General features: G+C 53.0%; 1 protein-coding gene across 2 annotated transcripts; it reads left to right on the forward strand.

The window, feature by feature from the left end:
- Positions 1-3218: 3218 nt before the first annotated feature.
- On the forward strand, positions 3219-27583 carry COL6A1 (collagen type VI alpha 1 chain; the record flags this gene model as incomplete). Of its 2 annotated transcripts, XM_082001880.1 has the most annotated exons (35): positions 3219-3327; positions 4086-4215; positions 6046-6246; positions 6552-6711; positions 6913-7035; positions 7127-7147; positions 7337-7357; positions 7456-7500; positions 7739-7792; positions 8614-8658; positions 8763-8789; positions 9163-9189; positions 9291-9335; positions 9588-9641; positions 10413-10475; positions 10894-10956; positions 11126-11179; positions 11259-11294; positions 11474-11536; positions 13886-13948; positions 17667-17729; positions 18204-18266; positions 18757-18807; positions 18892-18927; positions 19393-19455; positions 19945-20010; positions 20733-20768; positions 21127-21163; positions 22024-22032; positions 22913-23046; positions 24079-24188; positions 24500-24683; positions 24884-25058; positions 25825-25854; positions 26634-27583. In XM_082001880.1, the coding sequence occupies 35 exons, from the start codon at positions 3219-3221 to the stop codon at positions 27242-27244; spliced, it is 3072 nt and encodes a 1023-aa protein (XP_081858006.1). In that variant the 3' UTR covers positions 27245-27583. The 2 variants fall into 2 exon arrangements, with proteins under 2 accessions (XP_081858006.1, XP_081858005.1); XM_082001879.1 differs by lacking the exon at positions 3219-3327 and having other exon boundaries at positions 3490-4215.
- Between the last annotated feature and the right edge of the window lie 27803 nt (positions 27584-55386).

The raw sequence follows: 55386 nt of genomic DNA on the forward strand, positions 1-55386 counted from the left end.
CATTCTTTTCTCAATCTCAGGGTGGGGAGAAAAAGCAACTCTGCACCCCAATTTGGTCTGGAATTGGACTAAAAGTTTATTGCTTGCTGGTGCAACGTAGGGCTGTGGGCTGGGGCTTGGGACAGGAAGCGTTCATCTCCCAAGGCGTGCAGACACCTCGGAGGGCTCCCCTTGTCCACCTGCGTGGTGCTCTGGAGGGATGCTGGCCCCACACAGGTAGATGGAGGAGGTCCCTGAGCCATAGGCCTCGCCTGAAGAAGAAGGGAAAGAGGACGTCCTTCACAGGCATATGTCCTTATATTTCAGGACACGATGGCATGCTGCTAGGCCGAATGATTGCAACATCCTGGGGGTCAGCCTGCAAACTGCTGCTCAGCTCTCAGCTGGATTTCTGCAAAACCACCCCACACTTTTCCAAGGAAACAGCTGTTCGGTGCCTCGGGGACGCTGCAGGCTGCTGGCCCTGGTTTAGCACCGCGGACCTGCAAAAGGCAATGTTTAAAATGCTCTTGAAGCTGGACATGGATCCAAGCCCGCGGTCCGGTCGGACAGCAGAGAGGATGCGCCTGGGATATCACGCCTGATAACAGCCCCTGGGGCTGGCAGCCGGGAGCTGGGCAGGGAGCGGGGTGCCCCGTGGGGTGGGGGAGCCCTGCCTTGCCGGCTCCCCGTGCCAGGGTGTGCGGGGTCTGACAGGCTGCAGCTGCGCGGAGCCGTATACGGTCAGCAGGCGCCTTGCAGAAGCCATACCATTATCATTAAGTCTTTGCTGGCGCGGCTGACTGGCTTCCAGCTCGCGAGGCTCTGCGGAGCGGCCGGGCTGTTCCAGAGCTGGATGCACTTTTCCCTTCCTGTAGGGCGGCGGGGAGGGGGTCGGCTCCTCTGCCACTCGGGGTAATTCCCTGGGAGGGAAGGGGAGCGAGGAAGAGAGTAAGCAAAGAGGAACTGTCTCTGGTGTGCGGGGTCGTAGGCTGCCTCTGCTGAGCTGATCCATGACGAGAGGTCCCTTCCCAGCACCCCCCTTCCTGGGACCCTCTGTCTGGTTTTGCAAATCCCCAGTGAGCTGAGGAGGCGTGCCGGGGAGCCAAATCAAGTCTGAACCCCCATGAACTGCCACGCAGCAGGATTTGTCCCTGGACAGACTTGTTCTCTAGGAGAGCATCTTCGGTAGGTTTGAGACGCCTTGAAAATGTGCCTTTTGGTGACCGCACCTCCTGATGCCACCAGCGCAGCCCTGCAGAGCTCACCCATCGCTCTGCCTGCGCGGTTCTTTCACCAGCCAGGGTCACGGTGGTGCTAAAGCTTTTTGGCTGGGGGAAAAACACTTCCTTCAACACAGCAAACACCTGGCTCTTCCAGGGCTGGGATGTCTCTCCCCGTGTCGTACCCCCCTGCCAGCACACACGCTGTTTTGTCTTGCATTTTGGGGACCCCATCCGTGCTGCCTCCGAGGAGGAGCCCTGCGGCCCCTAAGCCAAAGCGCATGGCAGCCCAAGGCTCTCCAAAGGCCTGGAGGAGCTGCAGGGACAGGGTGCAGGGGTGCCCAGCAGCAGTGCTGCCCCTCCTTGGGAACACCAGCTTCTCCTCTTTCCTTTGTTTTAACATCAGCTTCCACGGATGCACCTAATTTTGTGTCAGTGTGAAAAACGGCTCCTGTTGTGCTTTCAGTTCCGCACAGCCTGCGTTTTCTTCCACTGACTTTGGATGTTGTTTATCCAAAAAGTCATTATTTGATGCATCTGCCTTGGTGGTGTGGACAGGCTCCTCCACTGATGTAATTTGTAATCAGTGGAACTACAGCTTTTTTTTTTTTTTTTTCAGTTGTCTCAACTTGAGACAACTTCCTACAGCCAAGTCTACGATGTTTTCTCCTGATCATTCGCACAAAGATGCTGTCAGAGAAGTTGTGCGTGAAAGGCATGGTGATGGAGGTGGTAGCCAGCCCTGTGTGGCCCCACAAAGAAGCACGACAGGTCTCCTGCTGCCTTCGTGCAACCAACTTGTGTGCGGACCACTTGTACTGGCTGGGTTCATGCTGTCAACTCTTTGCCCCTTGGAGCTGTCCTGGTCCTGTGTGCTTCCACGGGATGCTCTGCCTGACCCGGATCAAGCCCCTCTCTGGGTTTCATTCCAGCTTTCAAAGACAAGGTGCCTCCTTCGCCTGGACAACCCACCAGTGTGCTATGACAGCCTTTGGTCCCCTCCTGTGCTTCTGGGAGCAGGGCACAGCTGCGGCCTCCAGGCATTTCACCTCTCCCCCGATAGCAATTAATGCTCCCACTGTGATGAGGGGTTCGGCAGTACCTGCTTCTGGGTCTGAGTTCAGCAGCATGGGACTCGTCTCCACTGTTGACCGTGGAGAGCAGACGGTCTCCAACACCCTGGGGGGTCTTAATGTGGGGGTCCAGCTCCCCACTGCTGCAGGTCCTCAGGCTCTCCTGTCATCCTACAGGATGGGAAGATGCTCATCTCCAGGCACCCCTAAGGGCTTGGGCTCCTGCTTCTACCTCCTGGGGTCGACAGCTTTGACCCCATCCCCGCTCCCTGTCCTAAGCATGGTCTGGGTGTGATGTTCCCAGTCTGTGGGGGTCCCTATGGGGTTTTTCTCAGCTTGCCCCTCAGGTTCCTGGATGGGCCAAATAGAAAGCCCTGAAAACCAGGGAGGGAGGTGCTTCTCCAAAAATGCGGTGCCTCCATGGTGCCCCCGTCCTGGGTGGCCATGGGACAGCTCTGCACTGTGCGGGGATGCCCCTGGGTAGCAGGGCAAGACAGGCCAGCTCTCATGCAGGTGCGATGGGGCTGCCTGGCCCTGAGCCCCCCTGCTCCACAGGGCAGGCTGACCCCCAAGAGGTGTGCTGATGCCGGGCACTGACCATGCCAGGGCTCACTGCCTGAGGCTTGCGGAGGTCCCAGGCACCGGTGGCCAGGGCGGCATCGCAGGTACAGCAACATCCAGCAAAAGGGTAAGGAGAAATGCCTCATTTGTTTCTGAGTCACAGCTGACAGCCCCTGATCCCTCCCTCCGTCCTCGGGCTGGAGAAGTCTCCTCCTCACCCTTACCCTCCTGCCTGCTCTTCCTCCCACGGAAACCAAGGGGAAAGCGGTAAAAAATATCTTCAGCGACTCCTGCCTCCGGACCGTGGCCTCTCTCGGCTGCTGGGTTCTCCTTCCCGGCTTTTTATTTCAATCCAGCTCGATGGTAATCTGAACCAAGCAGAATGAGGCTGCGAGACTTTCTACTCACTTTGCTGCTCCCGGCCGGCTTCCTCGGGGGGGGCTCGTGGGCTCAGCGCCCAGAAATCGGCACCCAGGTCGCAAACGCAGAAGGTAAGCCCGGACTGCTTCCCAGGGCGTTCTTCCTCCCCGGGATCAGCAGAGAAGTCCGGCTGCTGTTCCCCTCCTGGGCGGACGCCTCCGCTGCTGCTCACAGCCGCAGCTTTGTCGGGATGTTTGGGAGTTGTGTTTGCCGAGGGGAATGGTGTAGGATTAGAGAGGATCTGCAAGACGTACCCATTTTTAATGGGTTTTTTGGCTTTTTCGCCTTGGCTCTCTCTCATCAGGTGTTACCAGTAGCACTGGGATGCAGGAGGGGGGATGACAGCTGATATCGGTTTAGCTTTCTGAAAGATTTTGGTTTTGACACTGGCTGTTAAGGTGCCTTTTCTCTCCTCTGCAATGGCATTTGCACCAGGGTGTGACAGAAAATCATTACTTTTTCATTGTGTTAATCGCTATCGTGTCTTGGTTTTATTTTTTTAAGTGATTGCTGCAGCTGCACATTATTTTATATAATACCTAGTATTGGTCTTGCAAAGATATCCTTCGAATGTAAGCGAAAAAAAATGTATAGGAAGTTGTTAAACGCCACAAAGTGATGTTTTCTGAATATGTGCTCAACCCAGCTACCCCTTGATGCCAAAAGAGGAATGAGCTACCTGACCCGCGCGCGTGTGCTTGCATGTCTCGGCTGGCATTGGGCTGTGACAGCGGTCCCTTGGCGCAGAGCCCACGGCGCGGGCAGCCGGGGCTGGGCAGGCGATGCCGCGGGGCCACCTGCCGACTCCTGCCCCTCCGCTTCCTCCCAGACTGCCCCGTGGACCTGTTCTTCGTCCTGGACACCTCGGAGAGTGTTGCCCTGAGGGTGAAGCCCTTTGGGGACCTGGTTGCCCAAGTGAAAGATTTCACCAACCGGTTCATCGATAAGCTGACAAGCAGGTACGTCTCCTGGGCTCGTGCCCAGGCTGCTTTAGGAATGGAGCCTGGTGCCGGGCGGGATGCTGGGACCGCCGCATGCGCCCGTCTGCGGAGAGGGAGGAAGAAAGCCGGGCTGCCGGCGGGGGCGGCGGGAGCGTCTCCGCCCTCTCCCCGCCCGCGGCCGCCCCGTCTCTGCTCCGTGCGGCCGAGGGCAGCAGCACGCCTCTAGCGGGGCTCCGCACCCGCCCTCGGGGGAGCGAGGGCTTCCCGGAGCGGCGGGCGCGGAGCCCCAGCGCCGCGGCCTCCGGCCGGCCGGGGGGTTATTCTGTGGGGCCAAAGCGACGCCGATCCCCGTGCCAGCGGCTGCGCGGGCCCAGGACGAGCCGGGTGCTCGGGGTGCTGGCAGCAGGGCACCTCCGACGTTAAACCCCGCACTCAGGGGCAAATCCCCCTTGCAGCTGGCATCCCCCACGGCCCCTTGTGGCACTGAACCCAGCTTCGGGAGCCCCTTATCCGCCCCACTGCCCAGCCCTTTATCTGCCTCCCCTCGCCCACCCTCGCAGCCACCAGCCCAAGTCCTGGCTTCCGGGGGGCGGGGGGGCACCCGGATGCGGGATGGGGAGGGGCTGCAGGCCAAGGCCACGGCTCGCCTGCTGGCAGGAGGGTCCTGGAGAGGTGTGGGTCCTGGGGAGCCCCTCAGGGCAGCGGGAGATGAGCGCTGGTGCCCGTAGGGGCACCGTGGGGATGTCCCAGTGCTGCACGAGGGGCAAGGTCCCCATGTCGCGACAGGCGGGGGGGGCCAGCAGATCACCCGCCCATTGCCCAGGCGAGAGAGCTATCTTACAAGGCATCGAGAGGCCAGGAGCCTCGTGCTCGGAACGACTGCCAGGCCTCCATCAGCGCAGCATGGCTCTCTCCTAAGCAAGGCACTGGCCCTTCTTCAGAGACCCAGCTGCGTGCAGGCAGATGGATGGACCTCCTGAGTTCATTCCAAACACCCTGTGCCTGCCCTGGCACTCTCTACCAGCTCTGGAGACACCTCCCTGCAAGCCGCCACCCTGCACACCGTGCTGTCGGCACCCACCGTGTGCGCGGTGCGGTCAGCATGCACGATGGCGAGGCAGCCGGCAGCGGTGGGCTGGAGGGGACAATGCTCAGGTGGCTTTGGGAAGGGTCCTGCTGGGCAGAGAGAATACAGGGAGAGTGAGGGAGCTGTGCAACCCCATCCCTTTGGAATTGGCCCCAGCATCCTGAAAAGACCCGTTTTGGGACATCGGGTACGACTCCAGGCCAAAAGCACAAGGAGCCGCGATGCCTCCGTCCCAGCAAGCCGTGGGCGCGGGCTGTGTCAGCAACGGGACAGGGCGTCAACGCACACACTCCTCTGTCTCCCAGTCAAAGCACTCTTCAGAAGGAGGTATCCCTCTCTGATGTTAACGTGTTCAGCCGTAGAACATGCACGGCAATCCCTGGTGGGGTGTTCTGGCAGTTACCTGCCCTGCACACACGCACCTGGCTGGCTGGCTCAGCATGCCCTGCTCAGCTCCAGCCACTGCAGCCTGGAACCTCCTTGGGAAGACTCTCTACCACACTGTCTGACCCTTGCGAACTCCCACCAGCTGCACCCCTCTGCCCTTGCACTTGCTAAACACACCGCCCTGCTCCCATGGTTGGACTTTGCACGTGAAGCAAGCCCCAGCCTTGCAGGAGAGCAGGAAGCCCTTGCGAAGCCCTGCGATGTTTGGCAGAGGATCTGTGTTTGGCGTGGTGGGCCGGCGCCAGCGGAGCGGAGGTGGTGGCAGGGTGCGGACGAAGGTGCTGGAAAGCGCATGCCCTGGTGTGTCCATGCAGGTACTACCGCTGCGACCGCAACCTGGTGTGGAACGCTGGCGCGCTGCATTACAGTGATGAGGTCGTGCTCATCAAGAGCCTCACCTCGATGCCCAGCGGCCGGAACGAGCTGAAGAACCGCGTCTCAGCTGTGAACTACATCGGGAAGGGCACCTACACCGACTGTGCCATAAAGCGGGGCATCGAGGAGCTGCTTATCAGGTAAGGCAGCAGGGGCGGGCGGAGGGGGTGATGCTGGCGGTATTGGCTGTGGTGGATGGAGGTTGGGATCTTCGGGGTTAGGACGTCCCTGTTCATTGTGCAGAGCTGTCCCCAGGGTGGGAGAGGAGGTCACCTAGGCACAAAACAGGTATGGGGATGGAAGGTTTCTAGTACTCTGGCTTTGCTGGGATGAGGCATGCCCTGACCAGGACCTGAGTGAGTGTCCAGAGGTGCCCAAGCCACTCCTCTCCAGGTACATCTCTTAAATCTTTGCAATGATAGATCCTGTGTTTAAATCCTTGCAGTGGCTCCCATCACAAGGAGAATAAATACCTGATCGTGGTGACTGATGGACACCCCTTGGAAGGGTACAAGGAGCCCTGTGGAGGCCTGGATGACGCTGCCAATGAAGCCAAACATCTGGGGATCAAAGTGTTCTCTGTGGCCATCTCCCCCAACCACCTGGTAGGGACCACACAGCAGGGATGCTCCCTGCAGAGGTCCCAAGCGGGACCACAGGACCCCCAGCACAGCAAAGGAGGCTCTGATTGCCCCTCAGAGCCCCTCCCTGAGGGCAGGATGCAGGTCCCCAGGGTGGTCTCTGGGGACGGGTCCTGCACGTGTGCCCGCAGCTCTCACTCTGCCCTCCCCACCCCCTGACCCTAGGACCAGCGGCTCAACATCATTGCCACGGACCATGCCTACCGCCGCAACTTCACCGCCACCAGCCTGAAGCCAACCCGGGAGCTTGACGTGGAGGAAACCATCAACACCATCATCGACATGATTGTGAGCACCACCCACCCCCTCCCCAGCCTGCCCCCTCCCTGGGCTCACTCGTCCCTCTCAAACCTTCTCTCTTTCCTTTCTTGTCTTGCAGAAAGTTAACACGGAGCAATCGGTGAGTCCCCCAGAGCCCGTCCCCTGTGGGTCACTCCCAGCCAAGCGGGGGCTTGGTGGCACAGCCCTGCCCTGGAGGCAGCCCCTGCCTGGCCCCTGCCAGCCTGCGGAGCTGCCCCGGTGCAGGGTGCAGCCCGGCCCTGGTGCTGCCCACTGCCTCTAATGCTGTTTTCTCCTTCTCTCTGGGCAGTGCTGCTCCTTCGAGTGCCAGGTGAGTCAGGCTTTTGAGACCCCCTGTTCCTTTCCTTGGCATCCCCATGGCCCCACGCTGTGCTTTGGCTGGTCTTAACCCATACCTCTCTCCCACAGCCACCCCGAGGGCCCCCCGGACCTCCTGGCGACCCAGGCAATGAGGTGAGGGACCGGCTGCGGCCATACTGTGGGACCAGGGTTGTGGGACAGGCTCACTGGGGATGCTCAGAGACTGATGAGGCACCCCACCACTGCCCCATTGAGGTGGATGTGGTCCGCATCCTCTGCTCCCCATGTCCGTGGAGCACTGCTGCTACCATACACCCTGCTCTCCTTTCAACAGGTCATTGTTCTGTTCCTGGGGATGATGAGCTAACTTTATTTCTGTTCTCTATTGCAGGGAGAAAGAGGCAAGCCAGGTCTTCCCGGCGAGAAAGGAGAGGCTGGAGCCCCAGTAAGTAACGGATCAGCCCTGGTGACTCTGTGCAGGGGTTATTTTTTGGCCACTTCTGGCCAGACCTCTCAGGCACATCCTGACCAGCCCTTGCGCCTACATCGTCCTGTTTCCATGGTAGTCAGTGGGGTCACGGCCAGCTGTCCCCCCACAGAGCCATCCTGCCAAGCAGTGGCTCCGGGCAGGCAGCGGGATGGCCCCCTCCTCTGTTGCTACAAGGCTTCCTTGTTCCTCACCTAAAATAGCTGCTCCTCCTGGAGGACACGTCTCTGACTCATGTATGCCAGCCCAGGGCTGGACTCTGGGCTCCCTCCCGCATCCTCTGACATGACAAGCACAGCAGTGTTACAGGGAAACCTTTGGTAAATAAGCTAATAGCATAAGGAAACTATTTCCCTCCTCCTCCCTTTTTTTTACTAGGTACACTTATTTTGGGGAGGTGCGTTTCTCCCACACACGTGAGCGTGCAGTTACTCAGCTTGTGCCTTCCCAATTTGGAAACCCCATGTCATGCACACACAGATTTTTCCTTCCCAAGGGTTTTCTGCCCTTCCCTTTCATCTCAGATGACATGTCCCCAAGCGTCCAATTTCCCTCACCCCCAGGAAGGGCTGGAGATGGTGGAGGTGAAGGCAGGTCCATTCTGCCCTCCACAGTGATCCCAGACCATGCAAGCAAGGAGCATGGTTAGGGGACAGCCTCTCGTGGGAGGGTATGGAGACTGGGGGCCAAGCCCCACATCAAGAACCTGGGTGAAACTGCCCCATGGCGAGGGCTGGTGCCAGTATCTGCCTCCATAACACCATGTTTTTGTCTGCTAGGGCAGGCCAGGGGACATGGGACCTGTCGGCTACCAAGGAATGAAGGTATGTGGTGCTGCAGAGTGACGGGCATGCTTCCTAGATGGACCACAGGCTTTGTGCTGCAAGCGTCTTCATTCTCCCATTTTTCTCTCCCCTTTCATCTCTAGGGTGACAAAGGAAGTCGAGGAGAAAAGGTGAGGATAACAAGGATGTGATAGGAGGGGGAAGGTGCCCCTGTGTCCCCCTGCTCAGTTAGCCTGGGCTGCCCCTGCAGCTGCACAGTGTGGGGGTCTGGTACATGCCCATGCATCCGTCCCTCCTGCCGGCACCAGCCGTGCCGGGCGCGGGGATCCGGTGGGAGCAGCCCGTCTGCAGCGGACGCAGCCCCGGGGGTCGGGCAAGCACCGGGCAGTGGGCACAGCCGGGCAGAGCGGGAGAGACCAGCAGCGAGCAGGGGCACAGTGAATGCCTGCACCCCCAGACTGAGCTCGCGTGGGGACCACAGCGTGGGTGGGGAATGGATCTGCTCTGCTCGGGGGCCTGACATCTCTCTCCTTCCTTTCACAGGGCTCGAGAGGAGCCAAAGGAGCCAAGGTCAGCCTCTGCTTTTGCACCATTTATTTTTTCTGGTTGATGCCTGGGGGGAGAAGGGTCTTTGGAAATTACTTCTTCATGGTCTCTACTCTCCATTTCAGGGTGAGAAGGGCAGGCGTGGAATCGATGGCATCGATGGCATGAAGGTAAGCCTTAGCTCTGGGGCACCTTGCTTAGACTGAGGACCTTGGCCTTTGCCCAGACACACCTCCAAAACCATTGCGGGGTCCCAGAACGAAGCCAGTGTCCCACGTGGGGCAGTGGGGCTCCCCCCCTGCAGGGCCATCCACCTGCCAGCCGGGGACAAGTCTGGGATGTCCTTTTCAAGGTGCTGGGATGATGGATGGGGTCTTCCACGGGCACCACTCACAGAGACCCCTGCTTTGTCTGTCTGACAGGGTGAAGCTGGATACCCTGGGCTACCTGGCTGCAAAGGCTCACCCGGATTCGACGTACGTACCCTGTGGGTGCTGCTTACATGCGAATGAACCAGCACAGCCAGTCCGCCGTGAAGGCGTGTGGAAACAGGGAGCCCCCCAAGAAGGGAGCTCTGGGAGGGAGTTGCCACGCTTGGAAATAGGCCTCTAGGCATGCAATGCTCATCGCAGGTATGGCACCTCGGGGGTGTCCCCAGGACAGCCTGCCTTGTCCTTGCCTGGGAGCTGTGCCCCCTTGCACAGGCTGCCTGGGAAGCCACGAGCTGGGGAAGCATTTGGCTGAAGGCTGTTCAGCACAGGGAACTCTGCAAAGAGCTCAGTGCCAGATAGGCGAGCCCAGGATTAACCAATTTCAGCCTGCTGAGCCCAGCCACACATAAAATGTTGGAGATTTTGGAGGGCTCTGGACAACATTATTCTGATGTTGCATTCCTCCAGTTTCCCTGCTTATTTCCATGTTCTCAGGATAACACATCCATGGTGGCACCAATATCACTACGGTCCAGCCACAGCAGCCCAACCACCACCTTTTCTGCCATTTTCCTCTGAGCTGCAGAAGCATGCTCAGTTTTGCAGTATTTCAGCAACGTGGTGCAGCATTGCTTGCACGGCTTCATAGTGCAAGAGTACTGTGCCATCCCTGCATCGCTCCTGAGTGCATGTCCCTCCTATCTGTCCTGCTGGGGAGCTGTGGGCCAGGCTGCCGGAGTGCTCGGTCCGTGCCCAATTTCCTGCAGATAGTGATGCCAGCTTGGTTTTCAGTGATGCTGACTCTGTTTTCAACAGGGAGCTCAAGGCCCACCTGGACCGAAGGGAGATCCCGGTGCTTATGGACCCAAGGGAGGAAAGGTGAGCCACTCTGCTGAGCCCCACATGGGTGGAAGGGTGCTGGGACCCCTTGCATGCAAGAGGGAGAGGTGGTGAGTGACCCATCGCTGGCCTCCTTGCACTGCATGGGGGCAAGCCCATGTTGGAGGATGCTGCCCGTCCCACAGTGGCCGGTGTGACTCCCAGCCTGCCCAAGCTTACAGGGTGCCCACAAGCCTGGCACGAGCATCCCTGAGATGTTGGGGGGCTGCTGTGACAGGGTGGCTTGCATTGGGTGGGTGGAGTGGTGGGGGGATCTGCTGGGGACAGGGAGCTCCCTGGGGAGGGACAGCAGCCCAGAAAGGGGGCTCGGTGTGTGCCGGGCCTCTGCAGCGTGGGAGCAGAAATCTACCGCTGGGCACTGGATGCAATCTTGACGGTGCCTTGTGTCCTTGTGAAGGGGCAGCCTGGGGATGATGGAAAACCTGGCCGGCAGGGGATTCCCGGCAGCCCTGGAGAGAAGGTGGGTGAAGTTGTGTGCGAGCATCCTCTGCGCTCTGTGAGAGGGAAAGGTCCTTTGCTCCAGCCTTGGCTTCGAAGCAGAGCTTGCCCAAGGCTCTGCAAGGGTGCAGGTCTTTGCTCTGAAACCTGCTGACTCGTCTTGTTTGCATCCCTGTGGCTTGCTCATGCAGGGCGCACCTGGAAACCGGGGTGAGCCTGGGCCGGCAGGAGAGACGGGCGACGAGGTGAGTCCCCTGCCCGTCCCCACCATGAGTGCTTGCCGGCCATCCCCATGGCCTGACCACCCCTGCCGTTTCTCCGCAGGGCGCTGTGGGTGCGGATGGTCCTCCTGGAGAACGGGTAAGTGTGGGCACCGAGGCCGGGCACCACGCCGGCAGGGCATGGGCAGGGGGCTGATACCCGGAGGAGGAGGAGGAGGAGGGCTGAGGGTGAGCCCACTTGGAGGTGGGCAATGAGGGGGGGGCTTTGCTGCTGCCAGGAGCAGGTCCTGATTTTGTGTTCTCACCATCTCCTTACAGGGCAGCAATGGAGAAAGAGGCCCCCCGGGCTCGCCGGGCGACCGTGGGCCAAGAGGAGAGCCGGTAACTGCATCCGTGGGGCGGCTTTCAGCCTCTGCTTGCAAACAGGTCACACTTGGCAGCAAGGGACTAGAAACAGGTGCCCAGTGGCTAACTCCACCAACCTGTGGGCCAGCAGGCAAGCTCAGTGCCTTCATCTGCCAGCCCAGGGTGGGACCTACCATTGTTCCCCTGGCAATAGCCTGTTTGTGCTAGCAGTTAGCCACCAAAGAGCCAAAAACCTGAGAAGAGTGTGCCCAGCAAGCCAAGAGCAGGCGGAGAGCGGTCACCCCTGCCTCGCAGCTGCCAGACTAGTCGATGGAGAGCAGAGGGGCAAGGTGCCCAGCTCCGGGCGCAGGGGGCTGTGCGGGTACCGGTGAGTCGGGAAGGAGGGAACAGGAGCATCAGCAGCAGGGCAGCGTGTGTGGGTGCAGACGGGAGGGGGAACACCCTTCCCTCCCCTTTTGGGTGGGAGTCACTAGGAAAGTATTTTTCCTGCCTGCCGGGGGTGAGTCACCGAGCGTGAGCGTGGGAGGGACGGGCAGGAGCCCTCAGCAGGCCAGGACAAACATGTGGCAAGCAGCAGAGGTGCCACGCACGCCGGGGAGGGACACGGGGTGCTGCTGCGCAGGGAGGGGCAGCGGGAGCCAGGGCGTCCATCAGCAGCGTCCCAGCGGGTGGCCAGCCGTGTCCCGGCACTGCCAGCACCGCCATGGCACCGCTCTTCCCCCGTCCATGCTGCAAGAACTGCCAGTACCCACCACCAGCTTGGAGGGGGGGCAGAGGTCTGCCGTGGGGAGGGGGCAGCTCTGGCAGGGGGGCTGCTGGCAGCCTCCCCCTTCCTGTTTACTGCTCGGGGATCGGCAGCGCTGCCGCACGTGGTGTGCGGGGCAGATGTGCGCGGGAGATGAAGACACGCCTGTGTCCTGGAGTTAAATTGTTCAGCAGACGATGGGCTGCTTCCTTCCAAGTTTTAGCCCAAGCACGAGGCTGCATAACCTCGCCAGAAACGCCTCCACCGGTGCTCAGGGCCCTTTGGAAGTTGTGTTTTATATTTACCGTTTGGCTTAGGCGTCTGGAAGCTTCACGCTTGCAAACAACAGCTTTAGGTCGTGAAGCTTTCAACCGCTTTCCTCAAGGTTTGAAGTCAGTGAAGTGACTGTCGCGGGATGTTTCTGAACGTCTCCATTCCCAGCAAGCTGGGGGCTGCCTGGCCCTGCGTCCCAGGTCCCCTTGCACCTCCTGCAAAGATGCTCGTCCTGCAGCACGTGGTGCTGGCTGATCTCGGGGGTGTAAGGCACAAAGCTCTGCACTTAGCTGTCGTTCAGCCCTGTAAGGGGTAATGCTCCACTTTGCAGGAGGGAAAATTTTTCTTCTGAATTGCCAGGAACTTGCAGCAAGCTCTTGGGCTGCAGGGACGGGGGGCATGCCTCCTGGCTCTCCTTTTGCCTCCCCAGCTTATGCACTCCTGGCCGTGTATCTAGAATGGGGAAGGTGCCCCAGCATCAGCCCAGGTCTGGCGGATGTGCTGCCCTGGTGGGACACAGCTCTGCTGGACTGGTGGAAGGCTGTCCCTGTCCACACTGGTTAAGTCAAAGTGGAACTAAGCCACGTCCAGCCCTTGGTCATTTCTTTCTGTTGCAGCTGTTGGGGTGCAAAAACACCCAGACTCAGGTTTTCCAGGCTCTGCTGGGCTGTCAGTTCTCTGCAAACAGCCCTAACCCATCTCAGGGTGCTGAGTGTCAGCAAAGGAGAGGGAGAGCACCAGCAATGAGCGGTGAGGACGTCCCTCCCCGTCTGCTGGCTCATCCCCTTGGAAATTCCCTTAGCTCCTCAGGGATGGCAGGCTGGAGGATGAGGGGGTGGAGGAAGGAGGCTGCTTAGCCTGGAGTCTCAGCCTGTGCATGGGGACAGCAGCTCCTCTCCAAGCAGACTGCCCAGGGCAGGAGCTGTTCTAGAAAAGCAGCCATGGCTGCAGAGTGTGGCTTGGAAGAGCCACTACATGGTTTTGGGTCCAGGGCCAGTTCTGTGTATCTGCAGAAGCATTGCAAGATGGATGTCTCCAGGCATTTGCTTTTCTGGTGCAAAATGGGCTGAAACACGTTACCCAAGAGGCAAGCGCTCCTGTCCTTCAGAAAGTCTTCTTCTTGGCTTTAAGGTGGCCACACTAGCCAGTCTCTCTCTCCCCATATCTCTGATGGTTTCCTACTCAACTCCTGAATCTGCCTCAAAAAACTCCCTGTTTGGATGACTGCGTTTCTATCCAGCATGTGCTATTGGTGCTGCAATCCTGCTCCCCATCGCACGCAGGGCCCTTTGCACTCTATGCCTGTCCCTCTTTGAGTTTCTCATGCCCTCTGTGTGCATTTTCAGGGAGAGCCTGGACCACCTGGTGACCAAGGGCGGGAAGGACCCCTCGGACCACCTGGAGACCAGGTAAGAGCTTGGATTAACCTTCTGGATCCCAGGTGGAAGCGGTTGGGGTCGGGGGGCAGTGGGGTAGGGTGCTTAACTGATGCCACTGCATCTTGGGGCAAATTTTCAGCGTCTTCCAGGCTGGTAGCAAAGCCAGCAAAGAGGGTCAGGGATTTCTAGGAGAACCCAGAATATGAACAGGGCTAAAACAATGGAGGCTTGGCTGCTGGGCTGGAGACAGAGCAACCTCCATGCCATTTCCCAGACCCATGGAAACAGATGTCAACATGTCTGACAGATCTGGAAAGTGGTAAGTGCGAGCTGCAGCAACGCACAAAAGGTTCAGGCCTGGGGCCAGTTGCTGCTCACCTCAGCCAAGGGAGTCAATGAGACATGTTGGCGAGGATAGCCTGACAGGACCCCAGTGGTGTCCCTGACACCCTTGGCATCTGCAGAGACAGTCTGTCCCAAAGCCAGCGTTTATCAAGTCTGCTCACTGCAAGGTCTGGCCCTCCTGCTTTGGGGACTGCTTGTCCTCATGTGCATCAAGGAACAAATCTCAGACCCCATGGGCTTTCTGAACAAGCAGAGCTGGCTACCTCCAGCCTGACGAAGGCTTCTGTCCTCTGCACAATTAAAGGCTCTTTCTTCCCAAAGGCATACCCAGCTCCCAGTCAATGCCTCTAGGTGTTGTTGGGTTAATCCTCCATGGCAATAGCACTGATTGCAATGGCCAACGGGGTCTTTCCACCTGAGCAAGCAGGCTTTGACATCGCCCTTGGACAGGGCTCTGTGGCACAGCTCCCCTCCTACCCATACCATCAGAGTTTTGACAGAGCTTAAGATACAGAGAAGTATTGAGATAAATGTTCCCATGCTGGTGGAGCAGGGCTTCCGCAAGGGGTGAAGCATGGAGACCAGCATGCAGACAAAGATGAAACAGCTTTTTAACTCCTTCATAGTCAACCAGGTGTTGAAGAGCCCTGAAGGAGATCTGGATTGCAGGACATCCACAACGCAGACACTGTTATGTTCACATTATCCCCAGCATGGGTGACCCCCATGGCAGCCCTACCCCATGCCACAGCCTGGGGAGAGGACACACTCGTGCCAAGGCTGTGGTTGCCTGGAGTTGGGCTTCCCTTGATCCTGTCTCATGCTAGTGAAGAGCACCAAATTCACACAGGAGGATTGTCCAGATCCTGCTGTCTGTCGCTGAGCTGAGCTCCTGCCACAAGTTCAAAGAGCATCTGGCAGCATCCAGCTTGTTGGGCACTGCCATGGTGTGAGAGGTGGTGTTTCGGGAGGTGGCCCTGGTAGGAAGGCAGCTCTTTGGGTGTGTGCATGTAGTGGACTAGAGCTGCAGGCTTACACCAGAGAAGGAGGAAGGACCAGAGCAGCTCCCCGGGTGGTAGAGGCTCATTCCAGGTTCAAGGCAGGAGAAGAACTCCACAGAAGGTGGAAATTTGATGCAGGCCTGTGAGCCGAAGCTGTCCAAGCATGGTGGGGAGACAGGCTGGGGTAGAACCTGCCTCCAGGCAGCCTTCACTGGTGGAGAAGAAGAGGAGAAAGGGGAAAGAACAGTCTCCTTGCTATCACTGAGTCTGTGGGACACCAGTCTTCCCTTCTGGGGAGCACTGAACTTGAGTCAAACCCCTGTCAGAGAGGGAAGCATTACAGCAACGTGTCTGATGCCTCCCCAGACCAGAGGCTGCCCCAGTGCCTCCACTGCTCCAGGGAGATTTCAAAAGCAGTTGCAAAGCGAGGACGTTTTTTCCATAAGCTGAGGAAGAATGCTTTTGCTTGGCCAAATTAAAAATAAATGCGTAATTGGGCTTGGGCAAGAGAAGGACTTTGGCAAACACAAGTATTTTTCAAGCTGTGTTATCTGCAAGCTCTGGCTCTTGGACCATATTTCTTTTGGCGAGGGGAAAGGGCTCCCGCTAACCTGTGACTCCCTTTCATCCTCTTTCTATCTGAGAGAAGCTAAAGGTTAGCACACTCTTTCCGTGATCCTCATGTGCAGTTTTGGTGGTGTCTCTCTCTTCCTGGCCATGATGCCTATCCCTTCTGGGGTTCTTGTTGCACCCAGAAAGGCAATAGACAGGGAGCTGCTAAAGATTTCCCAATCCGAAATCCTGCATCTTCATAAACTCCTCCAGGGCTGTGAGGAATTTGCGCTGTGTGCTACAGTGAGGACACGTATGGCCAGCGCGAGCCAAGGGTGCCATGGATCCAGCTTTGGCTGATGTGAACGATCACGAGCTCCTGACCCTCATTCCCAGCTTTCTCTCTTCTGGGCTTTTGTGCAGAAATAAGGTCACATGCCTTTCAGCAGTTTAGTGCTCTGCACTGTGTAATTTTAAGCCCTCTGCACCCACCCGTGCACCTTTCCTTGGAAAAAGGGTACATGTGGCGTGCACGGATGTTTGGCACCAGCTTCTCCCAGCCGCTGTTGTGCGAAGAGAAGCAGAAGCAACAGCTGGAGGGGATTTCAGCTTCCTCATCTTTCGGGTGGTGAGAAAGTGGCTGCAACGCTGGGCTAAGGCTGAGCCAGCACACTGGGGCAGCTCGCAAAAAAGTTAAGAGGCGCTGCTGATGCACTGAAAATACGGAGGAAGCTCTTGGGCACGTGCTGCTGCGATGCTGAAGCCCAGGTACCGTCGAGTGAGTGCTGCCTTCCACCTGCCAGGAGACTGCAGTCGCATGGCCCGGTGCAGGAAATATTTCAGAGGTTGGGAGTCTTGAACTGGCACGACCGCTGCCTGCAGCAGCCATGCCGGAGGAGCCCGCGGCCGAGTCACTGCTCGCTGCCGCCGCGGCTTGCCCTCTGCCTTCCCTCTGCCCACCTCTGTCGTCTCCATCCCCTGGGGACCAGCCGCACACCTGGCTCCGCGTCAGACGCTGCCTTGCTTGAGCATTCGGAGCTGTAGGCAAGAGCATCGTTACCCAATCGCTACCCACCATCATTACCAGTCTCCTGGCACCGAGCAGAAGGTGGAGGGGCTCCCTCGGGTACCCACCAGAGCTCTCAGAGAACAAAAAAACCCTCCTCCCATCCTCCCGGCTGCCGCCCAGGGGTGTCCGAGCTCCAAGGCGCGGGGAGGGACTCTGCGGAGGGAGGTCTGTGTCACCTTCAGGGCGACGTGCTCCACCAAGGGCCCTTCTCTGCCCCTGGGGCACCCCTGTCACAGCCGATGAGGTGCCGCTGTACAACCCAGCTGTGCTTCGCTGCTCGAAAGCACCATCCCTGCCTCCCCGGTCCTGTCCCCAGGCGGAGGTGTCGAGGAGGGGCAAGGCTTTTAGGGCCTTGGAAACTCTGCTCAGAGGCTGCTCCCTCCTGCGGGCCAGCTGCCACGGAAAGCACATGGCGTTCAACCCACGCCTGCAGCGTCGCACCGTGGCCCGGAAATCTTTCTGTTTTGGCTTGTGCTCAGCAGGGATCCGGCTGGGGCCGGCTGCGATGGGCTTTGCAGAGAAAGCAGGGCGTAAGGGAGCATGGGGAGCTGCGGCAGGGAGGCCAGGCACAGCTCCTGAAGCATCTCTCCGCCTGCATTAGCCCCTGTCCATAGGTCCTTTCTTGTGAGGCTGGCCAAGGCTGAGGTGACTCACCGATGGGTGCAAGGCACGAGGCGGCTGCTCGCACCCACCGTGTCACAAAATGAAGGAACCAGCCCTTCAGGGCCGGAGCAACACCAAGAGAAAATCTCTGGTGTGAGACCTCTTTGTGTTTTCCTAGGGTGAAGCTGGACCCCCCGGACCCAAGGGCTACAGAGGAGATGATGGCCCCCGTGGCAATGAGGTCAGTGCTGCTCCATCACGGCGTCTTCTGGCAGGAGGGAATTAAGGGAAGACCAGGAGATGCTGCCCGTTAGGGCTGTCCCCAAATCCCACAGATCTTGGAAACCCGTTGCAGCTACAAACTTGGGTGGCAACTCCCTGGCAGACGCATCGAGGGTCCTTAAGGCTGTGGCTGCCTTTTTCCCCCCCTCCCAGACGCCATCTCACGGAGAGAGCGTAGCCACTTGACAAGCCATGTGGCTTCCCATCGCAGAAGCTGGGGTACCTGCTCTCTGAGGGCAGCCACCCGTATCTGCAGCAGATTTGATCCCCAGAGCAGGGAGCAAGCTGAATCCCAAGCCCGGCTGCAGGCTTTGCATTGCTCTTGTATAAGCAAAACACCTCCCATGATGGTAGCTGGTTGCCTCAGAAGGCATCCTCTTCCCCGCTCGAAGGACAGGGTGCAATGCTTGACCACTGCTGCTGCTCCTTCCAGGGCCCAAAGGGATTGCCTGGAGCACCTGGGCTGCCTGGAGACCCTGGCCTGATGGGAGAAAGGGTGAGTGGTATTTGCTGGGGGCGGGGGTTGTGCAATATGGAAAAGACATTCAACAGGCTGGTTCCACAACAGCATGGTCCAACTCAGGGAAAAAAGAGATTGCACTCATACACAGCTGAGATATGCTGGGAAAATCTGCAAGCAGCCTGCTTTTGACTATGCATCACATCTGCAGGCTCGAAGAGCCGTATTTTGGGATGTACTTTCCAACAACAGAGATCTGATACATCCCAGTCTGTTCCCAGCCTGTGGTCATACCCCAGGGATAGTGTCGCTCTCCTCCCAGTGGCTGTGCAGGTCACACGCAAGCAAGATGTCCTTTTTACCTGCCTGCACCAGTCTCCAACTGGTGACTCTAAGCCAGTCGCATATTTTTTGCGCAGACATTTTACCATGGGGACGGACGGCCTAAGAAGTGCAGGATCCTGCTGCCGTGCTATCTAAGGGGTCTGCCTTTCATTACCTCACGTATTTCTCCCTTCCTTTCCAGGGGGAGGATGGCCCTCCTGGGAACGGCACGATTGGATTCGTGGGTGCCCCAGTAAGTTTTTTGTGCTGCTTTGAAACTGCAAGACCGTTATTTCTGCTTGTCTGACCTAACATGCTTCCTTTCCTTCGTTCCCAGGGACAGCCAGGAGACAGAGGGGACCCTGGCATTAACGTAAGTGTGCTGCTTCCTCATATGCCCCACAGAAGTTGCCCTGGCCGGTGGCTTGGCTCCTAGAACCTCTCTATCTTCTGCATGGTGAAATGGGCTCCCTGAAGCTGCTGCTCCTCCAAAGCCCTTTTTTTCTTCTTCCAACCTCTCTCTGGAGCAGATGCTTCTGGTGGAAGTGTCCTGCCTCAGTGCACTGGTAGTAACACCCAAGGATGGCAGCCTGGGCAGAGTGCTCTCTGTTGCAGCCCCAGACCCAAAGTTTGGGGGACCCGCGTGGTGCTATAACAGTGAAAGCCACCGAAGAAGCTCTCTCCCTCAACAGCACTCCGATTTGGTGCTAGGGAGCCTATTCACTGCTCTTTGCTCCCCTCCCAAGCCAGCTCTCACAAGGTCACTGCATGCCAGCACCAGCCTCACCACACTAACAACAGCTGTCCATGCAGAAATCTCTTCTGTACTGTTTTTCAGGGAACGAAAGGCTATGTTGGTCCTAAAGGTGATGAAGGAGAAGCTGGGGATCCTGGCAATGATGTGAGTGATACGTAAAAAGCGGAATCATCTTTCTCTTGCAGGAGCTTTGGGCTGGGTCTCTAACAGTACCTTGCCTGTGGGTCAGAGCTCGTCAGACGTTGTAAGACTGCAAGTGGCCTTTGCCACTGAGCAGTGTCTGATGGCGAGGAGAGCTCTCTCCAGATGTTCATTTTGTGTCCTACAGCTTATGACTGGGAAACTTGCAGATCTGTTAGGCTGTGGTGTGGACACCATCTCTACAAGGTTTTGTATGCTTCTAGATAGCACCAATGTTTGCGCCTGTGCCGCACCATTGTCCTGTGAAGGAAGATTTTCCTAGTGTCCATCCTGACCCTCTCAAGTCCTAACTCTAGTTGGGTCAGTTGGGTACAGCAATCTCAGATACCATTTTCGTGGTTAAGTAGGTCTCAGCAGACATCTGGAAGGAGAAGGTGCTGCACACCACTCTCCCATGCAGACTTGTGGATTTTGGTTTTGTTTTCATTCCAGAACCCAACCCCTGGCCCCAGGGGCATCAAAGGAGCAAAGGGCCACAGGGGACTTGAAGGCCGCCCGGTAAGGAAGAACCCTGTCAGGGTTTGCATGGATGACTGCAGCGTACCAGGCTGACGGAGCTCCCAACAGCAGGGCTCTCTGCAGACTTGCGGGTCTTAGCCCTGCTCACAGCAGGAGCGAGGGAGTTTGAAAACCCACTGCTGCAGCCTGGTACATGGGTCTCTGAAATCATGTTCATCCTAAATCAGGGCAGAAAACACAGGCACTTGTGCTTTTTCATGAGCAAAGCATTCTTGTATGACCAGGTTCAGTAAGGGCAAGCAACCTTTCGGAGTGCCATCCTGAACCTGAAAGCATTTCAGTTCGTGTTGAGTCGCCACTTGCTTGTGTTGCCTCACGTTGGCCTGGAGGCTACAGAAGAGGCATCTTCAAAGCAAATGGCATCCCTCCCTCCCTCCCTCCCTCTGCTGGGTGCTGTGGGGCAATGCCAAGCCGTGTCACACATGGTGTGTGTGCTCGCTGCCTGCAGCAAGAGCTTGCCTGCCTGCCTCGGTGGGCATGGCATGCGTGGAAGTGGGTCTCCTCGCCCCCGGCCCAGTACAGCCCCAGGGCAATGTGCAAGCAAGCAGATGTACCTGCTCAAAGTCCAGCGCAGGGGCCAGCAACTGGGAAGCCAAGAGACTTTTCCAGGCTCTGCATTGTTCAGCAAGGTATTGGCGGAGTACGCCGTAGCTAGGACTGGCTGCTCTTGTAACTGCTCTCTCCACGCTTCTGTTTGACAGGGACCACCAGGACCTGTGGGGCCTCCAGGACCAGATGTGAGTGGGACAGGATCGGGGCACTGCTTGTCTGCTTTGGTCTCTGCTTCCCCTGCCCCGCATGATGGCTCCTGGGAGGGGGTTGCTGCACGGGGAGCCTCGTGCTCCCAGGCTGGGTGGTGGCTGCGCCCCATCACTGTCCCAGCGCATCTCACTGGCCAGATTTCTTTCATGCCAGTCCATCACCAGCCAGTGCCCTCTGTCGTGTGCCCCGCTTGCACGCCTCGCATTTCCAGGCCTGTTTTGAGGGCACAAAGCAGCAGCGGGATGGTGGGCAGCAGCGGGATGGTGGGCAGCAGCGGGGAGCCAGGCAGCTCCCTTCACTGTTATTCGAACATTTCTTTACCGCTCTTTTCAGGAATGTGAAATCTTGGACATCATCATGAAGATGTGCTGTGAGTATCCCTGTGCCGCTCCTCCGGGCTCCTTGCTGAGTGGGAAAGCAGCTACTTTTTCTCTGGCCCCGAGGGAGCAGGGCCACCCCCAGGCAACGCGCAGAAGGGTGCCATGGGCATCGCTCCCCTTCCACAAGTCCCAATTAAGTCAACGAGCTGGGGGAGGGGTGGGAGGTCCTCCCTGCAGCTGGGACAATGAGGCAAATCTCTTGTGTGCTGCTGTGCCTTCTCTTGACCCAGGGACTTCCAGCTCGATCTCTAGAGCAGGTCATGCAACCACATTTCACACTACTTTGCTGTGCCTGCGGCTCTCTGCATGCACAGTCACCCGTCAGGGAAATTATGAGCAAAACTATGTAAAATCTTTGTGTGGACCGTTTTACAAATTTTTTTTTTTCTTAAATAGCAGGGCCTGACTTTCCCCTTAGGAAAAGGGAGAGCTGTTCTGGGGTGTCCTGCCATGGGGAGCAGCAGTATGCATGTGCTGCAAAGGGTTTCTGGCCCACGGCCCGTAATGAAGTGCTGGAAGGACACAGGGTACTTAGGGAACTGAGTTTGAGCTCCATACTCTGGCAATTTCCTTAATCCCTCCAGGATTAGCTTTTTTATTTTGATTTAAATAAGAATGCATCAGCGTGTGCAGAAACAGCTCTGCTGCATGCAGTGCTGCAGGGACAGGGCATCACAACCTGAAACAGGAGCGAGAGATGGATATTTCAAACAGGAGGGAAACCTCCATGAGCTTGAGTTGTCCAGACCAGGTGTCTTTGGGTCTGCAGAAACACAAACCTGCATTAGTGTGTGAAAAACCCTTGTGTCCAGCTTTTTAACGTTCTCTCTTTCTCTCCCTTCTCCTCTAGCTTGCTGTGGTGAGTGTTACTTGGCAAAGTTTCTCTGCAAACATTTGCTAGCCCTTCTCCTTGCTTGCACCCCTCCCTTTCCCTGGTCCTTGCCTTCTGCTATGGGAGACGTGGTGAGAGCCCTGGAGGGAGGATGGAGCACATGAGGGAGGCAGGGGAGGGCAGCGAGCTCTCCCCGAGGGTGCTGTGCGGATTTGGAGGCTGCTGTGGCTGGGTCCTGCAACTGGAAAACTGTTGTCAAGGTGCCCTGTGCCAGCAAACTGCAGGCAGATTTTCTCCACCCTCTTTGCAGTTGAAAGGGATGTCGGTTCAGGGCATGCTGTGGATCCAGCTCTGTCCTCCTCCTCCCAAATCCTGTGCTGCTCTGCAGAGAAATGTGCTGGGTTTTGTTCTCTGATGCTGTCCCAATGGGTTGGGTTTGCAGTCCAAAAGCTTGAAGGAAGAGCCAAGGACACATGATGTCCTTCAGCCAGGGGAAAGAGGGGAGAAAGCTGAGTCAGCCCCCTCCAGCCCACCAGTGTCACCTCTGTCCTCCTGGGCGGGGTGAATGGAAGAAGTGAGAAGACTTATGAGGAAACGGGTTTTGGAATAATTACTGGGTGTTTTAAGGGTACTCACAGCTTGGAAATGCAATGTGTCTTGAAAGGGGCACTGAGCAAAATGCAAATGGAAAAACTAGTAAACTGACTCTCAAGTCTCCTATGCAGCTATTTTGATGCTTTATTTTACGCCCTGCTTTGCGGGTAGATAGGGCACAGGCACCACCTGGTCAGGACTAACAGCAGACATCAGCTGCTTGCTTTGGCGTGCCTCCCTGCACGACGTGCTGCTCTGAGCGAGCGGCTCCGCTAGAAAACACAAGCCCCTCCACTCCTGTGCCTTGCTGCAGAGTGCACCTGCGGTCCCGTCGACATCCTCTTTGTGCTGGACAGCTCGGAGAGCATCGGCCTGCAGAACTTCCAGATTGCCAAGGACTTCATCATCAAAGTCATTGACCGCCTGAGCAAGGACGAGCGTGTGAAGGTGAGATTTCCACCGAGTGCTAGGATACACTTGTGTGCACTCCCTTTTTCACTGCAAGCAGAAAAACAGGGAGATGCTTCCACTCCACAAGGCTCAGCTTCAAGTGTGTAACCAGGATGGGTCTTGATTTCTCCCAGATTCATAAAATGATGGGGATGTGACAACTGTTTGTTGTCCCAAAATATAGACATTTCACACTTTCTGGGCAAAGGCATTCTTCTTCCATCTCCCAGCTCATTAAGTATCTGCCTAATCAATAGGTCTCTCAGTCTCTTCCTTGTCCTGATGAGCGTTTTTTGTGGCTGGAGTAGATAACACATGAGGTGTGTTGCAACTTCCCCTAGCCCCCCGATGGACAGCCCCCCCAGACACCTCAAGCTTGGGTTTAGGTTACCAGTTAAGCACAATACTAAAAAGGATCTCTGCAGCCCAAAACAGCAGTATTGTCCCAGTAGTGAGTCTTTTAGTCTGAAGAGGGACATAAACGTTTGCTCTCCTAACTCCTCCCTGGTAACCCGCTGTGTGGGGAAATTTCATTTACCCCTGTGACTGGGAAGGGATGTCTGGCATCCAGCCTTTCCTTAAGGTATAATCAGACACGTCTGTAGTGCACAGGCTGTAAAGCCATGACGATCTGCCTTTGGACGTTGCTGTAGTCATGCATGGGTCCCTTTGGCTGGCAAAGAGCAGGTAAAAAGCCTGAAAGGCTGGAGCTGGGCAGCAAAAGCACCGTGTTGGAAGAAAAACAGAAGTTTTGAAAAAAGATCTATTCCTAGCCACACACCATGGCTTGTGTTGAGACCACTGAGCTGGGAAACCTGAGTTTGGGTCTTATTTCACTGACTGGCTTACTGACTTGGTCCCTATGTGCAATCCCTCCTACTGGGGCTTCTTCTGCCTGGGATAAGGCAGAGGAGAGGTGTCAGAGCCTGCCATGAAGGTGTTCAGTACGAAACTACCAGAAGGATTTCTGAGATCTCCAGGCCCCCCTGGAGGTATCTGGCCCTAACTGTCTTCTGCTTTTTCCAACAGTTTGAACCTGGGGAGTCCCGTGTGGGCGTTGTGCAGTACAGCCATGACAACACGCAGGAGCTGGTGGCCATGGGGGATGCCAACATAGACAACATTGGGGCACTCAAACAGTGAGTCTGCAGGGTCTCAGCGCATCATGCAGAGACCTGACCCAGGGACACCTAATTCAACTCCCATCCTTCATCTCCAGGCCAACAGCTCCTGCAACTGCAAGGATGCTAAATGTTCTTTCATGGAAAGTAGCAGTTGGTGGCATTGTAGGTGGTGCTGAGGCCAAGGAGCTTGCCAGTTTTCCACCCAAAACCCCATGCAGGGATGTTGCCTTGCCTCAGCAAGCGTGTCAATGAGATACGTGTTCCCAGGGGCTCCTTCAGTATCTGTGGGACAGGGCTTGCAGGCTCATTGGTGTCTGTGCTTGCAGGGCAATCAAGAACTTGAAATGGATAGCAGGGGGCACCTACACTGGAGAAGCCCTACAGTTCACCAAGGACAACCTGCTGCGGAGATTCACCTCTGACAAGCGCGTCGCCATCGTCATCACGGACGGACGCTCCGACACGCTGCGGGACCCTACCCCGCTTAACTCCCTTTGCGATGTCACCCCGGTAAGGGCAGAGGGGAAGCACTGTGCCTACACACAGCAGCCATGCATCAGAGTAGTGCAGGCTCCACATCTTTGCTACCCAAGACCAGGGCAGGGGGGACATGTGTCACTAGAAGCACCCTCATGGAGTGACAAGCCTTCAAGTTTATGAATGCATGAGATGATGAATGTGTCAGGTGATGGACTGTAACTTCCCTGCAGGTGGTTTCTCTTGGGATAGGTGACATTTTCCGGAACCCTCCAAATCCAGATCACCTGAATGACATCGCTTGTTTAAGCAGACCGACCAGGCCAGGACTGTCCATTCAAAGGGACAACTACGCTGAGCTCCTGGATGACACCTTCTTGCAGAACATCACCTCATATGTCTGCCAAGGTGAGTGAAAGACTGTGCCTGGAGGCAATAAGGAAGGTAGCGAGAATTGCCTCAGCCAAAGGGTGGGGGATGCAGGCTTCCCTTGCCTTGCCTTGCTTTGCCTTGCCTCTTGCCTTGCCTTGCCTTGCCTTCTCTTTTGCGTTCCCTTCCCAAGGCCTTGCCTTGCCTTTTCCCTTGCCTTTTCCCTTGCCTTTTCCCTTGCCTTTTCCCTTCCCTTTTCCCTTGCCTGTTCCCTTCCCTTTTCCCTTCCCTTTTCCCTTCCCTTCCCAAGGCCTTGCCTTGCCTTTTCCCTTCCCTTTTCCCTTCCCTTCCCAAGGCCTTGCCTTTTCCCTTCCCTTTTCCCTTGCCTGTTCCCGTCCCTTTTCCCTTCCCTTTTCTCTTCCCTTCCCAAGGCCTTGCCTTGCCTTGCCTTTTCCCTTGCCTTTTCCCTTCCACCAGTCATGCTCTTAAGCAAATGTTGAGGGAAGAGAACAGCATTCAAGGTTTAGTTAAACAAGGGACAAAGATGTCTCACATCTCAGAATACTTGGCAGCCAGGTCCAGGTTCTCTCCTGCTGCAGGACATCTCTGTCCACTGCATTTTTCAAGCACACGCCTCTGTGCTTTCTGGGGCATGTTTATAGCCTTTGCACAGCGCCTTGCACAGGGTGGCTGTGGCCGAGGTGAGCGTTTGTCCCTACTATGGTTCCGTGGAAAGCTGTGCGATAGGAGAAGCGATTCTTCCTGGGTGAGACGGTGACGTGACTCTTTCTAATTTTCTTAACAGAGAAGAAATGTCCGGACTACACCTGCCCAAGTGAGTATTGACTCCTCATGTCACATGAAGGGGTGGGGAGTGGGGTGTTGTGGGAATGCAGAGCTCCGAGACCTCTCGTAACAGGGAGCCTCCTGAGCTCCAGAAATGAGCAAGCCTTGCTAGACACTCTCAGAGTCTCTCACACACACACCAGCCCAAAGCACCTGGGGGAAAACTGTCTTGGGACAGTTGCTTTTCTGGCACTTCAAACCTAGAAAGGAGGTTGTGACAGATTTAGCCCTTGCAGGCTTTAGCTGAGGTGGGTAATGAGATCGATGGCTATGTGGTAGTGGGAGCACGAGCAAAAGTCATCACTGTGGGAGGGATATTTAAGAAAGGTACTTCAAAAGTGAGTACAGGGAGGAATTTAGTGGGGTACACTTCCAAGTCAGAAGCGTACACAATCCTCAGATGCATCATGGAAAGCAGCCAGCCTTGGGAGATGAAGTGCTTCCCCAGGCATGCAAGGACAGCATAAGTCAAGGAAAACACGCACTGTATTTAAGCAACAAGAGTCACTAAATTATCTAAGCCAGATAAGTACCTGGGAATGCAGCCTGTCCTAAACCAAATAAAAGAAGGAATGAAAGGGTAAAAGGACAAGTGTAGGACAGGACTGGGGTAGGGGGAACCAAGCTAGCAAATACCCAGAGAGTGGGGATTCCCCAAGACTGACAAGGCAGGAAGCCTGTGAAACAGCCGGTGACTTCACCAGCTTTCCATGGAAGAGGCAGGAGGAGAAATGCAGCATAATGAGCCCTGGGCCTTTCCCCTTGCAGTCACCTTCACTGAGCTGGCAGACATCACGTTGCTGGTGGACAGCTCCACCAGCGTGGGGAGCAAGAACTTTGAGACCACCAAGAAGTTCGTAAAGCGGCTGGCGGAGCGGTTCCTGGAGGCTGGCAAGCCTGCCGACGACTCTGTGCGTGTCTCGGTGGTCCAGTACAGTGGCAAGAACCAGCAGAAAGTGGAAGCTCAGTTCCAGTACAACTACACGGTCATTGCCAAAGCCATCGACAACATGGAGTTCATTAATGATGCCACGGACGTCAACGCCGCTCTGCGGTATGTCACAGGGCTGTACCAGCGGTCCTCCCGTGCTGGGGCAAAGAAGAGGGTGCTGGTGTTTTCTGATGGCAACTCTCAAGGGATCACCGCAAGGGCCATTGAGAGGGCTGTGCAGGAAGCTCAGCAGGCTGGCATCGAGATCTATGTGCTGGCAGTGGGCAGCCAAGCCAACGAGCCCAACATCCGTGTCCTGGTCACGGGGAAGAGTGCAGACTACGATGTGGTCTATGGGGAGCGCCACCTCTTCCGTGTGCCTGACTATACCTCTCTGCTGCGTGGCGTCTTCTACCAAACTGTGTCCAGGAAGATAGCTGTTGACTGAGCATCTGGGTGGATTGCTGCCAAGGCCTTGCCTGCTTTTGTTTCGCCTAAAAATGAAAACAAACAAAACAACAACAAAAAAAAATTAACAGTATACTTGACCAACCTGAAGAATTTCTGTCTATGCAGATAGCCATAGTGCCACAGCCTGGCTGTGCATAGTCCCCTTCCTTCTCCCACTGCTTCTTCATCTGCATCTCTACCCTCTTGTCCTCAAACCTCCCTCCCTGCCAGTGCCTGCCTCTTCCTCCCCACGGCAGGCAAACACAAGCACACCTAGTAATAAGCCGCTAGAACACCAAAAGGAACCTCATCCCACTGTTTTTTGCCAAGAAAGAACCAGGATGAGGAATTTCGTACCACTAAGGACTAGCCTGGTCTCAGAAGGCCAATTATGCTCTTTTCAGATACAGTTTTTTTGTTTGTTTGCTTCTTTCCTTCGTACATCAGCTGAGTACTTGCCCAGCTCACAATGGTCCTAACCCAATGCTGTGCTTCAAGTGAAATGTTCAACACTTCATCAAGCTTTGAGAGAGGATCGTTGTCATGGCTGGCAAGTTCGGTTCACATCTCCCATGCCTGGGGGGAGGGCTGGACTTCCGAACCACCAGCATACTAGGCACAGGTGGAAGCATCTCTGACCTCCAATGCCATGGGATGGGCCACTGACTTCCCAGGCCTGGGGTGGAGGTGAGCGGTGGAGCATCCCTCAGTGCTGACAGTCCCATTGAGGGCAGAGAGGCTGGGCACCAACCAAATGAAAGATGGACAACAGCCATTGGGGAGGGGGGTAAATCCTAGAAGCTACGTAACTGCACTCCTTCACTAACCGATCTCATGGTCCTACAGTGAAACCAGGAACCTCATGAATAACCTGATGACTTGTTATGGTCCAAGTTCCATTCTGGAAAATCTCTCTGAGCCCAGTTAGTGGGACTTTTTTTTTTTTTTTTTTTCCCCAAAAGTGCCAAGCTGTCTAATTCCCAGTGAGCTCTTTGAGAGTACTGTTTCTATAGGACCATCTAGGAGTTAGGCACCTGGGCCCTAGGGAAACCCACTAACTGTACTATATATTGAATTAGGGCCTCATCCACAACCCAGCAAAGTCAAGGGAAAGGCCGCCGTTACCTGCCAGGGGCTTTGACTCACACAGATATACTGACAAAGGTGCTATCACTACGTGGGTGATGCGGGCCCTTGGTGTTTACACAGCGGTTTCCAGGACCACGCTGAAGATGTGGTTTGGCTGGGTGAGATTTTGTTTCAGTGCTTCCATTGGTGCTCTCGCTATGAATTCATGCGCTTCTGAGAAAGCAACAGTGATTGCCAGGTATCAGAATCCCAAACTCTTTTACTTTGTATCCAAAAACCCATTGTACGAGTTAGTTTTATTTTATGCCTGTGTTTTACTAAAATTGTCCACTTTGGAAATTTGTCAAATAAATTGTTTTCCACAATCTCATTGGAAGTTTGTCTGACTTGCATTTCAAGAGCTCAGAATGTTCAAAAAGCCACTTGTTAAAATAGAGGCTGCTGGGATCTGGAAGGACTTCAGCAGGACTTCCTGCATAAACCTGTAAGGGGTAGAAGAGATCTACCGCTTTTGCATCACAAATCTGGCTATTATTGAATGCCATGGATTTGAGAAATACTGTGAATTCTCTTCATCTATGAAACAATACCTTAAAATTTGCATGAGAAGAGCACTGAGCTCCCAAAGGATGGGAAATGCTTACACAGCTTCTGTTTGCCTTCTGGTTGTGGGGAAAAAAAAAAAAAACAACAAACCCTACACAGGTAGGTACTGTTGTTTCCAGAAGACCATGTGCAGAGGGATGGCGATCATCAGGTGAAGAGGAGAGCTGGGTTTGCTTTCTGCTTACGTTCAGCGTTCCTCCTTAGTACCTCATTTCCCAGGCACGTAGGGATGCTGCTCTGCATCGGTGGATGTATCAAGCGTCTCATCCAGCTTTGCCAAGCTCGGTGCTCCCCAAACATTTGTTTTACATCCCAAGACAGCTCTAAAAGGTGCCTGTGTTGGGGGAAGCTCCCAGGCCATACCTGTACATCCCAGAGGCTCGTTGCAGCCTTTCACTGTGATGCATGCATGCAAAGTCACTTGCTCCCCAGACAGAGGACACTCATGTCCTGTTTCTGTAACAGAGACGCGCTGTCTTGCTTCCCCCTTGTCTCATGTCCTCCTCTTAGTCACGCTCTCCCCTGGGCCAAGTATCTCAGTTGAGAGGCTTGTTGGCCTCCCTGTCCGTCCCGCAGCGCTGGGGACACCTCACTGACCGCTGGAAAGTCTGAGGAGCAGCTCTGGGGAGGCTCTGTGGGTGGCTGCCGTTTGTATCAGGTGTCCCACTCTCCTCTCCGCGGAAAGTAAGGAAAAAATGCCTTCGCATCTGCCCTAATAAAGGCGATTATTGTTACAGCTAAAGAAATATTTCTTAACGGCCCGCTGCAGTCCTGGGCATGAATCATCCATGCGGGAAGGGAACACGATTGGGACAAGCCCCTGGGTTACACGCCTACTGCTAGGGCTGCCCGGCCAGCGGGATGCAAGGGGGGTGGGAAAAGGGGGCTGCCCCCCGGCGCCGCTCCTGCACCCCCCGGGGGTTTGCCCCCTCACATCCCAGCCGGGCCGTGTCAAACACAGGGGTGCAAAAGACAGCTGGGGAAAGCTCTCTCTGACTTTGGGCTGGTTTACAGCTTTTTGCTAAAAAAGCAGGTGGCAGGAGGGATTTTTCCTGCTTCCATGTGCTTTCCCCCCGCCCCAGCCATGCCTTTTTTTTTCCTTTACTGAAAGGGGAAGAAAATCCCAAAATTGTCAGTTTCCAAGCCTCAGTTGTGGGCTGTTTGTCAGTTTTCCCCATGAGAAAAATCTAAATGTTCCCTTTAAATTCCAGTTTGCTCAGAAGAACCACAGTTTTAAACAGAGCCTGGTGGCAAGCTGGCTTCCCCAGGAGGCAGGGACCAGCAGGGATTTTTCAGCAGTGCCCAGTGCCTTGTGTTTCGGGGTGTTGCCTTATCTCTCCCCACACTTGTGCACTGTCCAGGCAGGATTGCAAGATCCCTTCTCTGGTGTTTGGGCCAAAGTTGGCCCCGATATGCTGGACTAATTTTGTCTTCCATTTCTCTTTACATTTATTCTTCTCTTTTCAGTCTCAATTTTTATGCTTCCATTACAGGGAAGGTCAAAAATGCCTCTGCCTGCAGGCCTGCTTTGTTAAACTTCAGATGTTCTCCAGATGTTCAGCGAGAGGGTTTATGTAACAACGACAGAATTTGGGCCATATTTCTTTGTTTTCCTCTGACTAAATATTCCTCATTTGAGGCAACGCTGATTCACAGCTTTTCATGGGAAGGTGATGGCTGGGGAAGGAGGGGATCACTGAGGCCACTTTACCAATGTGGTAGGACTCCTAGGACACATACTCTACAAGCAATGCAAAAAAACAACAACACAACAGGCTGGGACAGTACTGTGGGACTGCAATCCTAAAGGACAGAGGAAAAAGTGATGTAAGAGAGGTAAACTGGTAAATGAGGGAGAAATATCCTGCCCAGTTAGCTCTTGTAAATGAGAACATAGGACTGCTTGCACTTGGGAAGCCCCAAGAGGCTCAGCTACAGCCACCAACTGGCGCTGCTCATCTGTCCAGACCTACCCAGCTCTGTGGGTACAGCTCTGGAGCAGGTCTGCAGACTAGCTGATTGCTCTGGTCGTTGTTTCTCCATGGACATCATGTATGGCACGAGGCCCTGCCCGGCACCGCATAGTGTACCTGTACAGCCCCGAGGTCCGAGTCACTTCCCTGCGTCCTGGTCGGTGCTTGCTCCCACCACCGATGGGAAGGCACGGTAGCACCATGAACGCTACCTCCGCACCCCTGGGCAGCTCTGTCCCCCAGAGGCACTGCCCTGGACAGCCTGGGACTGCTGGAGACCACAGGGCTGTCCGGGCAACTCTTCCCCCAGCTTGCAGCCCTGTAGCCCAGCCAGATTGCTGTTGACGATGCTAGCCCTATAACCTCAAGCTGTGTAAGGATAAATAGCTGCTCTAGGGTGATTTTGAACTGCATATTTAAGGGCTTTTCCTGTGCCTACGATTTTCCCATGGAGCAGAGGTCCATTGCCTAGCCTTTCCTAGCTGTAGCAGCAGAATAACTGAATGTTCAAATGCCTCTCACCATCCTGTGGTTTGGCGTTTGTTTTAACTCTATTATTCCCAAATGTGTTTTAGTTTAAGCTTTGCGTTATTTCATCCAATTGCATGGCTCACCCTCTTAAAAGAAGTAATATTGTATAAGGAGAAAGAATCGTGGCGTACGTAAGCTTGTGGGCAAAGAGCAGAGGAAAGACTGTCACCCATTGCGAAATATGTGGTCGACACACATAAGCAAGCTCAAGACCACGAAGGAAGACCTTTCCCCCCTCACACACACTACCACCATCGTACTTCTCCAGGTAAAGGATTTAAGCAGCTGACTGCCTCCCATAACCTTGCACAGGACAGGGGAGCATCACCAAAGCATGGTGCAGCTCTGGGAGACTCACATATCATAATTTTAGTCTTTGCTAATTCCCATCAATAATGAGGTCATTTAGAGCATATGCACCTATATAATAACTTGACTAAATAAGTTGTATTCTGGTTAGGCTGAGACAAATTAGACAACAAATTTTTAGATCTACACTTCACAGTGTCTTTCTTGGTCACCCATAACTAAGCCGCCAGGGAACAAGCATGCTCTGCCAGGGTCTTTTCCCTCAAAATTTCTCCTCACTGCCCGTCGCGAGATGGGACTGGGTCCACAGTGTCTGCTTGCCATGCTTTTCTGCAGAAAGCATATGTTGCACCAGCCCAGCCCCGGGGTGGCCCGTGGCAGCCTGCGGCCGAGCTCCTGGGACCTGTGGCTGCAGGGAGCTCCGGAGGATGTACGGCAGGAGGGAAGCTGCAGCCAGGTGGCCCAGCAGTTGCATCACCAAGAAGTTGAGGGGACTGTTGATATACTTCTGAACAGAGTAATGGGTACTGTTTGATTTCTATTGCTATGTTTTTCTTGTTTCTTTTAAATAATTTCTTACACGCGTGGTCATCCCTGTCGCACACGGAAACTACAGAGGTGCGCACAGGGGCACCCCGAGACAACGACACAGCCTTTCAGGGAGGACTCGGAATGCATGGGGTTACTTGTGCCCATGAAATACCACTGCAGCCTTTCCGCCTGCCCGCCATCCCAGCAGAGCAGCACTCCCGGTCCCATTCGTGGCCGCGGACACCCGCAGGAAACACTTCTCTGCTTTGTCGTACCTTGAAAATGTTGTAGTTTAGCGTCCAAGTGGCTGAACCAAATGAAAATGCAGCTGGGGTGTCTTTTCTTCATGGCAATGTATTAAAAAGGAAAAAAGAATGAAATAGCAGAAGCGGGAGGCAACACAGATGCATCCTACCCCTTATGTCATGCTTCTACAGAAAATTTTTTGGGTTGTTTTTTTTTTTAGCCAAGGACACTTTTTGGTTATGGCACTTTGTTCTGGGTGACTCCAAAAGTCTTGGGAGACCAACTGTTTCTTGAAATAACGTGAGTTTTTTAGTGGGGAAAAATCATGCAAGAAACTTTGGGGCCATCTTTTTTACAACATCATCTGATCTGACCGCACACAGCATACACTGAAGTCCTGCGTAGCCATGAAATTTTAGCTCTGTCTAAAAACTTTTTTTTTTTTCTCCCCCACAACCCGTTGGCCAAATCAAAGATGCTTCTTCATCAAACTTAGCTTTCTTTAGTCATGGAAGCACCGAGAAATAAGGCTTGAAGAGGCTTTAAGAGGTCATTTAGCTCATTTTCTACCTTAAAGGTATGTTTTAACCCACAGGCTGTACATTTGTTCCCCTGTCAAATGGGTGTTTATCCAGTCTTACAGAGCTCTGAACCCAGACTTCACCACGTCTGCAGGCAGGCTGTTTTAGCGCAAATCACTGCTGCTATTTGCAGCACTGCAAATAATGCAGCTGGTGCTACTTCTGAAGAACATGCCCTAGTGTCCAGCCTAAGTATCTCCTGCTGCCGTTCAGCCTGTTACTTCTTGCTGTCTCCACTGTGGACATGGAGATCACCTTCCTCCTTCCCTTACAGAGTTTGTCAGCTGAGGTCTGTTATTTGTGTTTTCTTTTTTCTCTCATGACTTGAACACCCGGTTCTCATTCACAGTGCCAGAAGCCTGTGGTGTGTTCCCAGCCATGGAATCTATGGAGAAGATCCTCACAGCAGACATGCTCATCACAGCAGCAATCTGGAAAAAATTCTCCGAGCTGGTAAGGAGTAGGAGTGGGGGTTCCCTTCCTCCGTGGTCCCGGGTCTGTTTGGGATTGCTTTCGTTTGTTCTCAAACAGTCTGCATGGCCAACTTTTCTTTTCCAGTTGGCCCACAGGTTAGTGACACAGCGATTATTTCATTTTGAGACCTTTATCCATCATGTTTTCTAGGGACAGGGCAAAACCTTTCTGAGCCACCATGGAGTGAATTAATAACCCAAACTAGACTTCTGGCAAGAGAACCTAGAGACATTTGTTTTGCACAGTAGTCCTAGAGACTGGAAAGGGATTAAGGCACAAATATTCTGTGTACAAGGGGCTTTGAAACAAGCTTTGTAGAAGGCGACCTATGGTTTACGCATGGATCAATAGGACGTGCTCAGAGTTAGCCATCTGCAGTAACAAGCTTATGCCAGCCAGCAGCCAATAATTTTTGAAGCTGAAATTTGAAATCTAGTCTGTTATCCTGGAAAATATGGGCTTCAGGGAGCACCCAGTCACAGGGACAAGGCCAGGAGATGCTTGACAAAAGGAAATAAACAGCATCCTTCCACAGAATGAAACTGAAGAGGAGAGACAGCCTGCCAGACCTTGCAGTACCTACCTCCCGCAGATGTGCAGGTGAGTCTGGCTGCCCCAGCAGCATGCAGGAACAGTGGAGCCCAGAAGATGAGGATGAAAAGCATTCAGGGCACTTTGTGCTTCCCGAATCACTTAGTTTCAAAATGGCCAGCTTGATGTTTCAGCTTTGCAATGACCCATGTCTCCTAATGCTCCCGTTGGGGCAGGGTCTCCTGCTGGGGCTGTGTCCCATGGGGGAAGGACCGCAGGCTGCTATGGCATGGAGCATGACTGCCTATGGCCCCAAAAGGCTCTGCAAAGAGGACAAAATATACACATCTACAACAGTTTTTACATCAGCACGTGAGAACCCCCAGAGCCTTGCAGTAATTTCAGGCACCTACCAGGATTTGTCCTCCCTAAGCACACCAGTTTGTACTCTCACCCCTCAGGGAGATGTGAAATGAAATACCAAAGCAGACTTACGTGTTTCATAGACTAGCTGGGACAGGCAGCTGCCTACCTGGGCCTCGTCCAGCACCCCTGGCAGGAGGGCAAAGACCCTCATCTTACCAAACCTTGTCTTTCCAGCTCTCTCCCTGGAAAAGCCGGTCCTAAGATCATCCCTACTACTGGTCCATTTTATCCTTTTGCTGAGGATGTTCCCTGTTGGCTGCCGGGCTGAAAATCACTAGAAGTAGGTAGTTTTGTTGTTAATCCTTCCTTGCCCCATGCATGGCTCCTTGATGTTCCTTCTAGCTTTCCAGAAACGAGCTTTTCTTGTGTTAGGACCAGGGGATTAACTCCTACTGGTGACTTAAGCCCCAGATGCTTCTGCAAGCCAGAAAGGGATTTCTGCAACATCGCAGATGCATCTTTCGCGGTCAGACTGAACCAAATCAGACGTCAGACGCTAGCCCCACGTTGCGTGACCTCCTGCTGCAGTCGAGGCACATCCAGCAGATGCTGGCTAGCCCTGGCAGCAGGAGGTCCTTGTCCATGGAGGTCAGCCAGCAGTTTCAAGATATGTCTTGCAATAGATATTGCGGGCAAGCGAGGAGCCTGCAGCTGCCTTTGCCTGTGCTGCTACTGCCCCGGTCCGGGCCCGAGACAGCTGATGGGGACAGACGACGGAAGGACAGGCTGCAGACAGTGTGGGTCTGGAGCACTCCATTTTGAAAGCAGGGTTTTCTACAGGGCACAAATGTGGTGTAAAGTGATCCTGAAGATCCTAAACATGATCCTAAGGTTGCTCCTAAAGTTGTTTTCCTTTGTCTGTCTTTTCTTCTGCCCCAACTGAATCCTGTACCACTCCAACTAGCATTTTTCGTGGTTTAAGAGAAAGCAAAGAGGGCAGGAATAAGTGTGCAAGGTCAGCACCTAGATCCCACAGTTCTTCACTGCTCCAAAAGCACAGAGAAAAGGCGTATCTGTCAGACCCTGGCTAGTGTTTCTTTTCTGGCTCAGTTCTAGAAAGCAGTTCAAACCTTCATAAACATGGATATTAGCTCAAAGTGCTCCTCTATAGCTTCTGAAATCCTTGCAAATCCCTCTCTTGCCCTAAAAGCATCCAAACCCTCAGGAGCCACAAAGTGTTTGCTCCTTCTTCTGAGTCGTGCTTATTTCTACATAAACGGGAAATTCAGCCCAGAGTGTTTCTGAGGGCTCTGGATTTCTGATAGTACCTCTGGTGATAAAACTACCCCTGCATATAAAATTAAGTCTTGGTTAATGTGAGAGCTGAAACATGGTTACATACAGTATTTTCACAGGACCTGAAGTACTTGAGAGTTTTCAAAGGCAGCTTGTAAAACCAGCATGTTGCTTTTCTAGGGCAAGACTGTCCCGGATGAAGCTCGGGCCATAAGCAGCAGACTGCAGTTTTTCCTGGCTCCAAGAGCCTAGTGTGGAAGCACTGGGCACGTATTTAACAAGACGCAGCCGAGGGCGGCTGGATGAGTCCCATCTGGAGCTCCACAGTTCCTTTGAAAAGTGTGTCAAAAGGGGTCTGGCATGCGGGGGAAATGAGAACATGTGGCAGATTACTGCAGTCGAAACCAGCCGTCCCGACAGCAGCACAGGGTGCGACCCGAATGCCGCTCCCAGCGCGCAGCAGGGTCCTGCTGAAATCGTCATTTACTACTTTGCCGAGCGAGGCAGGAGCAGACTAGCCTTGCATAAATTCCCTCTGCAGCATCCCTGGGTCTCGCAGGTCCCGTCCCACAGGAAGACCTCTGCTGGGAAGACCCCATGCTCCCGGTGGTGGTGCAGGAGGAGGGATGCAGGCAAAGATAGCAATGCTGCTCCGCGCTCCCGTGCTCTGGCCAAGAGTCTCGGGGTCCCAGCGTTTTCCAGTTTCAGTGGATGTCTCACCATCTATCCCACGCTGTCCCCTTTGCTATGCAAGCTGGCTGTCTTGCCAGCTCATTTGCAAGCGGGTGGGTGCTGGGAATTTGGTACTGTCAAACCCAAATTGAGTGGCTCCACTCTTCATAGTCACAGGGAGATTTGGGATTTCCTGCAAATTAGGGGTCCCTTGGGCTTATATTGTTTTATGTTCTATGCAGGGCCTGGGAAGCCCCTTATGCATGTGGCAAGACACGGCCAAGCAATACTCTGCTGGTAGATGCTGCACAACCGAACGGTGAGTCAGCTCTGGCGTTACTTACGCAGAATACAGGCTTTGCCAGATCCCAAGAGCTGTCTCATCCCGTTGACAACAGGCTGCTGTGTGGGTGTTCTGGTAGGCTGAGACTTAATTCTACACAGGTACCACTCAAGCATGGAAAGCGGAGAGTGTGCTGTCTGGGAAGCTTTTCTGTATCCTCTTTGGTGCAGGGAAGGAAATTTGCAAGAAAGGGCAACTTGGTGTGAAAAGCTGTAACACAGCAGTGTCTGACCTGCACAGCAAAGACAAATAGGACCGTGTCATATCTGCGTGGGGTCAGGGAGGCATTGCACAAACACTTCTGCTTTGAAATCAGATGACCAGCTTCCGATTGCCTTGTGTCTTGTCTACAGGTAATGCCAGAAGATACTTTAAGCAAGGTGGTTAACAAAGATGTTTGTATAATATTTGTTGCTTGTGATGTCTGGTAGGTTACTAGGTAAAGACAAGAATAATATTTTGGGAGCTATTTTTTCGGTGGGGCGTTGCAAAACAAAGAAATTAATTACGAGTTTCCCCCAGACCAAAACTGTAGGAGATATGAGAACTGAACCTCTCTCCCTTGATTCCCATGTGCAAGAGATTCTGTGTAAACCATCCTGAGTGCAGAGGGGACACAGGTAAAGGCAATGATGCACGAAAAAGTCAAGCTCCTGTTCAGACACACTTCTGGCTGAATGTTTTCTGCTCTCTTTCCATTGCTCATGGAGCATGGGAGCACTCTACTGAGATGCCTATACTGGCTGAATCCTGTACATCACTGCCAGGCCAGATGCCTTCTTTTATAAGTCTTTTTGGGAGGTATTCGTTTCCTATTGCTTGAGCTGTCTTCAGTGAAGATACCTTAGTCTAAGCTAATCATTTTGGGCCTCTTCATAACAGGGACAAAGAATGAGCATGTCTTAAGTAAAATTAACCAGAACCCTATCAGACAGGTCAGAGGGTGACAAACTGGTCCATACAAGCCCCATTTCTCTCCACTGGTTATAAAGCGGGTCATGGTGGCTGTTTCAGAAGTGCAGACACTACCCTTCAGCTCTTGTACAGTGTTATCATGTGTTTGTGTGCAATTTTTCATAAGCTCAGACAGTTGAATCAAGCCTGCGACCACTGTCTCCAGTTTTTTTACACTCCATTGATTTTGATAGCAAAATTAGAAGCATGTGTTCACTGCGCAGTTGTGAAATTGGAACCGAAATACTCAGTTGACCCACGAACACTAATTTCTTGTTGCACTTAAATGAGTGGTTGCTTGTTAGCCACTGAAAAGGACATGTGTGCTGCATTAGTAAAAATAGATTCATTACTTTGCACATTTTTCCAGGAAATTTACATCAAAACCATCCAAAAAGTCCTTTTAATTCTATTAAAACATTTGAAATGTAGTCTTATATGTTAAATAATCATTCAGTTAATAGGAGCCTGATAGTTTTTACTGATAAGTTAGGAGAAATTTAGTAATCAAGTGATTTTAGTAAGATGTTGTAAGGAACTCACTGCTGAACTGAAAATAATTATTCTATCTGAATATTTTTCTTCATCTTCTTTCCTAACTTGGATGATTTCTACCAGAAGTAGGTCTATGTCATGAAGTAGGTACCAGTTCTGACTTTAAAGTTGCCCAGCATGATGTGATGAGCTCTGCAAATGAACGTGAGCCGGCAGCATGCCCTTGCAGCCAAGGAGGCCACAGCGTCTTGGGCTGCATTAGGAGGAGCGCTGCTGGCAGGTCGAGAGGGGTGATCCTGCCTCTCTGCTCAGCAGCCGGAGGGCTGTGTCCAGTATCGGGCTCCTCAGGGCACATGAGAGGTGGACATACTGGAGAAGGTCCAACAAAGGCCATCAAGGTCATGAAGCGATTGAAGCGCCTCTCACATGGAGAGAGGCTGAGAGAGCTGGGACTGTTCTTACTCAGGGGATGTTATCTATGTGTACAAATGCCTGATGGGAAGAAATGAAGAAGCGCTGCCCAGTGGCAGGACAAGAGGCAACAGGCCCAAATTGAAACACACAAAACTCCACCAGGACACAAGGAAACACTTTTTTTACTTGTGAGGGTTGTCAGACACTGGAACCAGTTGCCCAGAGAGGTTTGTACAGTCTCCATCTCTGGAGATACTCAAAACCCAACCGGACACTGTCTTGGGCATCCTGCTGTAGCTGACCCTGCTCGAGCCGGGGGGTTGGACTGGATGATCTGCAGAAGTGTCTGCCAGCTCAACCATTCAGCCGTGATTCTACTGGTCCCTCATTTCACCAGAGGCAACAGAAAGTCACCTGCTCTGCCTCCCCGCAGGTCCTGGGCTGATCAGGGTTTCAGAGGAAAGCATTCTGCAATCCCAAGGCATTACACGAGGCACAGGAAAATTAAAGAGGGATCTTCTCCCCTCTTTATGGTTCAGAAGGGACTCAGAAAGTGGGCGGTAAGGTTTATAAACTCTGAAAGGGTTCCTGACTTCTTATTTCAAGGTAAGCCTGCTGGATTTGGGACCACCGCTGCTGCAGAGCACCCAGAATCTGGCTTCAGGATCTGGGCACCCTGTTGCTTACTAGCTCCCAGTGTCTTCGTGTTCCTGGTCACCAAGCTCTAGCTGGGGACAGTGGAGGAGCGGCGGGGGGGCCTGCATGGTTTTTGTCTGTGTGAAGGAGCATCAGCTTACAGAAAGTACAGTATCTTGTGCTGATTTTGCTGCTTAGTCATACTGCAGTAACTGTAACTTGGCAGCTGGTCTTACCCCGTTCCTTTGCAAATGTTTCCATTTATGGCTGGGATTTTTATTTCCTTTTGCCTCCAGTCGCCACACAGATGGAAAGCCTCCAAAAGGGGAGACCATAGGTTTACATCAGGAGCAAGCAGCTGTGTGTATTCATGCCTTGCATTTCAAGTACCTCTTACAGGAGCACACCACCCAGGATGCTCAAGGGATTCATTAGGGATCATTTTGGCCAGAAGCGGGTGCTGTGCCTGTCTGGTGGCGGGAGCACAGATGTCATTGTGGTTGTCAATATTTTCCTTGCCCAGGGCTCAGATATGCTGTGAAGGAGAAAGCTGCAGCCGTTTGACCTGGTTGTCCCTGCTAGCAGCTGGGTGCTGTGCCTGGTCCTGCCAGGGGCACCGGCGAAGGGGCAGCCGTGGAGCAGGAGGTGCTGGAGACCCTCGGGGCTGTGCCCATTGTCTTCCCAGAGCCATAGATCCTGGAGTACTCCTTGCTGGCCTTCGGGAAGAGAGGATTCGGTTACAGAGAGAGCCAGTGTGTGGGATCCAGGTTTCCTCCACACGTTACAGCTGTGCAGGTTTGCAATGCAGCGTGCTCCAGCGAGCCTGTGGAAAAAAGCATTCCCGGCTTATGAAGAGCTTTAGGGCAGATAGAGCAGAGTCGTGACCTGAGCTGGAAAAGGGATGCGCCTTCTGCGAGCTTATTGCAGCGGCTGGGGCTGGAGCTGCTGGGGGCACAGCACCGGGATGCGGCACCCACACCTTGCTCTCGCACCTTGCCTTGCTCGCCCGACCCCTGCTCCGTTCCCTGCTCACACGGCTAATGCGGAGCAGCGGGCTGAAAACAACGGGAGGAAAAGAAATCATGTGCCTTACCCAGGGCACTGGATGGGAAAAATAACTGATTTTTTGTTCAAGGCCAGATTTCAGCAAGGCACTGAAAACCCTGTGCTCCCGCTCCGCGTGCTTTTTGGCGAAATTAAGCGCGTGCCTCAGTGAAACCTGGACTGAGCGGCCAGGGGGGCTGCAGGTGGAGTGGGGCTCCCCTCCCGCCCCGGCGAGGCAGAAAGGGTGCAAAGCCTGGAGCACCGACCTCGTCCTCAGGCTACGGATAACCTCCCCATGCCTGAATTGTTTCCTTTCCCATGTTTGGCTGGGTTCTGGGTATTCTGTAGAAACATGTGATTTGTGGAGAAACCTTTTGAAAACAGAGCATTGATTTTTCCAGCCAAAGAAGCCTAATCACTGCCAGAGCCGATTCCTCTACAATCAAAGCATTCAGCTCCTATGAACAGGGAGCCACCGTGCAAAGAACAAATGTGTTGTCATTGCCGGCCCTGCTGATGAAGTCCTGTCTACAGCTCTTGGCTTTCTGGCCTGTGTTATGACAAGGCTTCAAGAAAAGAAGACGGACCACCATGTCATGGTGTAGCAGCCTTCACCCCATGTCTCGGCACGCAGAGAGTATGTGCATTACCCCGTTCCCACCAGATCGAGTCCTACCCAGTCCTTTCTTCACCCAAGCAGGAAGAAGAACAGGAGAGAAGCTCAGTCCTGTGGGACACCCCATAGCACTCTCCCCAGATGGGAAGCCAGATCTGGGAAGGGTCCTGCTCCAAGCCCCTACCCCAGTGGCCTGGAGCTGGGACCATCACTAACGTGCAGGATCCAGAGGCACCAGCCCGGGAGCCGCAGTGGGGCTGTGCTGAGTGCCATACCCCAGGAAAATACGCTGTGGGGCTGCCCAAGGCGTGCTGCAGCCGGCCAGGGCTGCTTGGCCGGGCTGGAGAGTCCAACCGACGGGCTTAGGGGGTGCAACGAGCTGCTAACAGGGGTGTTAGTGGGGGGTCCTGGCTGGGAATCAGCACTGAAGCTACGCCCAGAGCTGCTGCAGGAGCGGACGGAGAGGGGGGAGTGATCCCAACACTTGGGACAGGGAAATGGGGAGATGCTCCTGCAGCGGCTGCGGTGGTGCTGGGACACTGGCGCTGGTGGGATGCAGCTGGTGGCTCAGGAGAGCAGGCTGCTGGGGCCCGCGGTGTCCTGTGCAGGAGAGAAAGTCCTTGGGAGGGACTAGTGAAGGGATATGTGGAGCGGTGGATCAATCCTGCTGTTCCTGATACCCCTGCGGAGGGACAGCGCGCAGTGCCTGCAATTCGAGCAGCTGCCACGTTCAGAGATGTCTGCTCTGCACAAGCAGGGGACGGAGGTTATCACAGCGTAAACCCTGTATCCTGACAGGGGCAAGGGGTGGAGATCATCACATATATGTATTTAAGCTTGTAACCTTCTTAATTTTGGTGTTTTGTAGGGTGAGGGGTGTTGTTTACTGAGTGCACAGACACAGTGTTATCACGTCCATCCGGATTGTCTGGGAGGAAAGAGCTTGTAGCACGTCTATGTTAAGGCTGTGACGATGTTAAAAGACTTCGTAATGAATGCATTTTCAAATGACAGCTCTTAAATACATGTTCCCCTGAAATGTGGACTTCGCATGAAAGCAGCTCCCAGTTCTGGAAACATGTTTTCCCTGAAAGTAGGACTCTTACATCATCATGACGCTGTTGAAACCGGGACCGGCGCTGCTCATGGATATCAGCAGCTCGGAGGTAGCAAACCCAGGCCGTAACCCTTGCTGGCCTTTCTGGTTCGGGTCGTGCCCGGCGAGCTCCCTAACAGCTGCGGGCGAGCAGGCACGTGGAGGGCCGGCACAGGCCTGGTGCCTCCCGTGCTCCCCCGGCCCTGCCCGGAGCTTCCAAGAGCAAAACCCGGGGCCGGAGGCGAGCTTGCTCTCTGCTCGCAGAGACGAACCACCACAGAGGCTTTGCCAAAACCAGCTGCTGCCTGTTGCCTGCCATTGCCAGATGTTGCCAGCCCCCAGCCCTCCCCCAGGGAGAAGCCTGTTCGGCGCCGGCCGAGCTGCGGTCTCTCAGTGGGACCCACGTGTTCTTGATGAGAGGCCTGGAGAACCTAACCGTCCCGGCCTGGGGTTTTCTACCAAGCGCTCCTACAGCCTTCCATTATCTGGATTCCCCCAGAAGGGATGTGGGAGGCTGATCTCCCCGCAGGGTTTCCAACAGCTCCTGCACGTCCTCCCTCCCCCGTTTCCCTTCTCCAGCGCCCTTCGCCCTTTCTCACCGTGCTCGTCCCCGTGCCTCCCTGCGGGAGGGCCATGCTAGAAGGTCGCTCATGCCCAGGAGAGATGTGCGAAGCTGACAGGACGCCAGTTCCGCCGCCGTGAGGCAGCGAGGGGTGCGAGCAGGAGCGGGCTGCCGTTAAGGGTGTTCACGTTGGCCTCGTCCCACGCACGGCTCCGCTGTTAGGCCCTGAAGCTTCTCCTGTGAGCGGACTGGTGAGCCCGCCACAACCACTGCCGCCATGTTAGGACAGGCACAAACAATTTACTTCGTGACTTCGTGGCAGGATGCATTTTTAAGGCAGTTATACTCTTTATGTATATATATACTGTGTGAAGAGGCACTCAGGTAGGTGATGATGTCAACCACTTCATGACCCTTTACGCAGGGGAAATCTCAATGTAAAATGAAAATCTGGTTTCTGTTCCCAAGAAGGTAATTATAAAAGAAACAAATAATGCATGATTTCTTGCTCATTCCTGCTTCTCTCTTTATATTTTTATCTTTGTAAATGGAGGCTGTCAGAGTCTGGATGGATGAGGGGCAGAAGGGAGGGCAAAGAGCTGCATGTAAAAGATAGTGAGTGCGTGCCTGCACTTTCACGTCCCCACTGTTAATTTTGTTTATCACACACTAAAGCTGGAAAAGCTCAAGCCTCTTTGGACTGGAGATAAGCATTCAAGTTCCACTGGCAGTCTTAAGGAAAAGCAGTATAAACATAAGATGTTATTCATTGTGCGCATGTGATCAACATTATTTCATTTGATGTTGGAGGTTGGGCCCACATTAATTCTCAAATGAAGAGCACAGACGTTCAGTTACCCTGGTACGTCACACCCCTGATAAAAATATTTTAACTTTCTTGTGACCCTGATCTCTTCAACTAATTTAAGATACCATCAAAAAAGAATCCAAGGAAGGATGGAATATTGCTCCCTTTCTGTACCTCTGTATTGCTAACTTAATCTGCAGAGTATTTGCCTGTTTTCTCAGAGGAATACAAGTTAACAATGCAGCATATTTTTTGGTTTTGGGGTGGGGGTTTTTATTTACTTTGCAGGAGGACCTTTGAAACCAACTCATACAAGAATCTTGTTCTTAACACTAATTTTGTATTTAATTATATTACATTTCTTACATGCATAAAACTCCTGTTCAGATTTTTATGACACGGTGAAAATACCATTTCCCTTGCCTGTAGCAGCAGGTTTGCCTGACGATAGAGGGGAATTTTATTGTGGTGTTGTATTTGGCCAGGAGGACGCTTCATTACGGAATGATACATTTCTTGAGTGTCAACCTATGTTTACAAATGAAACGAGGGCCTCTAACGCTTTGTGTCAGAGCAAAAATGTGAGCATGTGCGTAAGGGAAAGGGAGGTGTTCAGCGTCGTGCCAAAAGCAGACGAGCAGTGCTCCACTGTACGTGACCGGGGAGCAGGCCGAAGAGCTGCAGAGGGTTCCCTGGATGCACTTCAAATACGTGAAAATCAGCAGCCATCAAGCGGCAGAAAAGCTCGGCAACCCGAGGAGAAGCTGCTGGGTGGCTGCCCACAGCGCTCGCCATGACGGGGACGGCCGCAGAGCCCGGCAGCTCCCCACAGCCTCTACCCCGGCGGAGGAAAGCAAGTCCCAGGAGAGCTCAGCACGTAAAATCAGCCCAAGCGGGGCTTGAGACATGCTGGGCTTTCGCTTTGTAACTTGGTGGCTGAGGTGGGTGTAGGCTTCAGGCGTTTCTGTCGCTCCAGTTCAGAGGCACATCTGTATGCCTGCGGCATAGACAGTTAGCAAGGCTTGAATTAGCTGCAAGATTTTGTTTTTGCAAGTTATTACGATTGCAAATTTTTACGAAGATTTTGCAAATTGTTGTTAGTTTAACCTGTAACAAATTTGGCCCCATATTCAGGTGGCAAAAGGGGTCACAATGGAAACCCTTGCTCCACGACTGCACTCGTCTTCCAGCCGGTTTGGGGGCAATGTTGTTATAGTGAGTAGCCAGATACAGTTCCTTACCGCTGCGGAAACTCCAGAAGATATTACTGTTCAATTTTACCCGTTTTTGTCATTTACCTGCACAGCATCTTTTGCCCATCAATCCACTGATTCACGTGAGCTTCGACCAGACCCTCTTCTGGACCATAGTTGGCCTCCGTGCTGCCTGCATCCAGAAGGCCCTGTCATTTGGAGAGGGAGGGATTATATTTTCCTTTAACCGCTATAAGATAAAAATTAAAAGCTGTGTAGTTAGGGAGAGACTCAGGAGAAGGCTTTTCAGCAGCTTTGTGCTCCTGGAAGGCGAGGCAAGCCTCTTTCAGGCAGCGTTGGAGGTACTGCTGCTGGTGTAGCAGCACGGTGCCATGCTGGCAGACCTTACCTGCTGCCTTCAGCATTGACCTGGGCTCATATCTGACTGCTAAAGCATCCCAAGTGAGGGCAGACAGCTCTTTTTTTTCCTTAGACCCCCCCCACCTTCTGGGGGCTTGTGAGGATTAGGGTTTTTCAGGAAGCTAAACTTAATGCTTTCTCTTAGTGAGCATCTTTAGTTACAAGTTGCAAGCTTGAAGTCACAGATTTTCATTTAGGATATAAATCACAAGTCCCTAAAGTCAGTAAAAAGCCTCTCATTGGCTTCAAGGGTTTTTTTTTTATTTCCATTCTAATTCCTTTTTACTGGTCCTGTGGAAATGGGAATTACACATAATCTGTCCCAAGGATTCATCTCCATAGAAGAGTCAATGTTGGAAACCTTTGTTTAAGACCCGAGGGCAGTAGAACAGTGTGGTTACAGAGAGACAAAGCTGGGATTAAAGACAAGATTAGCATTTGAAATACATCAGCTCAATTGCTGAGCCCTAATGTGTCCTTGCCAGGCCACCAGATTCCTGAGGGAAGTCACTCAAACCAGGGCCAGCCACCTCCCAGCCCAGCAGCCCACCCTGCTGTACCCCCACGTTCAGTGGAAAGGCTTTCTTTTTTCCTATCTAATCCCATTCAGCCCCCTCTTTTCCCAGGATAAAGGCACTAATTAATTCCTTTCCCTTCTATTTATACCCATTAGTCATTGCAAAAGTGTCCCCCAGTAGATTTATGGTTCAATATAATGAGTACGTCTTGAGGGAATATTATTCATACAGTTAGCTAAAGTCTAACAGAGAAAGTCTATATTTTATTTGTAACCTTAGCCAGAGTAGTGGGGAGGCAGTACCTCCAGGCTCCAGCAGTGAAAAAAGCAAATGTTTAGATAGAAGTTCATCAGCAGAAGAAGGAAACTGAAATCCCTTTCTTAGGTCTGCACATGGCGTTAAGGACTGTGGGTGGGGCGGGATGTGACTAAGTTAAAAAATGTACATTTTTTGAACCATCACTGGTAAAGGGCTGGGGAGGGGAATGAGGTTTCCTCTATAAACTATGTGGGTTTTTTCTCTTAATTTCATGGAAACACCACTGCAAGTTTTTCCTTCTCGTTTCTCTGGTGACAAGAAAATAAAACAAATGCAGCTGGGTCATTCTGCTCTTGCTGTATTTCACCACGAAGCCTCAAAGACACGAACTGTTTATTTTAACTCTTTCCCTACCCTGGGCTACAAAACTAAAGATCATTTGACATCTCCGCAAAGATAGCTCGGGATTATCCATCATGTACTGCAGACTACAGAGGCATCAGCCTCCTCTCTGAGGTCCTGCCTTGCCAGGGAGCGGGAACGCAATCACTTCACTATGCAAAGGCTCTTCCCAATGAGTCAACGAGGTTTGGGACTCAACCGTCTTGACTGGCTGTGTGGAAAGAATGTGCTGCAAGAGGTGAAAGCATCAAAAAGCGAGGATTGTGAAAATGGTAAAAGGGGAAGTATTCTGGGAAAAAGGATTTCAGTCTGTCCTTTCCCCACTCTTTCTGCCCTCTGCCCACCCATTTTTTCTTGCTGGGTTCACGTATGGTCTTGTGTTGCTGCTGCCTGGCACCTCTGGGAGCGCCCCGGGCACCCTCGCTTCCCCTGGTATTGAAATGCCCGAGCTGGCTCTCCCACCCCACTGCATTGCTCCTGAGCTGGCTCTTCCACCCACCGGGCTGGGAGGAGACCCCCTAACTCAGAGGTGGCCAGCTGGAAGCCCTGGGTTATCGTCCTCTCGGGAGGGACCAGCTGCAGAAGTGGTGAGCTGCCAGGGCACTGCGGGAAAGCTGACCCTAGACAATAAGCCTGGACGGAGCCACTGAAGGTAAAATATTAACAGGTTCATTAGTATGGCCTCGCTTGAAAAACCCAGAGAAGCTGTGCAGCAAGAGCCGCTTGGCACAGGAACCCCGGAGCATCCCTGCCGCTTCTTCATGGCAGGACACTCAGAGTGATCCTGGGAAGGGAGATCTTGAGCAAAGGGGAAATAAAACTTGGAACAAGGGTCCCCGCACTAGCAAGGTCTCAGCAAACGCTCCAGGAGGATTATTAGAGGTGGTGGGGAAGCAGGCTCACGGCTGGCTGTGAGAGCAATGCCCCAGTGAGGAGGAACCCGCAGCTGGGACAGAGAGCCCGGAGCATGCCGTCCCCTCGGGCGGTCTCACACCATGAATCCTCTTCTGCGCCGAGCAGAACCGAAACGGGCCCTCGGCCCAGCAGCAAAAGCAAGCTGCGTCACGCTAATGCCCCGCCGGTGGCATTAAGGGTGGCCCCTGTAAGCTTCTCCGGAGCCTGTGCAGTGCGGGAGCAGCTGGAAGATGGGGGACTGCCACCTCCATTTCTGGCCGCTCGTTTTCCCACCGCTGTATCTAAACAACGTCGAGTCTCTGGGATGTCATCATCCTCTAAGGATCTTGAGCTCCACTGAAAAAGCACAAGGTCACAGATATGCGCCTGCGTCTGGCAAGGCTTCAATAACGCTGTAGGTTGGAAAATCCTTGGGGCTGTTTAAAATAAAATTCTAGAAACTCCAAACAGTACTTCCTTACGCATTAGCAAACAACAATTTATGAGCACACAAATGCAGTATATAAAAATTGGGCGCTAAGTAAATAAGAACTGCAATAGCATAGGGGACTTAAAAGTTAACACCAGAATATTAACATAGGAAAAAGTACGCAAAGCCTCAGATTGCGCTTATGTGTTCATGATGACTCTCTAAACATCCTGGAGCAGTTGGCTTTAATGGCCTAAATCCCAGGAAATTCTGCTAAAATATGGTATCACATGAACGTTTGCTTTTTTCTTCAGAAAGATTCCCCTTTGTGTCTCATTTTACCACGATTCAAGAATGTCAAGCACCGTGGGGATTGCTGTGCATGTACATGACCTGGGTTAATATAGAAAAATAAATGTTTTTTCTTCTCTTGTCTCCTTAATAGATGTCTTCTCCTGGGCAGCAGTGAGGATGAGCAAGACCTGCCAGGGACACCTCAGAGCTAGCTGAGCCTGCGCCCAGTGTCCACACAAAGGGCGGTGAGGATCAGGGGGTGGACCAGCACAAGTGATGTTGTAGTAGGGGTCTGCTGCAAAAATACCTGATGAAGAAGAGGAGGTAGACAAAGTTTTGTTTAGGCCCTTGGAGGAATCCTTACGGCCACAGGATGCTCATGAGTGGATTTAACCACCTTGCTATCTGCTAGGAGAGCAATGTGGCTGGGCGCAACCACCACAAGAGGTTTCTGGAATGGTTTGAAGGCAATCTTGTGATGTAGGTGGTGAATGAACCGGCATGGGGAGATGCTTTTTTGGACCCGCTACTCAAAAGAGGGAAGAACTGGCTGAAAATGAGAAGGCTGGAGGCAGCCTTGTCTGCAGGGCCTACAAGACTGTGGCACTTCAGGTGCTGAGAGACACCAGCAAGGCAAACAGCAGAATTACAACCCTGAACCTCAGAGGAGCAGAGGTTGGCCTGCTGGGGGGGAGGAATGCAAATGCGTTGTACAAATTGAGCTAGGAAGTAAGAATTTCAGAAAATGACAACTACAGAAGGGCGTAAAATCCATTCTTCTGTTTGCTGACGGTGAAAATGCTGAGATTATCAACCACATACTTACAAATATTTGAAAAGCAGCATTCATTGCTTTCACTAAGGTCTTAATGGTCTTGGCCTTGTTTTTGGGTCTCTTCACATATTTAGAAAACAAGACCCTTGGAGACCAATGTATAATCTCAGAATCACATGAAGGGTGGATGCAATTGCAGGCAGACACAAAGAATCTACAGTAGCTGCTTTCCAGAGAACCACAGCAGTCCCATAAAGCTGTTGCAGATGTATGTATGTGATTTAAAGCTAGGAGATTGCATTTTATTGGGGGCTACAAGTCAGATGTAAAAAAAAATGGAGCAGCTACACAGTTTACAAAGTAATAACTAAACATACCATAAATTACATTTAAGTCTACAAGGGGATGTAAGTAAAATAGTAGCCATCCGTGCCTGACTGACTCCTTTACTTCAAACTCTATGCATAGAGTCAGAGAGGAGAGCAGAAAATCAAGCAGTTTTTTTCTTCTTTCTTTCTGCTCTTCATCTTCCGCCGTTTCCTCTCTCTCCATTTTAAATGTAATTGAATACTAAATATCTCTTCAGTATATGGTGTGTTCTGTGAGCAGCAATAGCAGTATGCTGGTCAGATACATAAGGCGTGAGCGACTAATCCATGTCTGTGCACATTCTCTGCAAAAACCTTTCCATGAGATTTGCAGTTCCACTGCAAGGAGACAAAAAGAAAGGCAATCGATCTGAGGATTAGGAAAAGGAGCCAAAGAGGGGACAGAGGTAGTGGATGAGGCTCCCATGAGTGAAGGGGAGCGATTCCTCACCCCAACAGACCTCCATATATATCCTATGCTATACATATACAAGTGTTGTGTATAAAAGAGGATCACTGCACACAGAAAGAAATGTCTTTGCCCATCTTGATTTCGCTTATGAAGGAAGAAAGAAGATGCTAGATAAAATTTTGGTACTGTCTCAAAAAGTTTCTGCCTCATGCCCACTTTCCTCTAGAGCTTCCTACGTTCTCATCCCATTCAAAAGAACAAAACCTCAATTACAGAGAACTAGCTCAGGCCTTTAATGCCACCTGTTATAAAAGAAGATTGTAAAAAAGCCCAGCAAATCCAGAAAAAAAGCAGCATCTTGTTTTGAGGTTACGTTGTCTGAATTTCTGTGTAAACAAGACATACTACCACTTCAGTGTGTAGAGTCAGACCACCCCAATGTAGGAAACAAACTCACCAGATGTGGCCATCTATGACAGAGGTATGAAGACAATATTCCTACAAATTTAATGAAAATGGATGCCTAGGTAGGTGAGAAAGACCAAGTTAGCCTTTTTTATTGAAGGAAAGGATGCAATAGGGGGCTGGTTTGTAAAATATATGACAATCCTCATGGGGACAAGGCATTATGTCATGTCAAGATGCAGGAAAAGGTTTTGATTTGAAGGAAGTTCAAGAAGTACACATAGAAAGTTAAAAGTCTGTAGGTTCTTTGGTCAAGAAAGTGCAGACAAAAGACAACATTCACAAGTCTGTGAGGAGGAAGAGGGAGATACAGAGCTGTGGGCCTGTGCTCTCCTCCTTTCTACACCTTGTGCAGTCACCAGTGATGTAGGAGATGGACGTTCTGTCCAGTGGTTCATGATAAGGCATCGTGCTGGAGAAACAGCTTCTGCAGGGGCAGATTCACCTAGAAATAGACACACCAAACGTGGATTCGAAGCAGTGTTGATGGGTACTCACGGACACAACAGAGCTTGGACACAGCAGCAAAGTAGGCAAAAGAAATGGCATGGTATTGTGGTGTGTTTGCTGGATTACTGGAAGGTGAATGCTTTGCTTAGACATCTCAGGTACTGTCTGGTAAACCACTGTCATCAGAAGCTGGACCCCTGCTCTTCACTAAAGGTGCTCCAGAGGAAAAGCGACCACCCGTTTGGAGCTGCAGGAGAGCCCCTGGAAAGGGATGGCACCACAAAATCCTTCTTTGCTCTTCCAAGGAATCATTGAGAAATATAATTCTTGGGTATATTTATTCTTCAGTGTCCCCTTGCTCCAGAAGGAGTCCTGTTTCTGTCGCAGGGCTTTGAGATAAAATTCTAGTTTATGGCTGTGGTTCCTATAGGTGCTGCTTGAGTAGCATAGAATCATTTAGGTTGGAAATGCCCTTTAAGATTGTCATGTCCAACCATTAGCTCAGCACCGCCACATCCACCAGAGTATTCCTGGAGAAAATGCTGACACAGAAGATACTTCAGAAATGTACCTTTTTAAGCACTAGCAGCTACACACGATTGGGTCTGTCATTTTCACCTGGTAGTTCAGATGTTTTTCGCAAACACAAACAGCCCGAGCAACATGTTCCTGTAGATCAGACCTGGTGGGTTAGCAGCTCACTCTCAGATCTCTTGAGACAAATCCTTTGCTTTTGTCACTACTTGAGAGTCAGTAGAGGTGAATGAGAGTTAAATTGGGTTTCCCCATTGTGATTACCGTGTCTGGTGGCTGTGGCCTGATTCTGGTCCCTTCACACTGTCCATTTACACAAAAGTTTGGAGACAGAAAGCCATAGCTCAAGGGGTAACAGGCCATGTTCCTGAAAGTCGTTGCTGTTCTCCATATTTACTTGGGACATTTGCCCCTATTTTTCATTTAGCAGAGCTAAAAATTGCCTGTGAAATTAAAAATAAAAATAAAATTAAAAAAAAAAAAACCCGACCCAACAACAACAAAACAAAACCCAGAAATGAATCAGTAGAAAGAGGTAATACTCAGACTTGGCAGACTCTGAGCAAGACTTGGATATTTGCAAAGCCTAAGCTGTAGTTGCTCTTTTTCAAAATGTTCTTGTTTTATTTGTTTCATTCGGGACACATTACTAAGATGGGAAGAGGAGGGGGAAAGAAAGAGGATCACTATTTGATGGTATAAATATGTGGGGCAGCAATGCCAACCACGAAAAGGGGCCTCACATCATGGAAAAATGAGGCTTCTTCCAGCCTGTTTGAAACAAGGATGCCTCCAGCTCCCGGGGTGACAGCCTCGCCCCCCAGCAGCCGCCCTGGCAGGGGGGTCCCGCGGTGTCGGTAGACCCACAGTGACTCTCCGTGGATGTCCGCGGCTACTACAAAGGAGGCTCTGCATGGTTTTGGAGGAGGAGGAACACAGAAGGGCAGTCCCAGCCTGAGCGGGGAGCGGGGCTGGGCTGCTCCTCCAGCCGCCGCTGCTCCCGCCGCTCCTCCCCACGCACCCCCGGGACCTCACCCCTCCAGCCGGGGATGCAGGAGCCTTCCTGACACCAGCGACTCCACAAAGTCTTTTTCCTGACGTTTCGGAGGCTTTTTTGGAGGAAGTTTTCATGACCTCGTTTCCCAGGTAGGCAAAGCTTTTCCTCCCCTCGCCTAGCGGCCGTGTGGCTGGGAATAAAACAGCCACCCCGAAATCCCAGTGCCTGCGCCCCTGCGGGCTGCCCAGCCGCTGCCGCTGCCCACGGGCCCTCCAGCCCGTGGCTCGTGTCAGGCAGATCGTGTTCAGGCAGTACCTGCTACAAGAGAATATCGATTTTTCCGTTGCTTTCAGCTTTTGGCTAAGTTCGGGCATTTCCCCCAGGAGTTTTTTCCAGGTGTGGGTGGTGTGAGCCACAGACTCGCATCTGCCGGGGCCGGAGGTCGAGAAAAATCTCTCGGGGGGGACCTGTTGAACCAAATTCTTCCCTGGGGCAACTGAGTTGAGCTCACCAGCCACGCCAAGTGACGGCAGCAGCGGCAGCACAGTACGCCGCTGCTGCCATGCAGCTGAGCGACTGAGCTGCTACGCGGTTCCTCTGTCATTTTTGGAATTTTGGAAGGTACGGATTAGACTAACCTGTGATCCGTGTTTCCTAGTTGTGCTGAGTTTCATCAGCGCAAGCTCCTCTATTTTGAGGCAGGCGGGTAACAGCACATTCGGAAACGCCTGCGGGCACCTTGCGCTTGCCTCCTCGGGTCAGCTATATTTTTTGGTGGCAGGGGCCTGTGTGCGTGCTGTAAATGGAGGTTTCTGGCTGCCAAAGCCAAAGCTCCCGGGCCTGCAGCATCCCCCCGGGGGGGCAGGCCCGCTCCTGCGGCCGGAGCACCCGGCGGGGGCTGCTGCCCGCCAGCCTTCCTGTGGCCTGGGCTTCCCCAGCCGAAGCCCCCGGAGAGTTGCCGTGGGAGAGCCGGAGAAGAGCTGGGCTCCCGGCAGCGGCCGGGAAACCTTCCTCACAGGTGGTGTGCCCAGTGGCTAAAACCACAGAGCGCGTTCAGGTAGCAGCTGGGACAAACACTGAAATTCCTTACGCAAACCCTGGGCACGCCAACGGGGAAGAGGAGGTGCATTTATAAGAGCTTTTGTTCCAAAGGGGACCCTTTTTCTTTTTTTTTTCTGGTTCTATTTAGCAAACATTTGAGTGGAGCGAAACGCTGCCTGCACAGTGGCAGCACAGGCATCACCCGCTGGGCATGGCCGTGAAAAAAAGTTGGGACTGGGTCCATGTCAGAGCAGCAGTGCAGTTTCAAACTTTATTCTGCATATGACATAGCTAGCATGATTCTCCTTTCTTGAGCGTAATGCAGTTTTTGTGGCCTTAAATAAACTCCTGGCAGGCAGAGTTAGCTTAGAGAGTGGAGCACCTGGATTTTTGTAAATTTGGGAACAAGTTGCTCAGCTATAATCGGTGTTGTGGTATTGAAGGAGAAACACACAGTGCACCAGGAGGGACTTCAGAAACACTGATGTGTGGGATAAGACAGACCATGTCTCTGCCAGCCCAGGCACAAGAGGTGACCTTTCTAGCATGTTAAAATCTGATCTGTCTGATAATCAGAAGTGAGAGCGCAAATAAGCCAGCTGTAATTTGTGCAGTTGAAAGAGTCATTGCAAGTTGTTTCTTTGCCACGATACTACATTTGGTTCATTTGCTCAGGGTGGGAAGAGGTAGCCACAAGCAGAGAGCTCAGGTCCTCCTGCAAGACCACCATTTTTGCAGGGCTCTGCATAACTCCATATACTTTTGCAATTAGGTGGGTGACAGCCAGGTCACCTGGGATCTGAGTGTGGGAGCAGCTGAGAAGATCATGCATTTTTCTGCTGAGCACCTGAGGCGTTAGGTAGGAGCATAGACCCTAATGCAGGGAGGATGGTGCAAAGCAGTGCCCTCAAACTTTGTTCAGAAGACCCAAATCACTGCTCGAGATTCTCTGTTGTTCCTTTGTGTGCATCTCATGGGGAAAGAGATGCATCACTCAACAATACAAATACTGAGAGAAGGAAATTTCAAGATAAATGCTTGTAAGTCCTTGCTCCTACAATCTCATGGTCCGACTCTTGCAGAGAGAGAAAGGTCAAGGAAGAAAAGGATGGGTAGACCCAAGTATTCAAACGTAATGAGTCAGCTCTCAAATTGCTCTTTCCATTCGTTTTCTGGACTGTCAGTGTTCAAAAATTGTCTTCAACATCCAGAAAATGCGTTAGTCTGAAATATACCCTTTTGCTGGTGAAATCTGAGATTTCCATTTGAGCGTTTCGCAGCAGGAGGTGGAGCTTTAAGGAAAATACCAAATGTTATGAGATTTGTGAGAGAATCACAACAGCTGATAGTGCTCTGAGGGTGACATAGTAGGCACTGTCCCCACCCCAGCCTTGGAGAGCCCTTGGGTGGGGAGAGGGGCCTCACCCCTATGTGTCCATTCCCTGTTAATGCCCAGGTGGGATGCTGGTGTAGCAGAAGGCTAACGGAGCTGGAGGCACAGAGGTCCCCTCTGAGGGAGACAGAGTGAAATAAAAGAGACTATGTGCAACGGGACGGCGGAGCAGTGAAGCGCGCGTCGTGTTTTCAGCTGTCACTTTTCTGCCTGGCCGCTCTGCCTGTGTAGTGGCAGCGGCCGTGGAGCCTCGCGGGTCCAGTCCTCAGCCCCAGGGGCTGCGGGCAGGGGCAGTCCTGTGCCAGAGCTGGCCCGGGTCGCCCGTGCAGCGTAACCGCTCCTCACAGCTCTGCCCGGAGAGCCACTCTTCTGCCCAGCGCCTTCCCCACCCACGCACACATGGCCGCAGGGAGGGAGGGAGGTGGTTAAACTCAGGACGCCGTGATCTGTGAGTCAGACACTTGGCCAAAGCCTCCAGTGCTCCCGGCCTCTCCAAAAGCTGATGTCTCCAGCTTCCTCAGCCGTCAGGAAAGGCTGGCTCTAAAATGGTGCTGTCTGAAGGCACAAAGCTGTCGTCTCGTACAGAAGATCAGGATCTCCTGCGGCTCTGCTTTGTGGAGGGCAAGCAAGACGAGGGAAGCCTGTAATAAGGCTGGAGGGAGGGAGTCTTGATCTTAGCTAAAATACCCCTTTATCGTTAAAGTAAGTATTTTATCCTCTCGATACCTCTTCTGTTCTCTGCAGCGCAATGAAAACTGAGCCACACTTACCTGCACAGGGACCTGGGGAGGCCGCGGTCAGGTCTCTTTGCAAAGGGCTGTGCAGCCTTTCTGAGCTGGAGGGGGGAAAAGGGACCCACGAACCGCTCGGTAGGGACATGTGGGTGCTGAGCTGGAGGCACGTGAGAGGCCCCCGATCTCAGAGGACTTTGCCAAGCCATGTCTGTGAAGCACCTCAAGTTGGTGTTCCCGAAGCTTTCGGATCTCTGTACACCTTGTCCCCTTCCCCCGGGAGATCTCCAAAGAACATGAGCATTTCTCCTTTCCCTATCTAAAATCCAGCCTGGGCACTGGCTCGCTCGGACTTGTTAGCCTAGGCTTGAGCCTTAGTGAGGAGGAAGGCT

This window comes from Phaethon aethereus (assembly GCF_964289735.1).
Source record: "Phaethon aethereus genome assembly, chromosome: 6".
Lineage (NCBI taxonomy): Eukaryota > Metazoa > Chordata > Aves > Phaethontiformes > Phaethontidae > Phaethon > Phaethon aethereus.